We start from the raw sequence: 72089 nt of genomic DNA on the forward strand, positions 1-72089 counted from the left end.
GGTGTACGACTGTCTATTAAGGCAATTTGTTTATGTAGTGTGATCACTTTTAAATGCATGTGTTACATTAAAAGTTTAAAATCTATCCGTTTAAATTTATGTATACAGTTTTGAGCAAACAATCTAAACTTTAACATGTAAACAATTCAACACAAAGTGACTGGTATGTCTGAAAGTTATGAGCGTTAAGGAGAGACAACTCTGATATGGATATCAACTCGGATATGACACTTTAAAATTCGATATTTACCTGACAGGTGTACGACGTTGCCAGGTACGATCTGACCCATAAAAAATCTTTTCTGGTCATGTGAGCGTTTAAAAAAATGAAAGAGTATTCAATTAAGGTAAAAACATCAGAAACCGTGATTTTTCCGCCACATTCAATTTCAGTTTTTACTGACAGTGACACTGTTACACTCTTCAGTTAAGGTAAGAAAAGATAAGGATCGAGAGTTTAAGTGTTGATCTAACAACGTTAATTATAGAGTTACATGTACTTATTTATCAGCTGTTTATCTTATAAGGTTGAGAGAGAAAGAGAGAGAGCGAGTATACTTTTTAATCCATAAGAGTTTTAAGAATAAAAACATAAAGACCAATTTAGATCTTTGCCAGTATGAGGTAGACGAATTATAACTTTATGCTAGGCTAAGATTTTCACCTGATATCTTTCTCACTAATCACAGGGGCTTTCTCCTGTGGTGTTAAAATAATTATTTAAAATCATATACCAACTACTATAAAACTACAGTAGTTGGTATATAATTTTTAACAAATATTTTCTTATACTTCGGGAGCAAGCCCCTATGCACTAATTTAAAAAAAGGAATAAAAGATCGATTCATTTCTTGCATAGATTTACCATTTATAATAGATACACATATAATTTGCCATCGGAAGAATGACAAAAAGACAGAGGGAAGACAGATTTGACAATGAAGTCAGGTAATGTATAGAAATCAGTAGAAATTCCCAGTACAGTACTATAGTACTTAACATACTTCCAGTCATTGAATTTTATCTACTCCTCTCATCACTAAGTAACATTTCAAATATCAAAATATTAATGTAATCATTCACTTTTTCAGATACTTTTTAAACCCGGAATCGGTGAGTGTACATCTGTTTTGTTCAATTTGCCAAGATGTTTTCCAGGACCCCCAACGGGCTCCTTGTGGCCATAGTTTCTGTAGAAAGGTATATTACCTACTGAAGTTAAATCAGGCTTAATTAATGCCAAGTTTCAATTATTATCTTGATATAATATAGATTACTACCCTCAGTTTAATTGTCAATGTTGATAAATTCATAATACACTGTATTATATTAAATAGTTAAAATTAGGAATTTTCCCCTCTTAAAGATTCACATTAATCCGCTAAGTATAAGATAATAAGAATTCTCACTGTTTGGGACATTGTTTAAATGTGTTTTCAGTGCATATTACCATGGCTACGACAGAGTCAATCTTGTCCTGAGGACAGGTAAGTTTAATTTTCCATTATTACGTTGTGTTTAATACTATTTTAGAAATATTTTGAGTGTAATAAATTTGTTTAAAATTAAATTTAGATAAATCAGTTCCACATTATAGTAATGAATAGCATTTCAAAATTCATTTTAAATGCCATTTAAAATGCAAATTTCAGATTCAAAACTTTCAAGTAATAAATTGTTTGTTTGTATGTTGTTTAACGTCCCTCTCGAGAATTCAAGTAATAAAAGAAAAATAATTATATTCAAGTAATAAAAGAAATATATATATATTTTTTAATTTTCTTGACTATATTTGGTAATTCGATTTTTTTTTTGGTTTATTTTCTCATTTACAGGAAGCCTGTCAAAGAGAAACAATTGCATCATGACTTTATTTTGGAAAACATCATAGGAGATCAAATGGTACGTAAGAAAACAGAAAAAAAATACAGAGGTAAATAGAGCTTGTACGAACGTTTTATCTGGAAGAAATGTTTTTGAATGACAGATGGAATGAGCACTTTTGTTAATCCTACATATTGATTATCTTTACTTGGTATTGGCAGCATGTTTTATTATTTATACGTAGCTGTGCTTTATCAATACCTCTACTGCTGTATAAAATCTGTTCTTTTTTAATGTTAATGGCTTCAAATATCTCTGTGAAGGATCTTAGATTAGGCATGATAAAAAAAAGTAATTATAGTTGGTAGACGATTTTTTTTAATTAAGAATTGATTGATATCCTCACATACCTTAGATTGGCACGTCTTTCCTGTTTGGGATATTACAGGTGGCGTGTCCATACCGGAAGTCAGGGTGTGACTATGTAGGACAGCTGCAGTTACTGGCATCTCACAAGAAAACTTGTAACTTTAACCCCATCAATCTTCCTGATTTTCTCAAGGCCACTGACAGCGTTTGTGGTAATGGTAATTGTTCGAAATTTCAAAATACAAACTTGTCAAAAATTGACCACTCCTTGAACTTAAAAACACTAAATATCTTTTAAAGATTATTACTTGAACGTAGGACCATATAGATTTTACTAAATTCATATCTGGCTAAGATGAGCATAGAAGATATAATTTTTGTCTGATAATTTTATTGTTTTTATGGTCATGAAGCCAGGTGAGCTTAGAAAATAATAATCGTTTTTATTACCATTTTGTCAAATTGTCATTGTAAAATATATGTTCTTTAAATGTAAATATACGATTTTACAAGATGTTAAAAAAATCCGCCCAAAACAAGGAAAAAACCTTTCTTATCAAGCTTCAAAGAGTGTCAAAAAGTCCACATCCATTCCTCCCCATTCCTCAGTGAAAGCCAAGTTTTACATTCGACAATCAGAAAATTTCCATTCTGTAAGAAGGAGTCAATATTTATCAAAAGAAAGGAGGGAAAAAATGAATATATATAATTTTAAGAGAACATTCAATTTATATCTCTTTCCCTTTGAAAAACATATTCCCTTGGATTAGATATCCCTAATATAGAATAATCTTCAACTTCGTATATATGCGTGTATACTTATTTTTTGTGTACTTGATGTCTGGTAAGCTCGATGACTCATAGGCTTATTTGATTTAGATCTGTTTGCTCACCTTTCTATTCCATTTGCTTCATAGCTGCAATGCTTCTATTTCATAGACGAATTGAGTGTTGATGAGGAGTCGTCTATTCCAACCCCCGGTAAACCCTCCCTCAAAATGAGACTGTTTCAAGCTGGTGACAGCAGGAAAGAATTGCTCATGTCCATGTTTGATAAGAAGAAAAGCAGCAGTATATCGTGACGGCAGTCATTCAGACTGGACTGACAGATTCTCATATCAATCGGTGGTAAAGAAAACTTGTGTTTTTCCACTGACAGTTTGTTTAGCAGCGGCAGGGCAATCACTGCACGTTTAGGGGGTAAATTCTCCTCACCATATAACGATATCTCACTTCTAAAAACGCTATGAATTAGAAAAAAAAACTTACTAAATATGTTTTCTATCCCTGTTTTTCAAGTAAGGTGGTGTCAGAAACATGACTATCAATGGATGATGACAGTTTTACTCTAATGACAACAGTGTGAAATAGTGGTCACAAATAACGGAACGTACAAGATTCAAAGAAAGGAGTTTGTCTTCCAATTATAAATTTCCACTTTTTTGATTTCAGTGAGTTCGTTTTCAGAATAAAAGAGTATACGTATGACTAAAACGTCCTTGTTTTGTCAGATTCATATTAGTTTCTCTATCTTTGTACTTTGAAATGCTCAAAGCTTCACTCTTAATGGCGGAGTCGAAAATACAGTTTGGTGGTTTATATATGCGTAATAATAAAGATGTATCTCACGGACGCCCTTCATATAAAGGTTCAGCAGAAAATGCAAGCCTGTGAACTGATTTTAGAAAAGTCAGGGTCCTATAGTCTGCTTTGTAAGTATATTTACAATGTAAATCGAATGGTTTAAATAAATTAGAACTCTGAAGCTTCAATTTACTCAGCATTTCATCTCAAGTTTCGTCTATTTCCAAGGTTACTCCACTGGAGGTTTAAATTCCAATGTGTAATCCCCCAAGATTTAAACTACTATAGTCAGTAATCAGTATATTATCCCAATATCCCGATCAATGATATACGTGAAAACGTGAGGCCATTTTTGAGATTTTGAATTTTTAACATCCTTGTTTTCTTTCAAATTAAAATGAAATAGTAAATAAATAATTATTAAAAATTTACACTTTATATTTTCCATGATTATTCCTGTATTGTATCTGATTATATGCTGTGTGTCTTGTGTGTGAAAACTTATACTACATTACTATATTGTACTCCAACGTACCTTTTTAAATGACCTTTTTCAATATCATAGGAGGAATCCACTTTTCCTCTTGAAACCTAAAGTTTATTACTACAACTAATTGTAGGTTCGTAACACTACTTTCGACGACTAGATCTAATCATGAAATTATCAATTATACAGAACTGAATATTACGTTAACATAAGCATTTCAGACCTGTCTGTGTCTTAGTGGTGGAGTCAACATGGCCAAAATGAAAAATAAATAATGAACTACGCATGCTAACTTTTAATTCCCGCCTACATTTCACACCTATTTCAACATAAATTTCAATTTGGACATTAAAAATTTTTTGAATGCAAAGAAAGTTCAAAAGTAATTTAATAAGAAGATGGGCTAATAAGGCCAGCAAAATGCCTATTGCGCAAGAAATAGAAAAATGAAATCTCAATTATGACAAAATTTTCTATATTTCTTTTAACATTAAGGTAAATACTTTATTAAAAAAATCTTCATAAATCAGAACAATTTCATAAACTTATGATTGAAATTATTCGTCTATGCAGGGACCTATATACTATATACTACTTAGTATATAGGTCCCTGGTCTATGAAATAGCATACACACACTAAAGAGGGCAAATATGATCGATTCTTCATACTAAAACACAATTTTTCTCTATAAGAAAAATGCATGAATTACATTCGCCCCATTTCTTTTAAAGATTTTATTCAAAGTATGCGTAAAATTATTCTTCGGTTAACAAAAACATGGAACAAAGACCCACTAATACCTTAAAAAATACACCTTTTTTCAGAGAATTATTTGAATATAGTCCAGGTTCATATCACAAACATAATTTAAATGCCGGTTTTTGTTATGAGCGATATACCGTAGTGGTTAGTGTGTTATTCTCGAAACGAAAATTGATATTCAGGGTTTTTATTGCTTGGGTTGCCCCCCCCCCCCCCCAAGGATATACCACATTTTTTAAAAATCATAAAATGATTTTTCCTAAAGAATTTCCCAGGGAAAAGTTTTGTTTGTCATAATTTAATACCTTTCAATGGTAAGAACTTTACTCTAAATACTAAATTTACATATTGAACCTTTAGGTATTTTGAACGCCATGTTCGCCCATCTCCTTTAATACCAATGTCAAAACTAATCAAAATTGCTCTAAATTACAATCCCTTTTACAAGAGAGGGAGTTAAACAACGTTATCCATTGAAATCAGGCTTTAAACCATCACAAGATTTTTTAAGATACTTACTGAATAGATAAATGACCTAAAAACATTGCTGTATGTAAAACTCGTAAAATTAAACATATAAGATTGATAAATTACAATTTTTGGTTGTAGTCTCATTTGATATTGATAATGAACATTTTCGCTGTTTTCTGTCTGTAAACATAACCCTCCCCACCCCCGGTGAAACAAAAGCTTTGGTATTAATTTGTTAAATAACAATTCATATTACTGTGAAAAGGAGGGGGATGAATAAATTGATTTTTATGGTGGAAAATACAAATTTTACCAAAATTATAGAGTTACCTCTCTTTGTTTTCCCAAATAAGTTAAGTTTTGTGAAAATTCGTATAAATATCAATAAAAATAATAATGAAAAATCATTCAAATATGTTAACTTTTGAATTTGATATGGAGGTAGGCGGCAGTTCAATACTATCATTCGTAGTTTTTTAAATGTAGTCGGATTTTAAATAAAATACCAAAATGGAGGTGACTGAATTTCTAGTGATAGCTTTTAGTATATCTTAAGGAGGTTCGATCCTGAGCTTTTGAGCAGATTTTGGTCTGGACCTTTATTTCTAAAAGTCTGCATCATTTTAAAGTTCTAACATTAAATCTGGATTCTACAATGCAAATTAAATTATATCCAATGAAAAAACCGCGATTAAATTCCATTCAAATAGGATTAAGCCAGGAACTATATTTTGTGGCGGAAGGTTTTTAAGAAGAAAATGATCAATTTTTCCATTTTGAAATATATACAGTACTGATGTTTGCCATGGTGGTTGCACACAGAGCTGTTTTTGCAGTGAAATGTTTTATGCCTGTTCTGAAATATCTATTAAATTATTTCTTATGAATTCTTTTATTGTATTGTGACAAATATAGTAAATATATTCTGAAAATCCAGGAAAAAATTGAGCCAATTTTAGCATAAAATTAAACACTTTTTTAGTAATATCTAAAAATTTACATCATAGACCCCCACTTTTGTTTTTCTTTTCTGAATATATAAGATAACGTTGATCAATCTGCTTAAATTCAGCAAAAGTTTAAGACTTTAAAATAATTTTCTTGCTTGTTAAATTTTTAATGCTAGAAAAATCACATTTTGTGAGTGCATCAAGGTCAAATAATTGATTATGCGAAGCAATTTGAAACTTTTTCTTAGTCACAATTTTAATGTGTCTTTTTTTTAAATAGACTAATAGTTTATTTTGTCCCATGATTTATTTGGATAAAAACATTGGAGGGTAAACGTCGAAGATATGATTTTTGATTAAGACACAAATTTCAGTGCAAAAAGGTCATATTAAATGTACTGTAGCGCCAAAAGAAGCATATTGACCCCCATTTTTTGTTCTGATTTTTAATTAAGCTATATGTGTAGAAACTAAAAATATAGTTGACAAAAAAAGTTTAAGACTTTAAATATCAGGATCCAACCTCGTTAAAGGGGCCTTGACACAGTTTGCATTGTTCATATTTTAAATTTCTATGGTTATTCAAAAAAAAAAAAAATAAAATAAAAAAAATAAAAAAAATAAAAAAAAAAAATAAAACAAGTTTAATGAATTGAACTTACATGAATATTCTTAGAATACAATGACAACCACATTCTTCTTTATATCACGTCAAACATCTGTTTTTGTAAACAGGGCACGAGCTTTGTTAATGTTAACATTTCACCGGGTGTGTTCAATTTGTAAAACTCTGTACACATCACTGAGCACGGACTGACAATACTGTAAGTTGGTTTTGCTTTCTCACATTTCTACTCTGAATTTTCTGGATAATGAATTTAATATTTTTCAATAATACACAAAAAATTTCTACTTTCCTTAATATTTTTCATTAATACACAAAAAAATTCTACTTTTCTTAAGAATTTTAAAGAAGTATTTACTTCGTGAAAGTGCAAGGATAGGTGTCAATCAAACGCGTCCCGAAATTCGTCGTTTTAATAATTTCCAAATAAATGAAGATTCCGAACACGTTTTTATTATGTTTCCGTGTGAAATGATTTAGTATGGAACGCCATAGCTGCCTTATGTTGTTATTTCATGAAAAGATGGTGCTTTTTTATGTTATGCTGTGGTTATTTCATGTGAAGATGGTGCTTTATTATGTTATGCTGTGGTTATTTCATGTGAAGATGGTGCTTTATTATGTTATGCTGTGGTTATTTCACGTGAAGGTGGTTTTTTATGTGAAGGTGGTTTTTCACGTGAAGGTGGTTTTTTTATGTGATGGTGGTTTTTCATGTGAAGGTGGTTTTTTATGTGAAGGTGGTTTTTGATGTGAAGGTGGTTTTTCATGTTTATGTGAAGGTGTTTTTTTTATTTAATATGATGGTGGTCACTCGGAACTCCTAATATTTTTGAAGACCGAGTTTAACACTGAGCTTAACCGCTATTATCTTGAAACAAATAGTCAATATAACTAAAATCATTTTAATATGCCATTGCTAGTTCTTCTTTTTTTCCATAGGCGCTTGGTTTCAGGATGGTGTATTTTGTGTATTATATATTTTTTTTAGCTCTGTCTGAATAAACTCGATAACATAAGAATAAAAAAAAATCACTGAAATAAGCAAGTTTTAAAAATGACATATTACTTTATATAAAAAAAGAGTGAAGGTACGACAGTTGCAATCTTTGATTTTATGTGGTGCCCGGCTCGGTTCACACTTGATTTTAATCAATATCTACACTTTTCCTACCAGTTTCGGGCAGGGTTTCGGGTAAAATCTACATTTAAAAATGATTGAATAACGCCTTTCAATCGTCTGCCAATTCGAACTTGCCGTATAAAATATGCAGTAAACAAAAACCTCCTGATACCTAGCACTGAAAGTGAACGCAATGGAAGTGACGATTTTTAACTAAATAAAATGTAGAGGCGTCCCGGAATAAGGAGAACAAGTTTGGCGCGGTTTCTGACCTCCTTAGATTTTCCAAAGATGGCAACTGTCGTACATGTACTTACACTCTTACTATACAGAGTAATATGACATTTTTTAAACGTTACTATATAGAGTAATATGACATTTTTTAAACTGGATAATTTCAGTGATTTTTTTTTTTGATTTTTATGTTTTTGAGTGTATTCAGACATACGTACAAAAAAGAAAACATAATGCACAAAATACAGCATTTTGAAACCAAGTGCCTATGGAAAAAAGGGGAACTAGCAATGGTGTATTAAAAGGATTTTAATTACATCGACTATTTGTTTTATTTTCAAAATTTCGAGATAATAGCTGTAAAACTCAGTGTTAAACTCAGTCTTCAAAAAATATGAGGAGTTCCGAGTGATAACTTCACATCAAATACAAAAAAACCATCTTCACATTAACAACCACCTTCACAGGAAAAACCACCATCACATAAAATACCACCATCACATGAAAAACCACCTTCACATAAAAAACCACCATCACATGAAAAATCACCTTCACATAAAAAACCATCATCACATGAAAAACCACCTTCACATGAAAAACCACCTTCACATAAAAAAAAAACACTTTCACATGAAATAACCACAGCATAACATAATAAAGCACCATCTTCACATGAAATAACCACAGCATAACATAATAAAGCACCACCTTCACATGAAATAACCACAGCATAACATAATAAAGCACCATCTTCACATGAAATAACCACAGCATAACATAAAAAAGCACCATCTTCTCATGAAATAACCACATAAGGCAGCTATGGCGTTCCATAATTTAGCAACATATAAGTCATAATATTATACATAAAATTTGAGAAAATGTTAACTTCAAATCTGTGTCCAAGCCCCTTTAACATTGTGGGAATTCATTCGTTGTAGGTGGATGTAGTCCACTATCAGTCAAGATCATGAAACGGACTTACGTCAAAATGTCAATCATCTGTAAAATATTCATATATTTTTTTTTATTATGAACTGAAACTCTAAATTTGCAGTTAAAACAATCTGGTGATGCAATTTTGAAAAAGATTGTCATTTTGGACTGATCTGCTTCTACCTCATATTTCAGAGAAATAGATAGAATCTGGCTTAAGCTTAAGATGTTTCATGATCTTGGGGCCAGACCCCGCATGACTTATTTATTGAAAGAAAAACCACCCGCTGTCAACACAATTGCTAGCAGCTTGTGGAACGAGGTTCCCTTTTCAGTAGAGACGTCTATATAAGCCGAGTAAATTACATCACAATATCAGTACTGAGAGGCTGGCTATCAATACAAACAGTTTAAATTTTGATCCTGGATTGGATTTTATATCTTTATTATAACCAAAAGAAGAATTAAACCACATTCATCTGAACTTCATAATTCGACTTTACTGACCATCTTTCTTGCTTTCAAGTTATTGCATCCTTTTTGGAGCTGGGGATGGTTATGACATCTGTGGGATCAAAACTGGAAATAAACTATAGTAGCATCGAATACAAAAATCTCGCATAAACCGTGATACATGTGCAAAGCAAGTCCGAGACCCACCTTTTACCTGTAACATTGCAGGTGTACTGCAGATTGTAGTCTGGTTAATAATCTACCCAGGTAAGATACATGTATACTGTTAATTAGCTTTCATCTACACTTCTAACGCATTAACTGTACACAAACTATATTGGTAAGCATTGGCGTGTAATAATCAATTTCACAATGTGGGTATCCTCTGGTAAATATATTGATTTTAGCATCTCCGTGTACCTGGATTCTGTCATATTAATACCCGGCGCCGTGATTTGTTGTTCTCTATTTGATATCGAGTTTAAAATATATAGCTCTAAATATGTACCTCGTCATTCATATAAACTTCACATAAGACAAAGGGACAGACATATGTTACTGGATCAATGAATCCTCGGAACTGATGTATAATACAATATACCTGTCATTGGTGAGAAATCGAACGGGTGTACATGTGTTGTCTTGACACTCCTAACTGTACAGTTGTAGGTTTGAACATCGCAGTCCTCGATATCCTTTTCCAATGAATGACGATCACCCTCCATTATGAGGATCTCTCTCCTCGTGTAAGGTAAGAACCACAATTATTTATTACATATCTAGTGGCGAGTTCTGACTTGAGTTCTGCAGATGGACATTGGACATTTATTTATGTATTTAAGCTCAGAACATGTTTGAGTATTTCTTGAATTATATGCATTTGTTATAAAAATAGTTCTGTTGATTTAGTATGGCAGTTTAGGTAACGATACTGAATTGCTGGCTTTTATTAGCCTCTATGTTTGCATTACCTCTATCAATGACAATTTACAGCACCTATATAAAAGCTGTAAAATACGAGTTATATGTAGGATATAGCCGGAAAATAAACCCTTGTTTCAGCATGTTGTTTTGTTGGGTGAATCTATTCTATAGTGTTTCATTTTCCTCATTACACATGACACTATTTCCGTACATCATCATAGATATGAGTCTTGTTAGTCCTTTGTGCATTTGATAATCTGAAAGATACAAAGATCAACAGATAGGAAAATACCACAATATGGATATCTTAACATTAATAAAAACAAAAAAAAACAAACAAACAAACAAAACAAAAAAACAAAAACAAAACAAAACAGAGAAACAAAATCAGAGGCTAAACTACAACCATCGAAAACTTATTAAACTGTGAAGTCTTTCACTACTGGCGGAAGGAAGCTCCATCGTCAAGGATGTGTTCATGCTCCTATGTAATATACATAAGTACCTTAATTGTACATAGTGTTTCATAATAACTACACATCTTAAACACTTAAGATTGATGTACGTAATTAAATGCCTATTATCTGACCCCTTTGCTCTCTATATATAGCAAAATTAAATGTGTCTAATCATTTAATGAATCCAATTGGCACGCACTGATTTCCTGAATTTATATTTCCTTGTATATAATCAAAGCTCCATGGTATGCCTAAGGAGCTACACACGTTTCTATTTTGTTCAGGAGATATTTTATAGTGATCTAAATGCCCGATCATAGGATGTATTGGCATTTGTGGATCTAGAAGAGGGGGGGGGGGGTTCTGGGATTTTCATAGTTATAAAATTTCTATGTTAAGTAACAAAAAGATTCCTTGGACCCCCTCCCCCCTTCCGGGAAAGCGGACCCTATGTAAAATGGTAAAGAAAGTAATGTTTACGAAGAAAATATACATTAAACTTTTTTTTGGAGTTGGTGTGGAATTCCCCCCCCCCCCCCCTCCGGAAAAAAAAATCCTTCGCATGAATGTATAGGCACAGTTCACCCATGAACATAAAAGTCTCTTGACGTAGGCACGTATCGTTTTTGAAAGTGGGAGGTAGGGGGCAACTGCCAATACTACGTGCCCGTGACGTGACACACGTTAATTTCGACTGTATATAGGAATAACAGGAAATGTGATCCAAAAAGTTTCATTCATTTTTTCCCTTTATTTTGCCTCGCTTGAACACGTAAATGGTTCATATAAACTTTTCTGTTTTCTTTTTTTCTGTCTGTATTTCGTATGTATTTGGTACGAAAGCCTATTAGGATCAAACTACGGTAAAAAAAAAATTAAAAGGCGTTATAACGTCTTTTCAAAAGGCGTAATAACGCAAATAAAGGCGTTATTACGCCTTTCTTAAAGGAGTTATAACGCAAAAAAGGCGTAATTACGCCTTTTTAAAATGCGTTATTACGCCTTTTAAAAAGGCGTTATTACGCCTTTCTAAAAGGCGTTAATACGCCTTTCCAAAAGGCGTTATTACGACTTTTTAAAAGGCGTTATTACGCCTTTCCAAAAGGCGTTATTACGCCTTTCTAAAAAACGTTAATACGCCTTTCCAAAAGGCGTTATTACGCCTTTCCAAAAGGCGTTATTTCGCCTTTTAAAAGGCGTTATTACGCCTTTCCGAAAGGCGTTATTACGCCTTTTATAAAGGCGTTATTACGCCTCTTATTTTTCAATACATGACTTACTTATCCCACCCTGGGGACTGATTATAATTAGATTTTCAGGAAAAAAGATTTTTAAATGTGTAAAATATTTTCATTTTTAAACCAACTTAGTCCTTCTCTAATGCCAGACACCTCTACCAAGGTGCATGGATTTCAGAAATTTGGTTGAAGGCTAATTGCTCATTATACCTATGCAAATAGTTTGCCTGTTTTTTTCCAAGAGGAGAGAAAAATATTTCAAATTTGACATGAATTTTTAATACATGGCTAGCAAAGCCCAAAACTGGCTCTGCCTATGTCCTGGATTTTCAAAAGTAGAATGTTGACTTCTCTTAATACGCATGCAAACAGCTGTCTGCGAGATGTGCAGGAATATAGAAAATACTATGATTTCTAATATTAAAACTATAATCTAAATATTGCATAAATAAAAATGGCTTTGGTTCAATCTTTCATATATTTATTATTTTTAAATAACGCCTTTCCATTTTTGGAAATAACTCCTTTTCAAACAGGCCGGTAGTACGAATGCGGGGGGGGGGGGGGGGGGCTTCCCCACCCCATTTTTTGGGAGAATAGTCTTGCTATAGTTTAAATATAAAAATTCATTTATTGATTGCTTGGTCCCTTAACATTTTGTTGCAGTATGGTTAAACTCGGGCAAGTAACTGCATTTAAAAAAAGTTTTACCAAAAAGTTGGATAAAGATTCTCCTCAAGTTGAGGCAGTTTATTTTTTTCGGGGGGGGGGAGGGGGGGGAGGAGGGGTTGTTTCTTGTTTTTTTTGTTTGCTTGTCAATTTTATGAGAGAATGCCCCCCCCCCCCCCCACTTCAAAAGCACGGGCCTGTCAAAGACATAATAATGGTTCTTCAAAAGGCATAATAACGCCTTTTGGAGAGGCGTATTAATGCCTTTTAGAAAGGCGTAATTACGCCTTTTGGAAAGGCGTAATAACGCCTTTTGGAAAGGCCTAAGAACGCCTTTTGGAAAGGCGTAATAACGCCTTTTGAAAAGGCGTAATTACGCCTTTGTTTGCGTTATTACGCCTTTTTCGGCGTTATAACGCCTTTTCAAAATGCGTTATTACGCCTTTTTCGCGTTATAACGCCTTTTTATAAAACGCCTTTTAAATTTTTTTTTACCGTAGTTTGATCCTAATAGGCTTTCGTAATTTGGTCATATATTCGACTTTTTTTCGCCAAAGCCACAGAATCAGTTTCAAATTAGCTGCGTAGAGATATGTGGCTCACTGGTCTAAAAAAACATTGGGATGGACGACCAGAGAACTACATGTTTATATATCCATTGAAAAAAAGTAATTACATATATTAAATGCATATACGTAACGGTTCTCGAGTTATATCTCCTTATATATATGTCATCTTTAAAAATGTGTGTTCCATATTCTACAACAAAGCATTCCCAACAACCGTTGTTATTGGCTCTCATTTGCATTATTTCGATTAATTTTTTTTTTGGGGGGGGGGGTTTGAAATGGGGTGGGATGGGTTGATGGATCTGTTTGTTATTAAATCATTATGGGAAGGTGTATGTGACACCTAATAATTTAGATGTGAAAGAGATAAGTATTACACCTTTATGGGTAAAGGTAAGAGATTGAGGTGTGACACACCTATTTACATAGATGTGATAGTGATATATATATGTGTTACACCTTTATAGTTAGGTAAGAGATTGATGTATAACACACGTATCTGTGTAGATATGAAAATGATTTGTTTAGTACCTTTATGGGTAGGTAAGAGCTAGATTGACTTGTGATATGTCTCTTTGGGTAGGTGCGAGATTAATGAAAACCGGGCTGCCGCACACCTTCATTGGAGAGTAATTTGATGCGAAATCATTATTTGTAGTGAAGAAACTTTAAACAGCTGTCTCAGACTTGAGATGATGTTAAAATACTTGCACAGATTTTTTTTTTCAAATTGAAGCGCTGTTATTTTGAATCTCACGCACAGCAAATGATACGAGGACCGACTATTTATCAGTCCGACGTATTTTTTTGTAGAATGTCCAGTGACTCGTGTACAGTTTGAAAGTACACATGTATAGTCTTATTCATTGTTTCTGATCAGGATTTTGCTTGATCATTATGAATTAATTTCTTAGAAGCCTCCTATAGAACTTCGATTAAGTGGAAGGGGTGGGGAATGGGGGACATGATCCTCCCTATTTATTACCTGAAAATAAAAGTATAACGTTAGTCTTTGTGGCTTAAACACAGACTGGGGTCGTTAGATTTCGTTACGATAGTTCTTTTTGTAAACTGACTTGAGCACCCATTGCCAATGGCCCATTCAACTATTAAAAAAGTAGGCTACATGTTCATGATACATCATGATCCTCTTTCTTTTCCTTCATATTATTTGCAAGTTTTCTCCCTTTGTCATCATCATGACGTCATAACACGATGGAGATAGGTTTAAGTTTTTATCTTCTTTATCATTCTATTTTGTTTTCCTAGAACAGAATGCTGTGATTGCTGTTTGTTAGATTTTGGTCCCCTTTGACGTGCCGTGCAGGGGAAATCGAGACGAATAGATCTAAAGCATTATGGACATTTGTGTTTAATTCGTTTCATATTGGTTAACCTAGCTACATATCAGATATCTGTCCGAGTTCTAAGCTTATCGATACATTTTTAGCTCTACTGGTCAGAGACCAGAAGAGCTTATGCGATAGTAAGTTGTCCATCGTCCGTCTGTCTGTCTGTAAACAATTTTTTTTAAAAATGCTACTCCTCCTACAGTTTTGGTCTGATTTCAATATAACTTGACACACAAGTAGACTACACTAAGATACATAATTCTGTGTATCGGTTTTTGATTTCGATGAACGGTGTTGTCATGGTTACTAAAAATAGAAATTTCTGTGAAATACATTCAAAATGCTACTCCTCCTACAGTTTTGGTCTGATTTCAATATAATTTGGCACACAAGTAGACTACACTAAGATACATAATTCTCTTTATCCGTTTTTGATTTCGTTGAACGGTGTTGCCATGGTTACTAAAAAATAGAAATTTCTTTGAAATATATTCAAAATGCTACTCCTCCTACAGTTTTGGTCTGATTTCAATATAATTTGGCACACAAGTAGACTACACTAAGATACATAATTCTCTTTATCCGTTTTTGATTTCGATGAACGGTGTTGCCATGGTTTCTAAAAAATAGAAATTTCTGTGAAATACATTCAAAATGCTACTCCTCCTACAGTTTTGGTCTGATTTCAATATAACTTGGCACACAAGTAGACTACACTAAGATACATAATTCTATATATCGGTTTTTGATTTCGGTGAACGGTGTTGCCATGGTTACTAAAAATAGAAATTTCTTTGAAATACATTCAAAATGCTACTCCTCCTACAGTTTTGGTCTGATTTCAATATAATTTGGCACACAAGTAGACTACACTAAGATACATAATTCTCTTTATCCGTTTTTGATTTCGATGAACGGTGTTGCCATGGTTTCTAAAAAATAGAAATTTCTGTGAAATACATTCAAAATGCTACTCCTCCTACAGTTTTGGTCTGATTTCAATATAACTTGGCACACAAGTAGACTACACTAAGATACATAATTCTATATATCGGTTTTTGATTTCGGTGAACGGTGTTGCCATGGTTACTAAAAATAGAAATTTCTTTGAAATACATTCAAAATGCTACTCCTCCTACAGTTTTGGCCTGATTTCAATATGACTTGACACACAAGTAGATTACACTGAGATGCATAATTCTGTTTATCATTTTTTTTTTTATTTTGGTGAAGTGTTGCCATGGTTACAAAATTTGAATTTCTTTGATATACTTTCAAAACATTACTTTGCCTACAGTTTGGTCTGATTTTAATATAACATGGCATGCAAGTAGACTACACTGAGATACATAATTGTCTTAATTGTTTTTTTTTTTGTTTTTTTTTTTTTTTTGATTTTGATCAATAATGTTGCCATGGTAACTAAAATCGAAATTTCTCTAAAATTCTTTTAAATGGCTACACTTTCTACAGTTTTAGTCTGATTGCAATTCATCTTGCCTCAAAAAGAGAGTAAAACAAGGATTACTATTTATTGCTGTTGCAAAGTTTCAAGTCCAAGTGCTACTTTTCTCTTCCTTAATTGTTATAAGTACAAACCAGTAGAGCTACAGTCTCAACAGAGACTTCTGGTTAAAAATATAATTAAAATACAACTATTATAGAAGTGAAATTCATTTTATATGAAATACATTAATTATGTAGAGAAACAAATGTAACCCTTATTAAAGGCTTAACGTTACGGTGTAAAAGTTCAGAGTTGATAAAGCCTAGTTCCTTGACACACTTCGTTAAGCCTATGCCTATCTCTTTGTGTTGCCTGCAGAGGAGCGACACTTAGGGATCACTTTGCCCGGCGTCTGTCTTTCTGTCTGTCAGTCCGTCCGTCTGTAACTTATATCTTGAGAACCGTTAAAGGTAAGGATTTGATATTATGCTCATTTATTGCTCGGAAGAAGAGCTTTTGCAAAATACCAGGTTTACCAACTTGGTGACCTTTAAACTTGACCTTTGACCTATTTTCAAAATACACCATAGTGCCTATATCTATTAGGCTTACATATTCTTTGACTTTTTAGAGGTAAGTTTATGCTATTTGGAAGGTGCATTGTTTGTCGTAATACATGTTGAAAAATATCAGCATTACAGTCTACCTGACCTTGACCTTTTTCCAAGAATTCTCTGAACAGCGGTTATATCTTATGAATTTTGAGAAGTGTTGCTTTGTTAACTAGCAGTTATAAACATGCTTATAACCTACTCGCATTTATTCTCAAATGTATTTAATAAATAACTTTAAATAACCACACAAACTGAATTTTAAATGCATTCTGATAGCAATCGGAAATCACTCGGCCTCTTTCGTCAACCACGATAAAATCTCGGTTTTTTGTCGACTTGACGGTAAAGGCCGAGTGATGTTCTCGACTTGAAGGAAAACGCCATGTGATTTTCCGATTGCTCTATCAGTTGTCTTTAAAAAATAAAACGGGATCAGTATACCGACATTTGATAGTGAATCTCGGGAATGGTTGAAAAATTGTATTGATAATTTTTTGTCCTCAAATGGCCCTCTTGCGCACCAACTAATTTATCGAAACCAATTGCGCACCTTTTGGGCGCTGATATATGGTTGGCGGTCAACGAGGTTGCAACAGAGATGATGACCCTGTCTCTCAGACGATATCAAGCAAGATGTCTAACATGTTGCCTTGTAGTCGCTTAGTGCTTTGGCATCGTATCCGGTCCATCACACTTCCGGTTGCCACAATTTTACGGTACAATCTTTCAATAGTCGTGTGGTCTCTATTAAATGTCGCGTTTACCCACATAAGAATTTTTACATACGTTCTTAATCTAGTCAAAGTACTTTTCAAACGATAAAAACAACAATTTTTGAATAATCTTTAAATAAACATCTCCAAAGAAACACCTTGCAGACACTATACCAACTGCCCTACCACGCTCTTCTGTCTCTTCTATGGTCAATCGCTGCATACCCAGTCATTTTTTTTCCTGAGTTTTTATTGAATGCAAATCTAAAGAACACAAGTTTCAAAGAAAAAAAAAGGAAATTAATTTCTCTTAAACCTGTGAGCACGATTTTCATTCAGTTCTATGAACTGTCCGTTTGGATAGTTGTAGTTGCCAGATTTAGCTCTGCCTCACAAGCTTAGCTTAGCTTACTTGCTTGCTTGCTTGGGTGCTGAAAACCAGATTTGTACATGTGGTGTACATTTAGCAAACGTAACTATGATTAATCAGTGCGAGCTCAACCAAGCTATGACTTTAAGCATCTATGTTTAATTTTTCTGTATATAGTATATTTTTGTGTTCGTTGCTTGTGACAATGGGAGTTTTGAGTTTGCTTACTGTTCTTTATCTCCTTATTTCACCCAACATGGCGTTCCACTTTATGTCTCTCTTCAAGGTCAGACGATACGTTCCTCAAATATCTGTTTTGTATATCTTTGTATTGTATGAAAAATATTCCAAATTTTAATTACCTTCTGATTTCTAAACTTGTTTCAATTGTCTTTAAAAAATTGAAACCCTAAAAAATGTGATTATGGCAAATTAAGTTCTTTCCAAAAGGATTTTATAGGAAACAACATCCTCTGGTATCTTGCACAAATGCCTGGTAAGGTACCTCAATTTTTTGCGAGTAAACATGTTAAAGTAGCAATACTTCAATGACAAATTCTTAGAAAAAAATCATATATTATTGAGGAACGTATCGTCTTTCCTAAAATACGTTTTCCTAGAACGGACTGAATACAGATAATTTCTGTTGTGGGTACATCTTGTATTTCATGTTCATTTCATTTAATTGTTTGCAAATATATTTAAAATGCCCACACAATTCTCAATTGTTATATGAACAATAGGGATTTTCTCAGTCGCACTCCGCATGTCGTGTAAACGTTTTAAATCGACATTAAGTGACTCCGGCCACACACCCGCCTGGTATTTAGCTCGCTTGGTAAGTCATGCGTGTCACTTTACATACCACAAACAGTGACATGCTGATTTAATCTAATGAATGATCATTGAACAATTCGTCTTCCCTCGGGTGTGGTAGAAATGGACAATGCCCCACTTTCCTGTAAGTAACAATACACAAATATAAACCGTTTTTGATCAGTTTAAGTAACAGTATATAGATTTCGAAATAATGGATATTTTTTAAAGAAGTAAAATTTATCTGAATTCACAGACATGTATTTTCTTTTCTCTTAACGAACTATCTTGCCCATACCGTGTTTCCTTTAAATGTACCTGTAAGTGCATGTATTACTTAGAACGCATTTTCATTTGTGCTGTGAGGGTCAGATTACTTTCTGTATGAGTGTATTATAAAGAGTACACTTCCTTATTAAATGCTGGTTTTGTTTCGGGTTGACAATATATATAAAGCAGGCGTGGTTTCCAACAAACATGTGCTCCACGTAACCTTTATAATCGACTGGTCGACAAACATGTATTCCCTGTACATTTAACTTAATTGCAATATGTATCTGTACGTAATGGAAACGCACTTTGCTCGGTAAAATATTTTTTTGTGAATTTACGTTTTTCTAACATAAGTTAGAGATAAACTATTCAAGGAAGTTGAGCACACCTGATACCTGTCAGATTTGAAAGTTATATACACGTACCAAATGTAGTATTAATGTACACAGAGTTACCTAAGCAGACGGTGATTCTTCTTAAATATTTGCATGCTAATTTACTTATAAAAGTTTATCTAAACCAATTTCTTTATACTTCAATATAATCGCCAAACCTTAAAGTATTAAATGTGACATTAGCGAGAGAAGATTGAGATATGTATCAAAAAATTATTTAGGAGATATACAGCATCCAAGATTTAGCCTTCCTGACTCATTATGGCCCCGTACATGTATTACGTAACATATGATCTAAATTGTTGCAGGTTGTTAAGATAAAGCATTTTTCACCAAAGATTCCTATATAATATGAAAGTATATAAAAGATGAAGGTAAAGAGGGTGCGATGGATGGATAAAAAGTTCATTGAATTTAAGGGGGTGATCACTGAAGGGGAAAAGTCTGATCTCATAGGAATTGGGGGGGAGGGGAAATAGGCTTTTTGCCTGTGTGTTCCCTGAATGCCTACATTCTTACAGTAAGGGGTATTATGTTGTTCAAACATTTATTTTAAAAGGGAATTCAAAATCTATAATGATTTTAAATTTAAAATGATTAAGCAAAATGTTAATTATTTAACATGTTACTTTATGGGACTTTTTTATAAATTTTTACTCCCGGTGCCATATATAGACGTGTAAATGTTAGACCAATTAAAATTTCCCTCGATTTTTCTACCCCTTAATGCTTCTTTGAAGTCATATGTTGGCATTTAGGTATACAATATATTTTTGCCTCGACAGAGAGTAACGTACTAACTTCAATGTAAAAACATGGGTATTATATTTTTTGGGATAGTAATCATAACGACACGAGTAATCATCAGGTGTGTTGTGTTTATATACATGTACACAATCAGTTTCTCTCCTACCCTCTAGTAATGACTTCTTTTGCTTTTCAGAAAGGTGACATTTTGGTCAGTCGCAATGTTATGCAGAAAGCCGTCCAACTACTTCCATGAACGTAAAACGATGTAAGTACCCACCCACCCACACACCCACCCACATTTTAAAAGGAAAAAAAATTCTTAAAATCATATCATATCAGATATTATATATTGAAAAGTAAACTTGAGCCATTATTTAGTACACATTTGTGAATAAACTTTAAAAATATGGAAAAGAAGTGTTTTCATCTTGTAGCTTCATCTTTTTTTTTTTTAGATTCGGCATGTATTGCTGCAAGCTTCTTTGCAACAGTTGTAGCTTTCGGTACCCTTTTGACGGTGAATCAGAGATTTGGACCCGATCATCTAAAACCTATGAAGATTTTGAAGGTTATTATACAAAGCAACAAGGTATCACCAAACGACGTTATAGAACAAAATTACTTCCGAGATCCGCCTCCAAAAAAGATAGAAATCAACATGACTCAAACATCAGCACGAGGTGCGACCTCAAACACAGCATTATCAATAAATAAGAAAACAGTTTTGTCTCCCAAATCTTTTCCAGCATTAACTTCGAAAACCAGTATCTCACCTGTGACAAGTACTAAAACTGCCTTCATGGGAGTTTCAAAGCCGTCTTCCATTCCTAAAAGTACATTGACCACTGCCAAGAGTACAATGACCACTACCAAAAGTACAGTGATTACTACCAAGAATACAGTGACTATACCAGTGACCAAGACATCGATCTCACCTACAACGCATGCGCCGTCCAATTTTTATGTGTGCCCTACGTTTATGGGAAGAATTGGAAATAATTTATTTCAGTTTGCCTCTGGGTTTGGCATTGCCGCCTCTAAGGATATGAAATTTGTAATAGCAGAGAATGATCTCATAAACCGGTTGTTTGAATTGAAAAACAGTAAACATCTTCTTATAAGCAAAGATAGACACGAGTGTGCAAAAGCAAAAGTCCGCGGGGAAGGGCGTGCATGTTCCTACGATAAAAATGTAGCAAATTTCAAGCCGGATGCAACGTATCGAGTTGGAAATTATTTACAGTCGTGGAAGTACTTTCATGACGCGGCACAGGAACTCAGAGAGCAGTTGAAATTTAGAATTCATCTTCAGACCAGCGCCAACAATATTATAAAAGGCATATTAAAGAACTATAACACATCTCGAGAAAACGTAACTTTGATTGCTGTTCATGTGCGACGCGGTGACATGGTCAACCATGCGTTTGGTTATTTAGTTGCAACAAAGGAATACTTCGCGAAAGCAGTACAACTCTTTAGCAATTATTCTAGTCCTATTTTCATCGTTTGTTCTAATGATCTTGGGTGGTCTAAAGCAAACTTTCCTAAGAACTACAAGGTTGAATTTATTTCCGGGAATTCAGCGGAAGTAGATTTGGCTTTAATGGCGTCTTGTGATCACATGATATCATCTGTGGGTTCTTTCAGCTGGTGGGCAGGCTGGCTCAATAACGGAACTGTGACGTACTACAAATGGCCGGCAAAGGAGGGTTCTGGTCTTCGAGCACAGTTCAGCTCAGATTATATGGATTATTTTTATCCACATTGGACAGGCTTATAATGAGTGTAAAACAGTATTAATTAAGGCATCAATATTTTAATTGCATAATACAAGTTTTATGTTTAAAATTTTACTGAGATTATTCTCATCCACCTGTAAAAGGTTCTTTTTTTCCTTTCTTTTTTTAAGTTCTATATATTACGCTTGGTTACTTGTTGAATTCTTGTTTCTTTCTAGATTAGATTACTCACCAACATACATGTTTACTCTATATGTAGATATATTGGATGTGTTCATAAAAGGTAAAGAAAACATGAATGAATGTTCCCTTTAATTACTTTTCAAGCCATGACAGGCATTATTAAGAAGGTTCACAGATGGAAACTTGAATTTAATTCTTGTGTATCAACAACTGAAACCCTTAGTTCTGTGATGTACAACTGCCAATGAATAAGAAAATATATCAAAATAAAGAATTTTTGTTGCCGAGTACCTGTAATATTTATGCCCCTGTATCGAAGATTCGGGGGTATATAGTTTTGACCTGTCTGTCCGTCTGTCTGTCTGTTTGTCCACAAAAACTTTAACCTTGCCCATAACTTTTGATTGGCTGGAGCTATGGTTTTCATATTTCACCTGTGTATTCCTTGTGACAAGACCTTTCTTTGGGTATCATCATATTTGGAGTTTGACCCAGTTTAGCAAAATCTTACTGAACTTTAACCTTAGCCATAACTTTTGAACGGTGAGTGCCAGGGCTTTCCTACGTAACATGTGTTATCTTTGTGACAAAACCTTCCTTTGGATACAAACAACTTTGACCCTTTGACCTTGACTTTGGAGTTTGACCTTTTTTTGAAAAACTGTAACCTTGGCAATAACTTTTGAATAGTTGGTGCTAGGGCTTTCATACTTCAAATATGTAATCCTTGTGACTTTGGATACCAACAACTCTGACCCTTTGACCTTGACCTTGGAGTTTGACCTTCTTTTGGAAAATTTTATCCTTGGACATAACTTTTGAACGGTTCGTGCTAGGGCTTTCATACTTCACATGTGTATTCCTTGTGACAAGACTTTCCTATGGATACCAAAAATTGTAATTCATTGACCTTGACCTTGGAGTTTGACCTTCTTTTGAAAAACTTATACCTTGGCCAGAACTTTTGAACAATTGGTAGTACGCCCGCTTTCATTTTTTACATGTGTATTTCTTGTGAGAAGGCAATTCCTTGGACATCATTAATTTTGACCATTTGACCTTTATGTTTGACTTACTTTTGAAAAACTTAAACCTTTACCATATCTATTCAATGGTAGCTGCTAGGACTTTCATATTTCGCAGGTATATTCCTCGAGACAAGACCTTATTTTGGGTATCAACATGTTTGATATGTATTTGAGAAAGCTTATCCTTTGCTATAAGTTGCCATAGCCCCGCATTAGTGTTTCACAAACACATCTTGTTCTCCTTAGTTTAGAACGACTCTAACATAAGAGCTGTGCATAACCCTGCCAGTTACAATTTTCTCCGATGTTTAATTTTCTGATCTCGCGGGATTACGTGAGTTGGATTTCCGAGTTAAGGCCCGTAGGAATCAATGTCGGGAGAGGGGGGCACAACATAAGAAAAAATCTGGACAAATAAATAAATAAATTTACTAAATAAATGAAAAAAAAGAGATCAAATGTTTTTTTTTTTTTTTTGAGGATGCAAAACCATTAATTAGCTTAGTGTTTAAAGTATAAAATGGCAAACTTATTCAGGGGATACAAATGTAGTTGACTGTTAGTATATTCTGGCAAAATGATGGGGGGGGGGGGAGAGAGGGTTACTATGGGCCTGGAGATCGAATTCTGGTCAGACTCGACAGCTAGAAATAACAAGATGTCCAGCCAAGATGCTAAGCAATGTTCAGACCAAGTTTATTGACAATATTTATGTAATTTCGAATTTGGTCTTTTGAATGAATTAATAAATGAGTTTCGGAAATCAAATAATTTAATTTCGTCGATTTTTCCCAGTCACGAAAATAACAAAATTGAATCCAAAACGAAATTAAATACGTCTACAGTAAATGACCAGTAGAGTCCCGCTCTAACACCAGAACCCCCGACTCTGGGGCCATGAATTTCACAATTTTAGAAGAAGCACTCTTGATCGTCATAAACAGGCACTTAATTTATCTGCGTGATTCCCAGCAGCAGATTAGGAAATTTTCAAAAAAATTATGCATTTTCTGTATATGACCAACAGAACCCAGCCTAAACATCAGAACTCCTGACTCGGGCGCCATGAATTGCGGAATGTTGAAAGAAACAAACGTAACCATGCACTAAGTCTGTATTTTTTAAAATGTCCAGGAGCAAAGAAGATTGTCAAAGAATTAATGCATTTTCACTATATGTCCAATGGAGCCCCACCCAAACACCAGAACCCTTGACCTTAGGGCCATGGTTTTCACAATTTTCGGGGGTTCACTATTGCTCATCATATATCTATGTATTAAGTTTGTCTGCTGAACATACAGGGAGAGAACAGATTTTATGCATTTTCACTGCTGAACATACAGGGAGAGAACAGATTTTATGCATTTTCACTATATGATCACTATATGATCTTTAGAGTCCCATCCTAATACCAGAACCCCTGAAATACTTACCCTGAGACCATGAATTTTACAATTTTGGTATGAGGACAATCATGTCAACAGTTTGACTGCTAGATGTCCTGGAGTATAAAGAAGAGGAAGAATATTTAAAATTGCATTAATTTTGATGAATTTTGCCTAACCCCTCAACCCCCCCCCCCCGTGGGGTGGGGGGAGGAACAATGAAATTCATAAGTTTTGTTCCCCTTAACCCATAAATACGTACTATATACTCAAATTGGTTGAAATTGGTTCAGAAGTTTCAGAGGCAAAATTTTTTAAAGTTTTAACGTACGACGCACATCGCAAACAGCAGTACAGTTGGTAAAAGGATGACTGCACTTAAGGATATCCGATCCACAGCCAGGAAGGATAACTCTTAAATTTATTATTTTATTTAAAAAGTCTCAAAATGAACCTTGAAACTGAGATCTTTTCGCGTGCAACAACTATCATTTTATGCATTTTAATATGATTCAAGGTTCTTTGAAGTCTTAGAAACAGTCTTCTAAAAAGTTGACATTTGTACCCCATAAAAGAAAAAAAATGAATTCATTTATAAAGAAATCGACTTTCCTTTAGCATTAAATACTAGTACCATGGACGTTTGCTAAATTAGTAAATAGCGTACAGCGAACAGCGGACTTCGGACTTCAGACATTTAAGGACATACGCAACGTACCTTACCTACTGATAATTTTTCAAGATATTCTTAATTTAAGATTATGGTGCCATCAGATGTTCGTAGACAAAAAATCAGCATGCATTACCAGGGGTTTTGAAAAGATATCAATTGATGAAAATTCTTGTATAATTCAAAGAAAAATATACAAAAATTACTAAACATATATTCTAGATGTTTTATTTATCCTAACTTGTTTTCGAAGAAGTGTAAAATAGCATATATAGACATTAAAATGTAGCACACAGTTCCTTCAAGTATTGGAACTCTTCAACACCAGGGAAAAAGACAATAAAGTTCAACCTACGTTGCGTTTGTCCTTAAAGGCGAACTTTTTAAAGGGAGCGGTATAAAAAATAACTATTTATAAATTTAAATCGAAAGATCTTGAAATTCGTATTAGATGTGATATGTGATGTCTAGCAATAATAGCACAAGCTTTTTACACTATGTATTATATGACAATTGAAGTAAAAAGAAGAACTAATATACTGTATAAGCATAAAAAAAGATGCAATTTTCTCCAAATGCCAGGATACCTATATTTTTCTATCCTAAATTATATTTGTTTATCAATTTTCAATTAGAAAATGCATAGCTGTTGTTTTTATTCGCATTTCCTGAAAATATATTTGAGATTTGATAATTTTCCCTATATAATATGATTAACTATAATGATGAACTTAGAAGAAATTCCATGGGTAAATTCACGTTAGAATGTGAAATCAGAGAATTTTTGTGAGCATTTTCAGTTACTTAAAAGCTGATTTTCAGAACCTGAGGATCGGACTACCTTAAGCAAAATTTGCGGCAAAATAAACTTTCAAAACAAGCATTTTTTCTTCTGATTGCAGGAATGGTCACCATCCATTCTACAATTAACTTTACACGATTACATTAAACGGGTTTTTGAAGGTCTAGAATGCAAGGGCCTGGGCCTTTCTAATTGGGAAAAAATAGCGACATTTGTATGGAATTGGGAAAAACAATTTATACAAAGAAGTACTGAAAAAGATCAAAGCAGTGCATAAAGCAGATATAACTGGACTCCTATTGGCTTTCAATTTGAAAAAAAAAATTACTTAACAATTTCTAGGCAAAAATTGTAATCTGTGGACCCGTGAAGGAGATTAATGAGCGATAGGCTACCTTGCTTTGACATGTACATTTGTTCATCGTTTGGGAATTTCAAAGCAAAAATTGGGGAAAATATCTGCTTTTCAGCATTGGGATTAGGGCCTTTTTTCGGCCCCCTACAGACCCTAAAAACACCTGCACTAAATAAAAGTAAGCATTTACGAAGTACGAATCTGTTTTCAAAAGGCGGGGTCATCACAGTTTCTTGAATCTCTGTACGATAATGAGGACGGTCCACTTTTTACTGACTTCAACATAGTAAGCGCATGTTTGTCTTTTGTTCTGTCCTTTCTGACATATTTTATTTTATTCAATTCAATTCTTTATTCACTCAAAACCAGAACACTGGTACAAGAGGAACATATACACATATATACACACAAAAATTACAGTCAAGGGTCAAAAAATAGACAAGTATATAAAGAAAAAAGAAAAGAAAGTAAACATATAATCAGTTATATATATGGAGGATTCAAGAAGGACAGACAGTTTTGAAGATATTCTTAATAAATTTTGACAATGATTTTTGTATTTCTACATTATTTGTGTTCATTAGTTCAGTAAATTTGAAAGTGTTAGGATTTTTACAATATCTATTTTGGAGAAATATTTTTCTGTCATTCGAAAAGAACTTGCATTCCATAACATAATGAAATTCATCACCAATAGTTTTACAATCACAAATGGTACATATTCTTAAATTTCTATCAATATTATTCCATCTACCTGTTTCAATTGGCAAATGATGATTACACGTTCGTAGTTTTGTAAGTGTAACTCTTAAATCTTTCGGTAAATTCACCAGATAATTTTCGAAACCAAAGTTTGTTTTAAAAATTCTATAATTAATACACTTGGGTGAACTATCAACAATGCTTCTCCATTCTTGTTCAAATTGATTTTTAGGGTATCTTTAATAATTGACTTAAGCCAGTTAAAACTATGAAATGTTTGACTTGTCCATATATAAGACAATCCACAAGAATTAAGCACATCTTGAACACATTTTATCCATGGATGTACAAACGACCCATCGATATAACACCTATAAAAATATGAATAAATCACATTTGTAAGCTTACTTTCATGGGCTGTTAAAATTTTTGCCCAGTACATAACCATTTTTAATTTTATAAATAATGACAGTGGATATCTACCTGTTTCTCCATACACCATACAATTTGAAATACTAGATTTAAGATTAAGAATAAATTTCAGGAATTTTAAGTGCACTTTTTCTATTATGTCTAAATTTTCATATCCCCAGACTTCACAAGAATAAAGTAAAATTGGGTTGATGACTTTATCAAACAAGTCTAGCTGACAATTATAATTGGTAAATTAAAATAGTGAATTTTACGTAAGACTCCATACATTGCTTTTGAAGCTTGTTCTGCTAAATGTTTTTTTTTGCATTATTAAACTTTCCACTTCTTGACAGGAATAAACCCAAGTAACAGAATTCTTTCACATTTTCAATAGCCACACCATTATATAAAAATTTACGTTTTGCCATTGGACCTTTAGAAAATATAAGGACTTTTGTTTTGGCTATGTTAGCACGGAGTTTCCATAAATCACAGTATTCAGCAAACACATCAAGAGACTTTTGTAAATCAGAAGCAGATTCGGACATTAAGACCGTATCATCAGCATAAAAAAGTATACATAGTTTCAACATGACAAACATGTCATCTTGCTTTTGTTGACTAGGACATGTAAAGCCATTTATTTGATTTCTGGTTAAATAATCCTCTAAGTCATTAATGAACAATGAAAATAAAAAAGGTGATAAATTTTCCCCTTGTCTTACACCGACATTACACATAAAAAAATCTGATAAGTGTTGACCTATTTGTACCTTTGATTTAATACCCTTATACATGTTTCTAATAAATCTGAGACATTTTCCATTAATTCCACTTTGTAAAATTTTAGTCCATAGACCATGTCTCCAGACCGTATCAAAAGCTTGCTTGAAATCTACAAAGGCACAGAATAACTTCTTTTTATTATTCACGGCATATTTGCTCAGAAAATCAATAACAAATATATTGTCAAATAAATTCTGCAATATGACTACATTAAGTAGTCATATTGCAGAATTTATTTGATAAAATAAAATATGTCAGAAAGGACAGTTCTCCGTTTAAGGAGGCTGGGGGGGTCAACAAATTAACCATCAGATATAACTATGGGAAATAGCGATCCCTTTTTTAAAACATGCTTATGTAGTCTAATCTTTCTTATACTGTTAGCTACATCTCTCATGCATACCTAATGTTCAAGTGTAAATTCTCTATATTTGGAAAGCAGCAAAGACAAAAGCATACAATTACTTTATTGAATCCAACGGCGGATCCAGGAATTTCATAACGGAGGGGGGGGGGGGGCGCAGTAGAAGGCAGGGGGATTGGGGGCTGCATTGAAGACTGTCCCCAGCGGGTCCAGGATAAAGCCCTGGTGGGGGTCCGGACGAATTCTATAACAAATAAGAGGTGTTTTTCCCTTGATTTTAGGATAATACAAACAAAATGTTGGATCCGCCTTTAGAATCACAGTCTTAAATCATTTTAACATTTAAATTTGATACCAAATTGACAGGATTCTTTAATAAAAATGTACAGAATTGAATTAGGTTATAAGATATAAAAGCAACAGAAGCGACCGAAACACCCCAAACCAGTGCAGTCAACTTTTTTCTTTTGGGCGAAAAGTTTCAACATCGGTCATTTATCGGAGCGTATTTTAAAAAAAATCCCCATGTAGCTCATGTACATGATTTTTTCTCTTTATCTGTTCATGCATAGTAACCAATTCTTTTTCATTTTTTGTTTTGTTTTGGGTTTTTTTTAAACATAAAATGTATACCTTAATTATACAGAAGTGAAAAACTCAATTTAAGGATAAAATCCTTGCAATTAAGTAGGAACAGGGACTGTGTGTGTGTGTGGTTGGGGGGGGGGGGCTACGCCTGCCAGTTTTTTTCGCAAACCGCACGGCATTAATTAACGACTTATCCCCCATTATGTCAGATAACTTGAATGAAGATCGACAGTTTTATACCTTATGGTTTATTTAACTTAGCCTTAATTTATTTCTTTGTCAGCTTGCTACCTGCCTACAAAACTGAAGGTCAGTGGTCCGCCCCCCCCCCCTCCTTTCTCCCCGTCTAGATCCGCGCATGGTATATCAATATTGTCCAATTATATCTATCCATGAGAGAAAATTAAATAACCTTTGCTACTTTCTCTGCCCCCTTTTTCGTGCACTCTACCCCCTTTCAAGCCCATTTCACAACGCACATCTTTTTAGGCTAATATCTTTGTGTTGGATTAAGTAAATCTTTCCAATCCAACTTATCTTCAATAAAATACAAGATATGTCCAAAATAAAAAGTAGAAGGTATTTTTATTAACATTTCAGTTTAATCTTTATTCAAAACAGACTAAAGAATAAAGAAAAAAAAATATTTATTTGTTTATTTTATTAATTTCTTAATTAGTCAATTTAAAAAGGTATCTACATACATTATCGTCGCAAGCCATGGGTTTCGTGTCCATTCTATTTCCAAAACCCGTGTTTGTGGAAATAGAATGGACAAAACCCATGGCTTACGACGATTATCACATCATTTTATTTTTTTCCAAATACAATCGGGATCGACATACAGTTGTCGATCATACAGGAAAAATAAAAAGAAGCGAATTATAAGAATTATATGGTAATTTTATCCTATTACGCATTTTTGAAAAGGTTATTTTATACTTTCTTTTCTTAATTCAATGTTTTAACTTCATAATTTACAAATAAATAAATAAATAAATAAAAAATAATAATAATTATCTATTTCCGTACCCTTTTCGTCTAATATACATACCTTATCGCACATGTCAAGAACTTTCACTTTCCTGTTTCCATTTTGCAGGACTTTTTTTGACTTTATCAAACCCTAATGAAAATGTCAGACTGTAACTTTGTATCACAGGACGTGAGCATGGATGGAACAATGAGTGACGATTCTAATTTTGCTAGCACGTCATCCTGGACCGGGATCGCCACATCAGAGCCGATGGACGACAAAGAGAAGGATGAGGACATTGAATCTTATTACTTCGAGTCGGACCATCTAGCGTTTCGCGGAAACAGCGATTATAACACAATGTTGAAAACGATAGCCTTACTAGAGGCACAAAGAATTCAAGCTATAGCAGACATAGAGAAGCTGCATGAATGCATGGATGATGCTCTAAAAAGCCCAATTGAGTTTGTAAATAAGCTGCAGCATGGTGTAGATCTAGGTTTACCAAAAGCACAGCAAATTGCAGAACTCCCTGAAATCAACTGGGAGAAATACACAAGCTCGGTTGACTTTTCCAGTTTTGGATTTCCTAAACATGTGACTCGATTAAGAAAGCAGTTAGTTGAGGGACCAAGCAATCCAGAATGCTTGGATGACTCCGTGAAAGTGGAGGGTAATATGACATTAGTGAGAGGTAGAGTAAAAGGAGAAGACAAGACAGAAACATTCAACAAGTTATGGACAGCAGAGGAACAGAAAAGATTAGAGGAACTTTTGGTAGAATTTCCTCCTGAAGAAGTGGAAGCAAAACGATGGGCAAAGATTGCAAATGCACTTGGAAACAGAACACCTATCCAAGTGGCAAGCCGTGTGCAGAAGTACTTCATTAAGCTGGCCAAAGCAGGACTCCCAATTCCTGGGAGACTTCCAAACATTGCTTTTCACAGACCAAAGCATTCACATAGACATCAAAGATTCCAGAAGTTTTACTACCAACCATCCACATTCCTGACATCCCACGAACCTCCAGTTTATATGTCAGATGATGAGAATAATTCAGAGTCCTTCTATGGTGGTGATGAATCAAAAGAAAACTTCCTGAGTTCTGGATTTGATAACTCAGACAATGATGAAGATCCAGACGAAGATGAACTCATTCCTATTGAACTGAGAAATACACCAGAGTATGAAGAATTGATGCAACTGAAAAAACTAAAACACCACAAAATGAAAGTGAAGAGAGAAGTGACCACAAAACATTTTGGCTTCAAATGTGATGGTTGCAATTGTGACCCAATAATTGGTACAAGGTGGCATTGCCAAGATTGTGATCAAGAAGACTGTGTGGATTTTTGTGAAAAGTGTGTCAATAGAAACATTGAGGTAGGACAACATAACTCCAGTCACCGCCTAACAGCTGTAACGAAGGACTACACTGATTATGGGACACATAACTCCAGTCACCATCCAACAGCTGTAACAAAAGACTCTGCTGATAGTGATTATGGGACACAGTCTTTCATGCCAGAGGGATATAACTATTTAGACCCAAATTACATGCCTGCAACATAGGCAAAAATCACAAACAATAGCTGTACATAACAATGGTAAAAAAATAAATCAGTCTGTAGTAGAGTTTATTTAATTGCAACAACAGATATTTTAAATAGCAGATGGCTCTAATAAAGGTAAATAATCAGTGTGTAATGTATAGTACATGCATTGGTATAGTTTTGTATGAACTTATGAAGTGAGATGTCTTTATGTATATGTTATATGTGTAGTGTAACTTCCATTTACTTAGATATACTCAGTGCATATATTTTATCACAAAATATAAACCAAGTACAATATATTAATACTATCTTAACATCAGAAATGTTCCTGAATTTTTTTTCAATTATACTTTTCCATTTTGCTTTTATAAATCTGTGTTATAAGATATAAAAAGATTGTAAGAGTAGATTTCTACAGTCTGGTAATATGAAACATGGCTGGAATTAAGGGGATATCTTGGTACAGATGTGGGAATCTGCCTCTCATGTGTTATAGGATCACAACTGTTCACCAGGGTCTCAACCATTTTCGGTGTACCACTGAGGTAAAAACTCAAACCTGGAGCCAGGATCCTGAACAGAACAAGTTATCTCCCCTGGAGGGGTCCATTCAAACAAGTAAACTGTCCTACAACACAAAAGATTGACAGGCCAAATTCAGAATGTTATGGAGAAAAAAAGGGAAATCCTCTGTCAAATGTTCAAATGCATGTGCAATCTGAGAGTAAAGTTTCATGATTTATTTTAATGACTATAAGTTTTAATGATGTCTAGTTTGAATGACTTTAAGTTTTAATGATTATAACTTACCTGGGGTCATCTTTAACACAGATTCTCTTCACGTGAGAAAGAAATTTGTCCAGAAAATTGAAACAAATCACTGGATCCCACCCATCACGTTCATCCTGCAAATAGTGAAGACAATAAATACAGATGAACATTCATTTTATTGTGATCATGAATGCTTTGAGTAAAGAGCACACTTAGATAAAATTTGCCACTTGTCTGTACATTTTTTTGTTTATTAGTTACTTGCCTTGGCTTGATGAGGAATTTTCAGCATTTTCATTTTCTCAAGGCTATGTACCACCCCACCATCATCACGATAACCACAGACAATAGTTGGAATACCCACAAGGAAACTCTGGGCCCACCACTTTATTAACTTAAACCTTAAATAACCTAAATATTGTTAGTCTAAGTTTCAAGAGTTATGCCCCTTTTCATTATCTCTGTAACTTTAATGCTGCTGTCAAAATAAATATCATCCTACTGTAGATTGTAATGCAAGTCTAATCATTACTTGATAAAGTTCCTCTCTTGTCTATAATTATCTAGCTGCCTTGTTGTTTTGAATTCTACATATTTACAGGAGTCCTTTGCTTGAAGGTCAATCGCATCAACTTCCCCAGAGAACACTGTATATAGAGAGAAGAAAAAATGCATACAAATCATGAAAACTAAAAACAGTACAAGATTGCACATTATTATTAGTTTGCCTTTACCTAAAGTTAAAACAGAATATTTAAGCATTTTTTCAATGTGAATTCTTTTTAAAAGGTTTGCTGGCTTTGTTAAAAAAGATTTTCAAAGGTATATTATAAATTTTCAATGGATGACCAACTACATGCAAGTCCCACCCCTAGACACAGAGGACATGAATTTCAAAACCTTGGTAGATGGCTAGCTGCTCATTATATTCATTCAAACAGTTTCCTTGATAGATGTCAAAGAGTAAAGGAAAATTTTGGAAATTGGCATGAATTTTGATGGTTTTGTCCCCATCCCCCTAGGCCCCAGTTGGACTATGATCTTGATATTAGCAGTTTTTGTTTCCCTTTGTCCTTAGCTGGTATATACCAAAATGCTTAAAATATTCAGAAATTCATGAATCATGCTTTACTTTGTCGGAGAACAGATGGCAATAGGTCATTATATAACATCATTTAACATTTGCTCCTTTATACAGTGGTATGCTGTAAATTCCTGAATAACATTGGTGATTAACATGACTTGTAGACATCAAATTACAAGAACATAAATATGTGTGAGTGGATTATTAAGACATTTATCATGTATATCACCAAGAGCAAAGTGAAGATTTTTCTTTCGTCAGTGTTGCTTGTTGCGAAATTACATGATAATAAACTCCTTGCATATTATTATATTTAGGAATCAACAGTAGCTCATAGGATATCATTTTCATATCCACGGTTGTGACATCACAATGGTTTTTGCGCAAATTTGATCAAGTCAAATATTGTGGATTTACATATATAAAACAGTATAAAACATGAAATAGCAATGTGTAAAACAGGATAAAAACAATCTCCCATGGTTTGTGGTTAGATGTACCGGTAATTCATTGTGTGTTTTTATCCCTTCACCAAGGCTTGGGGATAAAAACACAAAACTTGTTGAATAAAAAATCATATCCAACTACAAACCATTGGAGATCATATACATATCTAGATAGATCTCTATTTGACAATCATATTTTAATAAGACAGAATTTACATGTTTTGGCATAGAACCCATTAAGTGGCTGTAATATGATAATGGAATCCCTAAGTTCCTTACACATTGAGTACTTCTCTAAAGTGTGATAATGAAATCCCTAAGTTCCTTACACATTGAGTACTTCTCTAAAGTGTGATACTGAAATCCCTAAGTTCCTTACACATTGAGTGCTTCTCTAAAGTGTGATAATGAAATCCCTAAGTTCCTTACACATTGAGTACTTCTCTAAAGTGTGATACTGAAATCCCTAAGTTCCTTGCACACTGAGTACTTCTCTAAAGTGTGATACTGAAATCCCTAAGTTCCTTACACATTGAGTACTTCTCTAAAGTATGATACTGAAATCCTTAAGTTCCTTACACATTGAGTATTTCTCTAAAGTGTGATAATGAAATCCCTAAGTTCCTTACACATTGAGTACTTCTCTAAAGTGTGATACTGAAATCCCTAAGTTCCTTACACATTGAGTGCTTCTCTAAAGTGTGATACTGAAATCCCTAAGTTCCTTACATAGTGAGTACTTCTCTAAAGTGTGATACTGAAATCCCTAAGTTCCTTACACATTGAGTGCTTTTCTATAGTATAATACTGAAATCTCTAAGTTCCTTACACAATGAGTACTTCTCTACAGTATGATACTGAAATCCCTAAGTTCCTTACACATTGAGTGCTTCTCTACAGTATGATACTGAAATCTCTAAGTTCCTTACACATTGAGTGCTTCTCTAAAGTGTGATACTGAAATCCCGAAGTTCCTTACACATTGAGTACTTCTCTAAAGTATGATACTGAAATCCCTAAGTTCCTTACACACTGAGTACTTCTCTAAAGTGTGATACTGAAATCCCTAAGTTCCTTACACAGTGAGTGCTACTCTAAAGTATGATACTGAAATCCCTAAGTTCCTTACATAGTGAGTGCTTCTCTAGTCTTGATCTGACCACTGTACAGTATGCTTCACAATTATTGACTGGTTCTCCTGTGTTTGGAATGCCATCTGGTTTATCTGTAGTAGAAAAGCAAGTAAATAACAGTACCTCCTAGCAAACATAGAATTTCTAAGAAAACTAGAGGTACTGTGAGCACTGAGCTCACAAAATGATACCCCCCCCCCCAACCTCCCATGTGATTATAATGGCAAAGTCCATGTTTTGCTACGGGAGACCAGAAATTAGTGTCGGAACAAAAAGTAAGATAGGAGGTGCACAATGGCACTATGTAACAAAGATTCTGTGAAAGTCTCATTAAATTTCATTCAGTGGACTGGTATAAGAGGAGTTGCGAATAAGAGATGGGTACCCCTCAACATTATAGAAAGAATGAAAGTGTCTATATTTTACCACTGTAAACTTAAAATATGTGTCTGAACAAAAAGTAAAATAGGAGGTGCACAATGGCACTATGTAACAAAGATTCTGTGAAAGGCTCATTAAATTTCATTCAGTGGTATAAGAGGAGTTGTGGATAAGAGATGGGTACCCCAAAGTGAAACGGATGGATGTACAGACAGACAGATGGACATCACCATCACTATACACCCCCCGCTTTTTCAAGCAGGGGTATAAATATACTTGGTGTCTACAAATAATTTGCAGAAGTACTGATCTGTGATTTTCAGTAGCAAATTATTAAGATAATGTGCCCATGTATCAAGTTCATATAACTCTAGATGTGCTTATTCATTTCAATGCAGGCATAAATCTACAGTTATAAGTTCCATGTATTTTAGGTACAAGTTCTTGACTCTGTCTGACAGGTAGTCTGACATAAAACATACCTGAAGTAACATACTGTTCAAATTTCCAGCCCCAATAAGACATTTCCCTTTGCCTGTCTGACATTTCTTCCTTCTGTCGCTTTCGGCTTTCTGTATCAAATTCACACATGTAAAATGTATCTTTGTACCGAGTAACAGCTATAAGCCAACCATCCCTGTTTTCATAAGGAGTGCAGAGCAACTTTGTCAGAAGTCCCCTCCAACAAACAAAATCAGTATGAATATTCCTGTAAATTATAAGTAGAAACATGACATGAAAACTAAAGTTTTAAATCTTCCAAATTCAAATTAACCATGCTCATTTCAAATGAAACATTATTTAGATATGTTAACATTCAACAGTATGAGGAGGGCAAAGGTCCCAGAATCTGATGGATTGTAGAGGTTTACAAGATGCATTTTTATTCACCTCTCTTGCTCATTTTACTTTAAATTTGTTAATCAATTATGTATCACTGTGTATTGTTTTAAACTTATCAAATCTTACACTCATACACAATAGCTTATTAACTTTTTTAATTGAAAAAAAAAAAAAAACCAAAACAACAAAGAGTACTTTGTAATTTTGCAGGGTCCAGCACATTACACGAATTAATCCTACTATAATCATGATAATGTCAGAGTCTAATTTGTTTTCTATGTCTTTGATTATTGTAACACAGATTTTTTTCTCATCATGTAATATCTACTTCAGTGTTTTAATGTTGCTTCCAATTAAAATTTCTTCTTCTGTATCCATTTATTTGAAAACATTGTGGATGCTTGGGTATATAGGAGCATACAGGAGTATGCCTAGATATGTCACTGAAGTACCAGAAAGGCTATATGTTAAACATATTTCTCATAAGGTTTTTTTTTTGGGGGGGGGGGGGAGAAAAAGTTGTTATCCTCTATAGAATATTCTTATCAATACAATGATATTGTCCTACAGACTTGGTTTAGTGAGGAAATACTTTCTTTGTGTTGGCAATGCAGCACAGAAACAGAATTAGATAATTCTTATTCATGTGTAAACTACAAATAATTCAGAGAGTTTCAAACATCAACAAGGCATGTAAATTTAAATCAAGGAAATTTGTTTTTTAGAAATATGCATCAATTTTTACTTTAAATGGATTATTTTCTTGGGTACATGTATATATATTATGAGTATATGCAAGCTCAGAAAGGTTGGATATGATTAATTGAATAATTAATTTCAGTGCAGCACCTTTTGCATTTATCAAAAATCGTGCCATAGTGGATCTGCTCTGTTTTGCTACGTGCAACTACATGGAACATTCTAACTGGGTTGAGGGCTTGTTCCGAGACACTATCAAGTATTAAAGGATGACTAGTTGGAATTATCTATTCCAACTAGTCATCCTTTAATACTTGAGCAAGCTCACCTGATCTTCCCTTTCTCTTTGTCCGACTTTTTCTTCTCATCTTCTAACAAAAACTTTTCTCTGTTACAACAAATCCACTTCAGAATATCATTTATATACTCTTCTGAATTTTCATCTTTTTCTATGAAATTATGATATCCTTTTCTTAAATCAAATTTAACACTCTGAATATCTTTTGGTTGTATATAGTATTTCAACTGACTTCTGTTATTGTGGAAATTCCTTTTTATGTCTAGAGACAAACAACCTATTTCTGTCGGCTGTCTAAAAAATGGAAAATTGCCAGTTCCTTTGAACAAACTGCTTGGTCTTGTTTGTAAAGAGGTGAGAGTTTGGTATCTTCTTTGATATTTATTTTTGATGTCTCCACAGATAGGATCATCGTCTATTTCTCCATATGAACGTTTCATTTTGACGACAGAAAAAAAAGAATACCCTACATGTCATACACCAAACATATCCCTGCCACTTTTTTTCTTGTTTACACGTGTGGAAAATGAAAGTACATTAACGGAAGTGGATTATTGGCCAATAAAATTCCTGGTTATCTTTTTTTCCGTTCCTAAAGTATGGAAGCTTCCATAACAGAGTTTGGAAAAATAATTCATTTTGCAGACATTTACATTCACTATTTTAAATGAACAAACGGGGTACCGAAAGTTAAGTTTTCCAGTCAGAACTTTCAACCGGAGCAGGTTGTGTTTATTTAACTTCGAAGTCCAGTAGAAATCAGCCAGGTGCAAGTGCGTCTAACCTTGTTTCAGCCTTAAACGTTTTGGGCCTCTGTTTTTTCAGACTATCGCAATTTCTTCCTATAGGCAACAGCCTAGTTTGTAAATAAAAATATATCTACTGTATATAACATTATTTTATAGTTTAGTAGACATTTATTTTTAAAATACAAAATTAAGCTGGTAAAGCCTATGTTTCTTTCTTGAACCCAATTTTATATTATAATTTGGTCTGGCACAATATCTTGATTTAGCTATATAGCTTGAGCTAACTATATAGTTTCATTTTATTTAGCTCTTCAAAAAAGCTTGATTGAGCTATTTTGTCATATTTTTTCTTAAATGTGCAGTTTTTCAGCAGGTAAAAAAAGTTGAACTTTGATACAATGAAAGTGTTCAGCTTTGGACTGTTCTGAAACCAATGCATGAAAAAAAGTCACTCATCAAATTGCATCTCCTTGAGGGACTGTGTACTCAAAGTTCAAAAGTTTTTGGGGTTGTATAAAGCAAGTGATTTAAGTGATAGCCGCTTGGTTTCAGCAGGGTGTATTTTTGTATTATTTGTTTTTCTAGGTGTGTCTAAATACACTTATTAAAATAAAAATAAAAAATCCCTGATGTTAACATGTTCTAAATATATCATATTACTGTACATAAAAACAGTGAGCTTATGACAGTTGACATCTTCGATTTCAGGGGGTGCCTCGGTTCACGCTCGATTTTAATCTATATCTACACTTTTCCTACCAATGTTGGGTGAGATCTAGCTTAAAAACTGATTGAATAAAGCCCTCTAATCGTCTGTCGATTTGAACTTGCCTTATAAAACATGAGTTTACCAAAATGTCCTTGATACCTAGCATTAAAACTGAAAGCAACAGAAGTGAGGATTTTTAACTATGTTAAATATAGAGGCATTCCACAATTACACGGAAAGTCTAGAGAGATCAAAAACTGCATGAAACTTGTTCTTTCTAAAATGTTTCAATCACTGAAAAAAGATAAACATCCTCTTCAGTGTACAAAAGCATAGAAGGTTCATAATCCCTCAGTTCACATTTAGAATTTTTTTTATTTAATGATAATGATTGTTAGAAAGAAATCTAATATTAAACTTGAATGCAATTAACTTCTGATCAGAATATCCTGCAAGGATAAATTGGACAGTTATTGCCATTATGTTTTATGTAAGTTAAACAGTCTTTAATGCAGACAGAGTTATCCCTCTTATCAAAGGAGCTATAGAGCTGCAGCTTGAGTGGCACTTGGCATTGTTAGCTGCATTAGTTTGCTTGTGTTGTTAAAAATATAGCAAGTCATAATGAAGTATTAACTTAGTTGGGAATGAAAAAAGAATTCTTTAAATTCTATATTTTGTAGAGTTTAAATCATGTCCAAAAGGTCCATGGTTAATGATCTGTATAAGTCCAGAAAAAGAATCTGCACTGCTTCAATTTCTTCTGCCAAAGACACACCTGAGTTCAACGATGGAGTGAATGGAACTTCATTCTCCAGTAACAAAATACTGTCTTTTATCAGGAACACACAGAATCTGGCAATTTATTATTTACTGTATTTTTAAAGTTGAATATGGCTTCAAGCATTGTACAGAAATTTTAGTTTGAATATTGATATTGTCAAACATTTGTTACTTAGGAAATTAAACATTTCATTTCAATGAATATTGATATTGTCAAACATTTGTTACTTAGGAAATTAAACATTTCATTTCAACTTTTGTTTTAGCGGCAGAGATACCCTCGGACACCAAAGTGTCACTCCTCCATCTTCAACAGTTATTTCCCTTAGATAAGTTTGAAGGAAGATTACCAGTAGTGATAGTGAAACATCAACTATACAGCTTACTGAAGGACAAAACAGCTGTCGATAAACAAATAGTAAGACTTACTCAAGCTAGACTAAGCTCAAGTGATGTAAAACGTGTTGAAAATTAGTTAGATTTTAGATTACAGCTACCAAAAACTCCAGTCAAAGTGTTTTTTTAGGATGATTTAAAACAAGCCAATGAGATTAAGTTGTTCAAGCTTGGTGCTGAGTTAGATGACTACTGTATTGTGTTCACTGAGGCGTATCAAGATCATGTGATCAGCGTGATGAAAGAACTCTCCATCAGCAAAAATACTTGTAGTAAGAAGTTCAGACTGTATTATTACAAACTCCAATAGAAGTTAACTGGTTAATAATGATGAGTTGTATGAGAAAAAAAAAAGTTGTTTTCATGAATTATGAGATACGTGTATATCAATATGACTTTTGCAGATAAATTTGTGAATACTGTCATAAAGAAATATACAGATGTCTGCATCAACAAAGACACTTTGATGAATGAATTCAACTTCACAGACTCAGAAATTACGTAAGAGGTTGTGAAATTGTTCTAGTATTACAGAAACATTCAGGTAAATAACTGTAAACTATCTTAATTCCAGGCAGCTGGTGAAAGCCTCTGTCCTCACAGTGAGGGATGTAGGGAACTGGTGGATTGCTTTACCTAATGCGGGAGTCTTTATGAAGTGTTTTCTACGAGGAAGAAAGGCCATTCTGACAATGATAAGAAAATGCAAATACCGAGAGATTCTTCAAACGGTAAGGAAAAGCAAATACTGGGCGGTCCTTCAAATCGTAAGACCAAGATATCGAAATTTCAAACTGAACAGTAACATATAAGTACATGTAATTGAATCATTAAACAACAAAGTACATTATTGGCTGTATTAGGCCGAGAAATTTTGGATTTTACAAGTACAATTATATTTTGTGTAAGTTGGAAGTGAATGATGTGAACAGCTATTAATGTGAACACGGACAACATTTACAGAGGATGCAATCCAAATTCACTTATAAATAAAATTATAAAGGTGACATTTGTAACCTACATTATTAGTCTTGTCCACTAATTCAAGTACACCAAATATATGATTTAAAGTTGCATAATGAGTCAAAACCATGTGTTTCTTTTAAGAAAATTGTATCACAAAACAAAAGATTTCTGTGAAATATGAATATAGCGAAGTTTTGACAACTCAACTGCACTGTAAAGCAAGAAAAAAAAGCTGCAAAATATAAGTGCCGGAAAAACAAGTGTTGTATCTATCGCTTTGTTTTTATCGTCAATGTCAACAATGTCAAGGTCATGCGTCCTTTATTTTTAGCTTGAAACTTGTAAACAACATTGAATTGGGGCAAGCAGAAGTAAGGAATAAGTTATGATAATCTTTTTTAGCTCACCTGAGCTGAAAGCTCAAGTGAGCTTTTCTGATCACCCGTTGTCCGTCGTCCGTCCGTCCGTCTGTAAACTTTTCACATTTTCAACTTCTTCTCAAGAACCACTGGGCCAATTTTAACCAAACTTGGTACAAGGTATCCTTGGGTAAAGGGGAGTTTAAATTGTTGAAATAAAGGGCCAAGTCCCCTTACAAGGGGAGATAATCAAGAAAAGACAAAAAAAGGGTGGGGTCATTAAAAAATCTTCTTCTCAAGAACCACTGGGCCAAAAAAGCTGAAACTTACGTGGAAGCATCCTGGGGTAGTGTAAATTCTAAATTGTAAAAATCATGACCGCCGGGGGTAGGGCGGGGCCACAATAGGGAATCCAAGTTTTACATTGAAATATATAGGAAAAATCTTTAAAAATCTTCTTCTCAAGAACCACTGGGCCAGAAAAACTGAAACTTATGTGGAAGCATCCTGGGATAGTGTAGATTCTAAATTGTTAAAATCATGACCCCCGGGGGTAGGACGGGGCCACAATAGGGAATCCAAATTTTACATTGAAATATATAGGAAAAATCTTTAAAAATCTTCTCAAGAACCACTGGGCCAGAAAAGCTGAAACTTATGTGGAAGCATCCTGGTATAGTGTAGATTCAAAATTGTTAAAATCATGACCCCCGGGGGTAGGGCGGGGCCACAATAGGGAATCCAAATTTTACATTGAAATATATAGGAAAAATCTTTAAAAATCTTCTTCTCAAGAACCACTGGGCCAGAAAAGCTGAAACTTATGTGGAAGCATCCTGGTATAGTGTAGATTCTAAATTGTTAAAATCATGACCCCCGGGGGTAGGACGGGGCCACAATAGGGAATCCAAATTTTACATTGAAATATATAGGAAAAATCTTTAAAAATCTTCTTCTCAAGAACCACTGGGCCAGAAAAGCTGAAACTTATGTGGAAGCATCCTGGTATAGTGTAGATTCTAAATTGTTAAAATCATGACCCCCGGGGGTAGGGCGGGGCCACAATAGGGAATCCAAATTTTACATTGAAATATATAGGAAAAATCTTTAAAAATCTTCTTCTCAAGAACCACTGGGCCAGAAAAGCTGAAACTTATGTGGAAGCATCCTGGTATAGTGTAGATTCTAAATTGTAAAAGTCATGTCCCCAGGGGGTAGGGCAGGGCCACAATAGGGAATCCAAATTTTACATTGAAATATGTAAGAAAAATCTTTAAAAATCTTCTTCTCAAGAACCACTGGGCCAGAAAAGCTGAAACCTATGTGGAAGCATCCTGGGATAGTGTAGATTCTAAATTGTAAAAATCATGACCCCTTGGGGTAGGGCGGGGCCACAATAGGGAATCCAAGTTTTACATTGAAATATGTAAGAAAAATCTTTAAAAATCTTCTTCTCAAGAACAACTGGGCCAGAAAAGCTGAAACTTATGCGGAAGCATCCTTGGGTAGTGAAGATTCTAAATTGTTAAAATCATGACCCTGGGGGGTAGGGCGGGGCCACAATAAGTATTACAAGGGGGAAATCTGGTAAAGAACAGCATGGCCAAAGTTACTCAGGTAAGCGATGTGGCCCATGGGCCTCTTGTTAAAGATTGTATCAAAATTCTCAGTCATCCGACATTTATCTATGGAATTGAAACCATGGTAAATTCTTCAACTCTTCAGCGCATGTGTACAATAAGGAGGAAGACGTGAAGCAATATTTTTGTGATGGGTTATACCAAGATTTTTTTACTCTTATTTTTCTCCATTAAATTAGATTTTTTAGGTTCTGAAACCTGTAATTTTCTGAAACCTAATATCTTCAAGAACTGAACAAAATTTGCATGTGTCATGCAAAAATTCTGCTGTTGTCAATTTTCCCGTTTGTCAGTCACAGTGTCACTTTAAACAAATACTCATAGACATTTTGCTCCAAATGCCTTAATTCATGATTACACTCATTAGTTGTTGGGGAAGATTGCACTAAAGTTTGAGTAATTTTGTACCTTTATGTATGTTTACAGTACTTTTTGGTCTGTCTGTCTGTTAATCTGTTTGTCTGCAAAAACTTTAACCTTGCCCATAACTTTTGATCAGTTGGTGCAAGGTCTTTCCTATTTCACATGTTTACTCCTTTTGACTAGATCTGTCTCTGTTGACCATTATTTTTGACTTGACCTCTTGACCTAAGAGTTTGAGATACTTTTGAGAAACTTAAACTTTGGCCATCACTTTGGCTTTCACATGTTTATTCCTTGTAGAATCTTTCTTTGGGTACCTTTATTTTTTGATCTCTTGATCTTAAAGTTTGACCTACTTCTGAAGGAGAACTTAAGCCTTGGTCATAACTTCTGAATGGTTGGTGCTAGGGCTTTTATATTTTACATTTGTATTCCTTATGATGAGATCTTTCTTTTTTACCTCATGACCTTGGAGTTTGACCTACTTAAGAAAAACTTCTAGATTTGCAATGAGCTCCCATGCAGGGGCATCAGTGTTTCTCAAACACATCTTTTTTTTTTTTTATTTCAATACACATGTATAACTAAGGACAAGTTTAGAAACCATTAGGATACATATCCATGTACAAATGTAAAACTAAAAGAAGTTGTTACAAGTAGAGGTGTAACATTTCTCTTCCACTATTGTACAGAAGTACAAACAAGTAGAGCATCAGTCTTGTCAGAGACCTCTGGTTTAGTTTTTACTGATTGATAATTAATTATATGTATTTAAAGAGAAAGCTTGTTAATAAATACAGGAATTGGAACAAAGAAAATGGCCTAAGATTTGCAAGCTGGGACTTCAGTATCACATGCATGAAGTAATTGGTGCTGATCTCATAAAATGGTAAGTCTCTATACGTACATGTATGTATTTTATTTTCAGCTCACCTGAGCTGTAAGCTCAAATGAGGTTTTCTGATCACATTGTTTGGTGTCCTTCTGTCTGTCCATGCATCACACATAATTTGACTATCTTAAGAGCCACTGGGCCAATTTCAACCAAACTTCGCACAAAACATCCTTAGGTAAGGGACAAATGAAGGCCATGTCCCCATCTAAGACTGGATAATCAAGAAAAGGCAGAAATAGGGTGGATTCATTTAAAAATCTCAAGAACCAGAAAAGATGAAACTTATATAAAAGTTTCTGACATAATGAAGATCATACCATGAAGATTATAAATTATGCAGGTAGGATAGGGCTACAAGAGAGGATCAAAGTTTTATGCAGGAATATACATTTACTGTATTTAGGAAGAGATCTTTAAACATCTTCTCATGAACCACCTGGCAGGAAAAAATGGAAAACTTTCTAACATCAAGTCATTGTTCCGAGGGTGCAGGGTAGGAGGACAATAGGGGATCAAAGTTTTACATTGGTATTTTGGAAATTTAAAAAAAAAGTAAGAAGTTGTATATCACACTAAATCATGTAATTGTGCAAACATTCCCAAGTTATGTAGATTCAAGCTTCTAGTCAAGTTATGGGGTTAGGATGGGATTACAATATGGGGTCAAAATTGTTCATAGGAATACAAAGGGGGAAAAAACTTCAAAATCTTCTAAAGAAGAGCAGGGTCATTGTGACTCAAATTAGAATTGTGGCTCATTAATCATGAGCCGCTGTGAGCCAAGCGCTCATGTGAGCTTGTCTTATCGAAATGTGTCTGTCTTCTTCTAGCTGTCTATCTGTCTGTTAACTTTTCACATTGTTTTCTTCTTCATAATATAAATGCAAATTTGTTCAAATCATGACCCCAGTGGGTAGGGTAAGGCCACAACAGGAGATCAAAGTTAAACATGGGAATATATCGGAAACAATCGTTTAAAATAGCCCTGGAGATGGGATGGGGCTACAATAGAGAATCAAACTTTTGAGAATATGTATTGGAAAAAATCTTTTTTTGCCCTCGCCATAAAATGGCCAAGTCATAAAGTTTTACTCCTTTCTGTCTGTCATTCCGTTGTAGTTTTCTGGACTTTTTTGGGCATTGTTTGTAGATAATAAGCTGTTTTTGGTATATCTGACTTACAGATTGAATTTGAGTTTCATTGATCCATTTTTAGCTCACTTCAACGAAGTTGGGGGAGCTTATGTAATACCCTCGGCGTCGGCATCAGTGTCGGTGTCCCAGGTTAAGGTTTTGGAGCAGTTTTCTTTTCAAGTACTTCTATGGCCTATATTAGTCAGAGATGCATGGAGGATGCTTCTAGTGTGTTTTATTGTACCAGTCAAGGTTTCAGATGCTGCAATTTCAGCTAAAGAATGACCAGGTTAATGTTTTTGGAGCAGGTTAAAGTTTTTGGAGCAGGTCTCATTTACAAGTAACTATAAGCCCTATATTGACCAAACTTGCATGGATGATACATCTAAGGATGCACACTACTGAACTTGCTTCGGATGCTGGATCTGACCTACATTTTCCGGATGAGTGACTAGGTTAAAGTTTTTGGAGTAGATCTCATTTCCAATTAACTATAAACCCTATATTGACCAAACTTGCATGGATGATACAGTACATCTAAGGATGCACACTACTGGACTTGCTTCGGATGCTGGATCTGACCTATATTTTTCAGATGAGTGACCAGGTTAAGGTTTTTGGAGCAGATCTCATTTCCAAGTAACTATAAGCCCTATATTGACCAAACTTGCATGGATGAAACATCTAAGGATGCACACTACTGGACTTGCTTCGGATGCTGAATCTGACCTAAATTTTTGGGATGAGTGACCAGGTTAAAGTTTTTGGAGCAGATGTCATTTCCAAATAACTATAAGCCCTATATTGACTAAACTTGCATGGATGATACATCTAAGGATGCACACTACTGGACTTGCTTCGGATGCTGGATTTGACTTACATTTTCCGGATGAGTAACCAGGTTAAAGTTTTTGGAGCAGATGTCATTTCCAAGTAACTATAAACCCTATATTGACCAAACTTGCATGGATGATACATCTAAGGATTCACACTACTGGACTTGCTTCGGATGCTGGATCTGACCTACATTTTCCGGATGAGTAACCAGGTTAAAGTTTTTGGAGCAGATCTCATTTCCAAGTAACTATAAGGCCTATCTGAACCAAACTTGCATGGATGATGCATCATCAAGGGACGAACAATCTCAAAACTTGCTTCGGATGCTGGATATGACTTACATTTTCTGGATGAGAGACTAGTTTTAAGTTTTCAGATAAGTCTATTCTAAAGTAACTGCAAGCCCTATCAGACCAAAATTGCATAAATGTTGCATCTAGGGATGCACACTCCTAGATTATTAGTTTAGTGTGGGACTTTGCCTTACTTAAAGACAACATTTGTTGAGGTGAGCTCTGTATTCTCTGATTACCTATGTTTATGAAGTTGTATCCCTTAGACTTCAAAAATTTCTAATTCAGTGTTTTTTATATACCCACTTGAAAAGCTGGTTTATAGTGAAAGGGGGGGGGGGGAGGTTCACTATGTCCATAACACTTAGGGGTATCCATTCTCTTATCTGTAATCCTATCCTATACCACTGAATAAAATTTAATGAGACTTTCATAGAATCTTTATTACATTGTTCCATTGTGCACCTCCTATTTTATGTTTCTATTGGACAGATATTTGGAGTTTCCCATAGCAAAAGTGCCATTCTTTCTATAATATTGGAGGTTACTCATCTCTTATCTGCATCTTAACATATACCACTGAATAGAATTTAATGAGACTATTACGGAATCTTTATTATATAGTGCCATTTTGCACCTTCCATTTAATGTTTTGATCGGGCAGAAATTTGGGTTTCCCATAGCAAAACATGAACACTGCCATTATACTTGATAAAGGAAATACTCAATTTGTTAACGCAACTCCACCTAAACCCCTGAGTGAAATTCAATGGTTCACAAAATCTCATTTACATACTGCCAAGAAATGCACTTTGCCTTTATACTCATATTGGAGTGGAGGTATCATTTTGTGAGCTCAGTGCTCACAATACCTCTAGTTTTACTTAACATTGCTTGATATTTACACAGACTTGAATCTTTCTATAAAAGGTATATAAAAAATGAAGAAAAAAATTATTTTTTACATTTAATGGAGCCTATCAGATAATGGTATCATTTTTCCATCATTTACAGTTGAATAGGTGATAATGATTTTGATGTGGGTTTGTACATGTATAAGCAACCCTTAATCATGAGTAGCAAATATAACAGATTTCTATTTATAACTGTATCTGTAATTGAAATGTACTATTATATTGTACTTAATAGAGTTAGGGTATTTATGTGTGTGTTAAATATCAATCTACAGTTTAGTATACTTTGTTCTTACAATTACCTAAAATGCAGTACAGTTAAAATTCAGTGTCCTGAATACTGATATCTCAAATGCCATGGATATGTCAAAGTGATAATGAAGTAAATTATTATAGAAAACAAGTGCCTGTTATAAGCCTACAATTTTAATCCAATGTTTTAAAAAAGTTTGATTTAGAGCAATGTATTTTTATCAATTGTTTTGCCTTTAAAGGGTCATGATATTAATTCAGTCAAAAAAAAGAAAATGATCAGATTCCCATCAAACTTCAACTTTTATGTACAATCGTTTTTTAATATTTTTTAATTTTTAATATATTTTTTAATATATTTAATACCGGTAAAAGTTTGAATATACAAAAACAACTTCTGGAAAACAAGAGTTTTGGACATCTAAATCTAAATTCTGCAGTCACCAGGCTTTCACTGACAAAGGACAAAGTAACTATGATAATGATCAGTTGATTTCAGCACTTCAATTGTCTGATTTCATTCTGTTTCTGTTTTTTAGCATTCAGACAACCTCAGGACAATTACTTCGTCTCAAGGACTCATAGTCCTACAGGAATCTCCTCTAACAGTTGCTCCTGTAGGATTCCCTAGTCCTACAGGAATCTTCTCTAACTTGCTCCTGTAGGATTTCCTAGTCCTACAGGAATCTCCTCTAACAGTTGCTCCTGTAGGATTTCCTAGTCCTTCGGGAATCTCCTCTAACAATTGCTCCTGTAGGATTTCCAGTGCCATCTGTTGTACAACATCAACACTGCCATGATAAACACAGAAATTAGTGGCAGGTTTAGCACAAACAGCTGAATCTAAAAGAAAAGAGCAATCAGGACATTGATGATATTACAGATTTTTAGGTCAATATTATTTATTTTACCCATTGTCTTTCTGTACATGTTGATTTTGTTAATGAGAGTATTGTTAATGAGCATTTCCAATTAAAGTGAATCAGACCTGGAGGACTGTGGCTCAGTTTGTTCATATGTGAAGTGAATATGTGTGAATGATTAGTGTGGGGTAATTTATTTTTCATCAGACAAAATATTTTTCATTCTATTTAAGAGACGAGCTTATGCATTGGTAATGTTTTCTAAAATAACCTGTTTAATATATGTATGTGTTTCTGATCTGTTAATTTTTTGATGACTTTCATGATTTATTTGAGAATAATGTCTGTGGTATTTCTCTGATCTTGACGATAACTGTAGCAGAATAAAAATGTTCCTTCTTTTATTTGAAAAGAAAGAAAACTTTATATAAATATTAACTTTGGACAGACATTATTTCTCTGTATATTTATATTGACATGGAATCACTTTTTAGAAAAGATTAACAAAGACATAGTTATTCTCTGATCATTACACATTCTAACCAGTTGAGCAACAGTCTCCGTAGAGATTGTGGTTTATGTTTCTTGATTACGTTGAAAGGAAGCCTGTCTCTCTTAGAATTGAACCCTATAACATTTCTTAATATCTTAACATGTTTTAGTTTGCAAAACAATGAAGATTATGACGTCTATGAAATTTTATATATTTTGGATGATGCAGATTCTTTTATTATGCAATATACTTATCATTGTAAGTCCTTTGTCATTTGACCTTTAGGATTCTACCTCAGGTACTGTTGGTATTAAATCTATATTTATGTTATAGCTATCATACATTAAAGGAGACTAAGAAATATTCTTACATTTATACAGCCACAATATTCTGCCTCATATTCAAAAATATATTTTTCACTTTTTAAAAAAAAAAAATGTGTTCTTTAATGTATATGTATTAAAAATGGAATTTCAATGATGTGACATGTTTTATAATTTTGGAGTGTGTTTTATAATGTAAATGATATTAACTTTGTTTCTAGTGTATTGATGTTCTGTATTCACTGTTTTATTTAATGAGTTAGTTGTGAAAAGGCATACTTTTATAATGCATGCCTGCAAAGAGAAGGGTACTAAAAATTATTTTAATTGGTTTTTGAAGTTTAGGAACTGAAATAAAATGTTTTGGATTTGTGTTTGTTTTTACCAAATTAACTGGGTTTAATTAATATTAAAACATGTTCCCTACATAAATAAATAAAATGTGTTGAGATTTTTAAGCTTTAATATAATCATATAAGTAGAAAAATAATGGCTTCCTTCAAGTGAATTAAATTCAATTATTAAAAATGTAGCAGCCAACTAGGACGAGCTATAAATTGTCTTATTAGCTCACCTGAGCTAAAAGCTCAAGCTTTTCTGATTAAATTGTGTCTTGCCTCTGTCTGTAAGCTTTTAATATTTTCAACTTCTGCCATAGAACCTCTGGGCCATTTTCAGCAAAACTTGCCACAAGTATCTTTGGATGAAGAGTTGTTCAGTTAAAGAGAGCTGCATCCTCTTTCAAGGGGAAATTAAGAAATTCATGAAAATTTGGTGGCATCTTTTAAAAAATCTTTTTTATCAAGAACCGCTGGGGCAGAAAGGAAGAAGGTTGTATGAATTCAAAGCTTCCTGACATGGTATAGACTCAAGTTTGTTCAAATGAAGGACCCAGAGGGTAGGATGGGAGATCAAAGTTTTACATGTTAATATACAAGGAAAAATCTAAAGAACAGCAGGGTTAATGAAAATATCTTAAATAGTTTCTTTAAAACTGAGTTTTAGACACAATAAATAGTAAAGTTCATTGGGAAGGTCAAGGTAAAAAAAATGGACACAGTTGATAAATTCTCACCAAATTATGTATCAGTGCATAAGTTTATATAAACAAGATGTGTTTGTGAAACACTCAGATGCCCCCGTGTGGCAACTTATAGCAAAGGTTAAACTTTCTCAAATGAAAATCAAATATGTTGGTACCCAAAATAAGGTCTTGTCTCGAGGAATATACCTGTGAAATATGACAGCCCTAGAAGCAACCATTGAATAGATATGGAAAAGGTTTAAGTTTTTCAAAAGTAAGTCAAACATCAAGGTCAAATGGAAAAAAAATAATGGTGCCTAAGGAAAGGCCTTCTCACAAGAAATATACTGGTGAAATATGAAAGCTGAAGCACCAATCATTCAAAAGTTATGACAAAGGTTTAAGTTTTCCAAAAGTAGGTCAAACTCCAAGGTCAAGGTAAATGGATTACAATTGTTGGTATCCAAAGGAAGGTCTTGTCACAAGGATTACATATGTGAAGTATGAAAGCCCTAGCCCCAACGGTTCACAAGTTATGGCGAAGGTTAAAGTTTTTCAAAAATAGGTCAAACTCCAAGGTCAAAGGGTCAAAGTTGTTGGTATCCAAAGGAAGGACTTGTCAGAAGGATTACATATGTGAAGTATGAAAGCCCTAGTACCAATTGTTCAAAAGTTATGGCCAAGGTTAAAGTTTTTCAAAAGTAGGTCAAACTCCAAGGTCAAAGGGTCAAAGTTGTTGGTATCCAAAGGAAGGACTTGTCACTAGGATTACATGTGTGAAGTATGAAAGCCCTAGCACCAATTGTTCAAAAGTTAAGGCCAAGGTTAAAGATTTTCAAAACTAGGTCATTCTCCAAGGTCAAGGTCAATGGATTACAATTGTTGGTATCCGAAGGAAAGTCTTGTCACAAGGATTACATACACTGTATGTGAAATATGAAAGCCTTAGCACCAACCGTTCAAAAGTTATGGCCAATGTTAAAGTTTTTCAAAAGTAGGTCAAACTCCAAGGTCCATGTCAAAGGGTCAAAGTTGTTGGTATCCAAAGGAAGGTCTTGTCACAAGGATTACATATGTGAAGTATGAAAGCCCTAGCCCCAACTGTTCACAAGTTATGGCCAAGGTAAAAGTTTTTCAATCTCCAAGGTCAAGGTCAATTGATTACAATTGTTGGTATCCGAGGGAAGGTCTTGTCACAAGGATTACATATGTGAAGTATGAAAGCCTTAGCACCAACCGTTCAAAAGTTATGGCCAATGTTAAAGTTTTTCAAAAGTAGGTCAAACTCCAAGGTCAAAGGGTCAAAGTTGTTGGTATCAAAAGGAAGGTCTTGTCACAAAGATTACACCTGTGAAGTATGAAAGCCCTAGCTCCAACTGTTCAAAAGTTATGGTCAAGGTTAATGTTGGGTAAAATTTTGTAAAACTAGGTCAAACACCAAGGTCAAGGTCAAAAGGTCAAATATGGTGGTACCCAAAGAAAGGTCTTGTCACCAAGTATACACATGTGAAATATGAAAGCCAGGGCAAAAACTATATGCCCCCGAATCTTCGATGCGGGGGCATAAAAATATTGATAAGCTAGATAGCTCTCGCCAATATGTATCAGCATCAAAATTTCTGGAATAGTATCTTTAAAACAGAGCTAAATTGGATTAATTTTTTTTTTCTTCGAATTGTGGACCCTGGGGTTAAGGCGGGATACAGGTATTTGGCGGTGGGGCATCTAATATTTGAGAATTTAGAATTTAATACGAATGATGGTTCAGTAGGGTTCTGGGAAAATTGTTGACACTAGCTAAGAACATGATTACATGTATCACAAATCCAAATGTTATGATTATATATTAAACTTGGGGAGCCATAGCTAGTTTATGTTCACCTATTGTAGTGTATTAGTGAAAGTGATTCCACTTTTATGTATACTAAATGGATTAATGTCTGCGTTTAAGGTTTAGCAGTCATATGGCAGTCATAAGTGGCAATTGCTGCAGGTCAGATAGCTCAGGTGGTAGAGCACCTATTGAGAGTTCGGGAATTTAAGTCCATGTATATCTTCAAATTCTGGTCTGGCTCTAAGACCATTAGGGGACGACCATTAGATTCTGAAGGGGGCTGGCAGATTTTGGAAATAAATAATCTGTCCTTGAAAATAAATATTATCAGTCTTCCACTGGCAAGTAAATAATCTATGATTGACTAGTGCTACCCCCCCCCCCCCCCCCCAATGAAATAGAGTTTGGGTGTTTCCTTTCTTTATGTCCCCGTAATCGAAGATTTGGGGGTACATGTACCGGTATATAGTTTTTGCCCAGTCTGTCCATCTGTCTGTTTGTCCGCAAAAACTTTAACATTGCCCATAACTTGTGATTGGTTGAAGCTATGGCTTTCATGTTTCACTTGCATATTCCTTGTGACAAGACCTTCCTTTGGGTTCGAACATATTTGACCTCTTGACCTTGGAGTTTGAACCACTTTTGCAAAAATTTACCCAACTTTAACCTTGGCCATAACTTTTAAACAGTATAGGTGCTAAGGCTTTTATATTTCACATGACATGTGTATTTATCGTGACAAGACCTTTCCATGGGTGTAAATATTTTTGACCTTGACCTTAGAGTTTTAAAAAAAACTTTAACCGTGGCCATAACTTTTGAACAGTTAGTTCTAGTTCTTTCAAATTTTACAGGTATATTTTTTGTGACAAGACCTTCCTTTGGATACCAATAATTTTGACTTTGACCTTGGAGTTTGACCTACTTTTGAAAAACTTTAACCTAGGCCATAACTTTTGAACGGTTGGTGGTAGGGCTTTTATATTTTGCATGTTCACTAAGTATTTCTTATGACAAGATCTTCCCTTGCATACCACTAATTTTGACCCTTTGACCCTTGGAGTTTGGCCCACTTTTAGAAAACACTAACCTTGACCATAATTTTTGAATGGTTGGATCGAGCTATGGCTATCATATTTCACATGTGTATTCCTTGTGACAAGACCTTCCTTTGGGTACCAACATATTTGACCTCATGACCTTGGAGTTTAATTGACCCACTTTTGCAAAAATTTTCCCAACTTAACCTTGGCCATAACTTTTGAACAGTTGGTGCTAAGGCTTTCATATTTCATTTGTGTATTCATCTTGACAAAACATTTTCATGGGTGTAAATATTTTTGACCTTGACATAAGAGAAGGACCCACTTTTAAAAAACTTTAATCTTGGCCATAACTTTTGAAGAGTTGGTACTTAGGACTTCCAAATTTCATGGGTATATTCTTTGTGACAAGACTTTTCTTTGGATACCAACAACTTTGACCTTGATTTTGGAGTTTGACCTACTTTTGAAAAACTTTAACCATGACCATAACTTTTGAACAGTTGGTGGTCTTTTATATTTTGCCTGCATGTGTATTTCTTATGACAAGGTCTTCCACTGCATACCATTGATTTTGACTTTGAGTTAGAGTTTGACCCACATTTAGAAAACATTAACCTTGACCATAAATGTTGAATGGTTGATGCCTGGGCTTTCATATTTACCAGGTACATGTATATATCCATTGACACAAAATAAGTCTTTGGGTAACAACATTTTTATCTCTTTACCATGGAATTTATCTTGCATTTGATAACTTTAACCTTCTCGATCATCTTGGAAATAAATAATCTGTCCTTCACCGACATGAAAAAAAAAAAAAAAAATCGGACTCGGAAAAGTTTGCCAGCCCCCCCCCCCCCCGACCTCAGAATCAAATGGTCGTCCCCTAAACCGAGAACAGACTTAAGTCAAAATTTCAAATCAATATATTTTTGAAATGATTTTGATAATGAAACAAAATTTTCAACTTATTTTTGAATTTGAGCTAAAAATGGAATTTTTTATGCTCATACGTTGAATAGAACTCAAACAACTCGATATCTTTTAAAAATAAGCCAATGTCGATTTTAAATAAAAGTTATACATCCAGTTTATCTGTTTACTAGTTACTGGAATAATCAGCAAGTATTAGATATATCCCATTTTATCAATTCTGTTACATTTTCGTTAACGAAATTACTCGGTCATTTTCTTAAACTACAATAAATAGTTTATATGTCCTTTATGAAAATGACCGAGTAGTTACGATTGCACAATCGGTTTCATTTTAGACCGAAATTCCTCGATGCCCATGAAAGGTGAGCAGCGCATCCCATGTTCGATTGACATTATTCTTTGTTTATAAACAATAATTTGCAGAACAGAAATATTTGTTACTGTATGATATCACATATCTGGTAGCACTATTTTTTTCTTACAAACAGAACATGACAAAGAGGCAGATCTTAACGTGTTTACGTAATTTATTATCAAGAGATGTTTGTCATGCTGTGGAAAGAAAATATCTTGCAGCAAATGCTAGGTAGGTACTAATCAAGTAAATGTTTTAAAAGAACGGAGATGTAACTTTGATCAACCGATGGTTGTGAGGAGAGGGTAAGCAGATCATAGGCCCTGGTTTAATTGAATCATGCAACTTGTTAAGGTTAGGAATTCAAGCATTTCACACTTCTAAATGACATAATAGTAGACAGTGGTAGAGGGTTCGGTATACCAGCTCATAGGAGAATACAGTATAACACTCTCTCTAGAATATTTGTAAAATTGAAGATATTGTTACATTGTATCCCAGTGACACCCTGGCCTGTATTTGGTTTTAAAAATTGACTCAAATGAGATGTTTTTTTTTCTGTTTAGTTATGATTAAGTGAAGTAACCTAAGTGAGTTACTTAAATATAACTTGTTTGCACATGCCCCTGACTTTTCAAATTAATATGCTATATGTTTAATTTTTCTTTAGTTTACTGCAGACCAACTGTGTTAAGAACTATCACCAGACAACGCCATTGATGTTCTATAATCGATTTAAATCCCGAAAAGAAGTGAAAAAGAAAAGTAAGGAAGAAGAGGAACAGGATAGGGAAATAGACGCCAAACTCGTGGAGGAGAAAGTGAAAGAACTTGATGTAGTAACAAAGATCCCGTACAAAATTAATGTGGCCTCTTTTGAGAGCAAAACAGATAGGTTTGTGAACAGAATTTTTAAACAAGTGGAACAAAGTGGTGAAAAAACCCAGGAAACATTCAACACCGCTGTTAAGATTTACAAACTGAATGCTGGGCTGTATATGAGAGGGCATATAGAGTTTGGAGAAGTAGCTCTGAGTAAACTTGAGGAATATGAACTGCAGTATAATCTAGAAGTTTACAAAATGATATTCAGCATATTTCCAGAGGGAAAGTATCTACCCACATCTAAGATTGCTGCAGAATTTACACCATTCCCACGACAACAGGATGCTGCACTGCAGATATTAACTAAAATGTTTGATAATGGTATTTTTTTTACTTGCATATTAAAATAATCTCTTCAAATTTTCTTTTCAGAATGAATTACTATGTAGGCCAGAATAAATACATATATTTCAAACTATCTATTTTTATATCATTTAAATTCACAGAAGGTCAACATTAACTCTTTAAGACAGTTGATAGAGTTGTATCTTTTGTCAATGCAATTTCTTCATCATAAAAAAATTATACAAGTTGCAACAGAGAAAGAATGCATTCATCATCAGTTCTATTCTTTCACAGGAGTTATACCAGATGAAGAATTTGGCAGAATGATAATATCTAGATTTTCCCAAAGATCCAAAGTCTTTACAAGATACCTGAGGATGTTGTATTGGATGCCAAAGTTTAAGTATATGAACCCCTGGCCAATTCCCAGACCTCCACCAAAGGACCCCATTCAGCTCGCTGTCTTGGCTCTCAAGAGAATGAGTTTTGATTTGGAAACAAAGATAACAGTTGTGAATGTGAGTTTACCTAAAAAAAATGATAATCTTTTATTTAAATTGATACTCCTCCATTAGTTTTGGACTAATTCTATATTATATTTCGTTAGTTTTCAATATATTATTGTTCCACTTCTTAACTTAAAATGGAATTTCTCTATATATTTCACAAAATTACTAAAATACTGAGCAGTGTGAAATTACCTCAAATTCTAACAATTTTCACAATTTAAAATTCAGAATCAGTATGTCAGTTTTGTATAAACACCTATAGAGCTACAGTATTGTCAGATACCAGTGCTTCTCCTAAAAAAATGTGTAATCCACACAAGGGCCAGTAATGTACTATGCTTGATTTAATGTCATCACTATATATACAGTCCCTGAAACGTTCTACTTTCCCATTTTTCCGTTCGCTCACCGTTCGTTCACCGTTCGTTCAGCGTGCGTTCACCGTTCGTTCACCGTGCGTTCACCGTTCGCTCTCCGTTCACAGTTTTGCGTTCACCGTTCACCGTGCGCTCGCGTTCACCGTTCACAAAGCGTTCAGCGTTCGCTCTTCGTTCCGTTCACTTTGCGTTCACCTTGCGTTCAGCGTTCACCTATCGTTCAGTTTTTATTGTCATTCGGAACTCCGAAGTGAAAGGACTTATCTTTTTGTAGTTAAGGAGTTACAGGTTTTTTTAATTTATTAACTAACATATCGTGTTTGAAGAATCATTATTTCACGAGGAAAAATATCTACGATATATATTTTTATTATTCTAACTTAGCTGTTAGGTTATTTATTAAATTACTCTGGAAAATAAATGTTGTTACAAGCACATTCTGTACCTATGTAGAACGATGCTGAAATATTAAATTTAACTAAGGGCAATGTGCAAATACTTCAAGCACTGCAACATTTTGTTGTTTTGTTAAAGACGACAAATCGTTAATGGAGATATAATTATTCAAGTCAAATAATTACGCAGCAAAATTACGAAAATATTTATTTCTATTACGTTTTTTTTAATTACTACAGAAAATATAATAGAACTAGTTCTGAGAGTTATACATAGTACTGCGGATATCCTGTTTATTTATTATCTTCAGAACGAATTAAAATGATAGTGTGGTTAAAGGAAATATTTATTTAAAATGTAATGCACTACAGAATTTCTCTACTGTAATATGTAAAGTCTATAATTATAGAGAAAAAAAAGTCTTTCTTCACCGTAACTTCATATGTTTGCCATTCGATATGATTAATACCCCCCCCCCCCTTTCCTCCTAAATCGGTGACTTAGTCAGTACCGTATTTCCAGAATATTTTAATTAACATTTATAAAAAAAAAAAGCTACGGTCTTTTTTAGAACAAAAATTTCAGTCTCAAAACAAACATGCATCTAAAAAAGTCACAAAACAATAGTAGATCAAAATGTACACGTGTCGGCGGTGGTATTTGAAATTGGCAGAGAGTATGTTTCACATTCAAGTGTTAATGCCCAATGTATTTTACTAATTTATTATTCAAATGTTGGAATCAAATCTAGAAATGATAAAAATAAATGTTATAACTTGTTGGAAATACTCGCACTTCGTCTTCGATGTGACGAAACTTTCACACCTGCACAGTGTCGAATGATTTTGATTGACAGGACAAGCACGTGGACTTCGTGATAACTTAAAGCAGGAAAATAAAAACGAGTATGACTGTCAAACAAATGGATATGATTAGTTGATAAAAAAAAAAGTTACTTTCACTGTCTGATATATTTAGAAAAAAAAAATTCAGAGTTTTTGTTTGATATAGGTACAAACATTTGGTGAAGCCTGAAAGGAGGGGGGGGGGGGCTAAAACTAAATAGTACTCTCTCTCTCTCTCTCATTTGTCTGTTTAATAAAAACTATAACACCATATTACTTAAATATCATGTTCTGAAAATTGAATTTATAACAAATAATATGAATATGTATCTTTGTATCATCTTGTCCGAGTATAATCACGGCCATCTAAAGATACATGTAGACGTCTGCTCAATAAATCATAATGAAAAATAGAAATGACACATAATATATTATTGTATTAAAAATCTAAAATACGAGTGTATAAATGTAATTTTTTTTTCATTACTTTACACGAAATCGCCTTGACACGGAGATATATATATGAATATAAGTTACAACCGCTTTAATTCATCCTATAAATCATACGTTTTCTCTGAATTGTTATCAAATAAGAATAAACATTTTTATTTTCCAATCAAAAACAATATCTTTTATACTTCAGCGTTAGGCAACAATTGCAATGTTTTAATGCGATAAAAATCGTGTGATTAAAAAATTAATGTGCATGCATCGTCTTTCTTAGGACAATTTTGGAGAATTTATTTTATTGACTTATTTATTCATTCATTAATTTGTTTACTTATTTATTATTATTATTTTTTTTTTTTCTTTTTTTTCGGCACCTGACATTATAATACAATAAAATAGTTTCAATGCAAGGAAAAGATCAGAGGCATTCCGAATATATCGTTCATCTTGCGTTCACCGTTCGTTCACCGTTCACTTTGCGTTCGCGTTTGCGCTCCGTTCGCTCGCCGTTCACCGTTCACACATCGTTCACCAAGTTGCGTTCAGCGTTCACACATCGTTCACTCACCGTTCGCTCTGCGTTCGTTCAGCGTTCGTTCAGCGTTCGCTCACCGTTCAAGTGGGAAAGTAGAACGTTTCAGGGACTGTATATATATATATATATATATATATATATATATATATATATATATATATATATATATATATAAAGGAATCTTTTTTACATTGTATATACAGTTATGACGAAAATTGAAGCAAAGTATGTTAGCAGCCCCCTTGGTTATACATTGTTAGGATTCAAAAGAATTTAGACACATCCCGTGACATCCTTCTTACATTGACAGGACACTCTTTCTAACTTGATTGCGAGGATCCTTATTAAATAAGAAGATATGACATGTTTTGAATCTTGCTAGGATTCTTTAGGAGATGTGGCATGTTTTAGGAGATACATGTATGACATGTTTTGAATATTGCTAGGATTCCTAAGAAGATATGACATGTTTTGTTATTGTAGGATTCAAAAGAAAGTGAGATCTCAGCAACAAGGAGTGGTAAGTTTATAGCCAGTGCACAGAGTCCTAAACAGAGGGAACTTCTCTCCAGACATCCCTCATCTAAACCCATCATAGTGGAGGGGGAACATTATGTCTATCTCCGGAAAGTTTGTCAGAAAGTGTTTTTCCTTAAAACGGACCCAGAGGAAGAAATAACAGGAGAGGACCCTGACTATTATAAAGCCCTCAAGGAGGAGGATGTAGAAGGTATGATGCATTATAGTATGGATTGTCTCCCCAGAATTCCATATATGAAGTTCTGTAAAAGATCTGAAAATAAACAAAATATTCAAAATTTTCTGAAGACTGTCAGAGATTTTGATTGACCGAGGTCAAATTTTGTTAGTTAAAACAGAGATCTGTCAGTTCTGTTAGTTCAGATAAGTGCAAGGTTAACAGACATGGTTTAGTATCTCTTATCGGAGCTAAGTAATTTTGAATTTGAAAAAAAAAATTCCTTTGAATGAAAACAGAATTTGTGTATGAATTTCTGAGATAGTGACATTTTGAGAATGTTTAATTTTGTGAGCAGATATGCTTATAGCCATTATAACTTTTACTTATAGCCTTTACATATGAAATACAATTTGAAATGAACTGTGCGTTCAATTTATTTTACAGACATGTTCAACTTCACAACCCCTCTGTCTGGTGAGGAACAGACAGCTCTCGTCCCCAAGAAGTCAGTCCATGAGCAGGAGGATGGGACAGTGTACGCTATGTGTATAACAAGTGACTCAAGTAAGGAATCCCTACAGGACTGGATTCAGTTCCTACAAACCACAAACTCAGCACTGGAACATATACCTGTTTTATTTAGGATTAAAGATGCAGACTCTTTACTGAAAGAAACTATTAGACAGGAAGAAGAAGAGGAATTATGAGATTAGATATTTTAGGGAAAATAAAAAAAATAATCATTACATTGTTTTCTTTTAACCAGAATCAAGGCACGATAAGATTTTTTGATCAAGGTAATCATTTTTCCCCTAACTTTTCAGTTTTTATGTCTTTGTCATTCCAACCTATGTTCTTATTCATTTCCACTCAGTTGAACATAAATGATTTATAAAATAAATATTAACACTGTATATAGTACAGAAGCACTCTTGCAAGTGCAGTTTATTATTACAAAATACATGCATACAAATGATTTATCAATCTGATTAAAATCAGATCATTGTTACGCTCTGAAATTCTGATAGCTGCTGTACAGTGACTATCAGAATTTTGGAGTATAACATAGATCTGATTTCAATCAGATTGATGATTTATAAAATAAATAACAATACTGTATATAGATACAAATTTAATTTTCCTTCATTGAAACTTGTATATCTACATAGACAAAAAAGAAAGATAAGAACAAGATGTGTTTGTGAAACACTGATGCCCCCCTGTGGCAGCTCATGGCGAAGGTTAAAGTTTCTCAAATGCAAATCAAATTCCAAGGTCAAGATCAAGAGATAAAAATTGTTGGTACCCCAAAAAGGTTAATGACACAAGGAAAACACCTGTGAAATATGAAAGCCCTAGCACCAACCATTCAAAGGTTATGACCAAAGTTAAAGTTTATCAAAAGTAGGTCAAGCTCCAAGGACAAGAATTAATCATGCCAAAGGGAAGGTCTTGTCACAAGGAATATATGTGTGAAATTTGAAAGCCCTAGCACCAAACATTCAAAAGATATGACAAATGTTAAAGTTTTTCAAAAGTAGGTTAAACTCCAAGGTCAAGGTAAAAAATTGTTGGTACCCAAGGGCGGGACTTGTCATAAGAAATATGCATGTGAAATATGGAAACCCTAGCACTAACCATCAAAAGTTATGGCCAAGGTTAAAGTTTTTCAAAAGTGGGTCAAACCTCAAGGTCAAAGGTAAAAAATTGTTGGAACCAAGGAAAGGTCTTGACACGTGGAATACATATACAGAATGTGAAAGCCCTAGCACCAAGGGTTCAAATATTATGACCAAGGTGATAGTTTTTCAAAAGGGGGTCAAACTTCAAGGTCAAGGTCAAAAGTTCAACATATTTGTACCCAAAGAAAGGTCTTATCATGTGAAGTATGAAAACCCTAGTACCAACTGTTCAAAAGTTATGATCAAGGTTGAAGTTTGGTAAAATTTTGCCAAAGCAGGTCAGACTCCAAGGTCTACAGGTCAGATATGTTGGTACCCAAAGAAAGGTCTTGTTACAAGGAATACACATGTAAAATGTGAAAGCCATAGCTCCAACCAATCAAAAGTTATTGGCAAGGTTAAAGTTTTTGTGGACAAACAGACAGATAGACAGACGGACGGATAGAGCAAAGACTATATGTCCCCGAATCTTTGATTACAGGGGTATAAAAAAATCAATAAAAACGATATTTGTAAGGGCAAGTTGGTGGAGAAACATCGGACTGCACTAAGAGAGAGAGAGAACCTTCGATTGGCGTTAACTAAACATACGTGCTTTATCAGAATACCCGTAGAACAGGTATTCTAAAAATACAGTAACCAATCAGATCGTCAGTCAAAATAAACACAGGGTAAACATTGTGATAATTTCAATAAATACACTTACTAGTATTTCAATAAACTTTAAACCTTTATTCATATGCGAGAAATACTGAGTATCTGTGAGTTTTGCAATCTTTTTATAAATTTGTTAGCTCACCTGAGTTGAAAGCTCAGGTGAGCTTTTCTGATCACCCTTAGTCCAGCGTCCGTCCGTCTAGCTTTCTGTCTGGCCGTCTGTCTGTAAACTTTTCACATTTTCAACTTCTCAAAATCCACTTGGACAATTTTAACCAAACTTGGACAAAGCATCCCTGGATAAAGTGGATTCCAAATTGTTAAAATGAAGGACCAAGCCCCTTTTCCAGGGGGAAATAATCAAGAAAAGGCAAAAATTGACCTACTTTCGAAAAACTTTAACTTTTGAACGGTTGGTGCTAGGGCTTTCATACTTCACATATGTAATCCTTCCTTTGGATACCAAGAACTTTGACCTTGACCTTGGAGTATGACCTACTTATGGAAAACTTTAACCTTGGACATGACTTTTGAACAGTAGGTGCTAGGGCTTTCCTATTTAACATGTCTATTCCTTGTGACAAGACCTTTCTTTGGATACCAACAACTTTGACCTTGGAGTTTGACCTACTTCTGGTAACCCTAACAAAAAATTACTATAGTAAACTATAATTAACAATAGTTTACTATAGTTAACTATAGTACCAAAGTTAAAACTTTGGAACTTTGATTTACTATAGTGAAAACTTTGGAACTTTGATTTACTATAGTGAAAACTTTGGAACTTTGATTTACTATAGTAAAAACATTGAAACTTTGGTTAAGTACGATAAATCCCGTGGAATTATGTTTTTGATTCCCATTCTTTACATTTTATGATATTTCAAATTTAAGATTCATTAAAGCTTTAGAGAACATTTTAAAAACCCCACCCCTCCCCTAAAAGAATAATGTACACGATATGAATTTTAATGTAAAGGTTGTCGCTTGCGCCGATAAATAAGCAATATTTATTTCAATGTATTTAATTTTAATGTCATGCAGATGTAACGTAAGTCTTATTTATGGAGAAAAAATAATATATTATCAAAAAAATTGTGTCATTTAGAATCAAAATATCTGCTTCATCAACTTCAGTCAACATGTATTTTTTTTAAATTTATAAATGTCAATATTGCATTTGAATTAACTACTTTGTATATTTGAATAAAGATGTACAACAAAAACCAGCCCCAACCAACCCCATATCCACCACTCCCCTAAAATGGCTAAATAATCAAACAAAATTAATAAAAATACATAAGTTGTTAAACTAATGAAAAAACTTTAAAACTTTGATTAAGTATAGGGAAACTTTGAAACTTTAATTAACTATAGTAAAAACTTTGGAACTTTGATTTACTATAGTGAAAACTTTGGAACTTTGATTTACTATAGTGAAAACTTTGGAACTTTGATTTACTATAGTTAACTATAGTAAACTATAGTTAACTATAGTTTACTATAGTATTTTTTTGTTAGGGAAACTTTAACCTTGGACCTTGGACATAACTTTTGAACGATTGGTGCTACGGTTTTCATATTTTACATGTGTATTTCTTGTGAGAAGGCCTTTCCTTGGGCACCATTTATTTTGACCATTTGACCTTAGCCTTGATGTTTGACTTACTTTAGCCTATTCCATATCTATTCAATGGTTGCTGATAGGGCTTTCATATTTCACAGGTATATTCCTCGAGACAAGACCTTACTTTGAGTGCCAACATATTTGATTTGCCTTTGCTATAAGTTGCTATACAGGGGCATCCGTGTTTCACAAACACATCTTGTTTTTTTAAATTAAAATTAGCACTGTTTATGCTTCGGATTGGTTATGCAACTTACATACGACGTCATGTGACATCAAAGTCTAGACGTACCAAATGTCACGTGCGGTTTGAAGAGACGGATCTAAATTGAAACTGAATAGGTATCTGCGCTCGCCCTGTGAACCCCCTGTGCACCGTGAACATTTTAAAGTCACTTAAAAAATTTGATAATGCATTTATAGGCAAACAGTAACTCCGACATGGAATATGCACAATTTCATATTTTCCTTTTTGATAATGCCGTACCCATAAAATCTGTGAAATAATATGAAAATATATTTTTCAAGAACTCATTACAGATGGTAAGAGGAATAATAATTTTCTCTATTAATTTTGGATGAAAGTAATGCCATTACTGCACAATTTTCTGCATGAAATACTCTTGCACAAATAAAACATAATCTTAAAAGATACCAAATTACGTGTAATCGATATTGAGGAACACTTTCGCTTAATTCTTTTTCATAATAATTCAGAAAAAAATCTCCTTATAAAGAACAGCCATAAAATATTCACATTGTCTGATAGGATTCCCATGTAGTGTTCAATCAGGTTTGTAGAAATCATACACATGAACCTTGGAGTTAGGATGGGACCACAATAGGGCGTTCTCAATTTTATATGCAAATGTAATAACAATACATTCTCAATAACAGCATAGCCACAATTAGTCATATGGATACCCAAAAAAACCTCGTGTAGTGTAGGTTCACGTTCCTTACAATCACTAACCCCCTCACCCCCCCCCCCCCCACCCCTTTGAGGTATAGTGGGACCATGCATAGTAGAGGGTTAACGTTTTATATGATAATTACGAATCCCCTCTCCCCTGAGGTATAGTGGGACCACAGTAGAGGGTTAACATTTTACATGATAATCAAGAAGCCCCTTTACTCTGAGGTATAGTGGGACCACAGTAGAGGGTTAACATTTTACATGATAATCACGAACCCCCTTTACTCTGAGGTATAGTGGGACCACAGTGGAGGGTTAACATTTTACATGATAATCACGAACTCCCTTTACTCTGATGTATAGTGGGACCACAGTAGAGGGTTAACGTTTTACATGATAATCACGAACCCCCTTTCCTCTGAGGTATAGTGGGACCACAGTAGAGGGTTAACATTTTACATGATAATCACGAACCCCCTTTCCTCTGAGGTATAGTGGGACTACAGAAGAGGGTTAACGTAAAATAAGTAAAATAAGTAAAATGTCAAGGTCAAGGTCAAAGTGGTTGGTAACCAAAGGAAAGTCTTGTCACAAGGATTACATATGTGAAGCATGAAAGTCCTAGCACCAACCGTTCAAAAGTTATGACCAAGGTAAAAGTTTTTCGAAAGTAGGTCAAACTCCTTTGTCAAGGTCAAAGGGTCAAAGTGGTTGGTATCCAAAGGAAGGTCTTGTCACAAGGATAACATATGTGAAGCATGAAAGTCCTAGCACCAACCGTTCAAAAGTTATGACCAAGGTAAAAGTTTTTCGAAAGTAGGTCAAACTCCTTTGTCAAGGTCAAAGGGTCAAAGTGGTTGGTATCCAAAGGAAGGTCTTGTCACAAGGATTACATATGTGAAGTATGAAAGTCCTAGCACCAACCATTCAAAAGATATGGCCAAGGTTAAATTTTTTCAAAAGTAGGTCAAACCCCTATGTAAAGGTCAAAGGGTCAAAGTGGTTGGTATCCAAAGGAAAGTCTTGTCACAAGGATTACATATGTGAAGTATGAAAGCCCTAGCATCAACCATTCAAAAGTTATGGCCAAGGTTAAACTTTTTCAAAAGTAGGTCAAACTCCTAAGTCAAGGTCAAATTGGTTGGTATCCAAAAAAGGTCTTGTCACAAGGATTACACCTGTGAAGTATGAAAGCCCTAGCTCCAACCATTCGAAAGTTATGGCCAAGGTTAAACTTTTTCAAAAGTAGGTCAAACTCCTAGGTCAAGGTCAAAGGATCAGAGAGGTTGATATTCAGAGGAAGGTCTTGTCACAAGGAATACACATGTGAAGTTTGAAACCCCAAGCACCAACTGTTCAAAAGTTATGGCCAAGGTTAAAGTTATTCAAAAGTAGGTCAAAATCCAAGGTCAAAGTCAAAAGGTCAAAGTTGTTGGTATCCAAAGGAAGGCCTTGTCACAAAGAATACACATATGAAGTTTGAAACCCCAAGCACCAACTGTTCAGAAGTTATGGCCAAGGTTAAAGTCTCATAAAATTTTTCAAAAATGGGTCAAACTCCAAGGTCAAGGTCAAAAGGTCAAATACGATGGTACCCAAAGAAAGGTCTCGTCACAAGGAATACACATGTGAAATATGAAAGTCATAGCTCCAACCGATCAAAAGTTATGGGCAAGGTTAAAGTTGACAACAGGCAGACAGACAAACGGACAAACAGAAGACAGGACAAAAACAATATACCCCCGGGATCTTTCGACCCAGGGGCATAAAAATCTTTATGTCAAGAACCACGGGCCATATCTACATCTTAAGCATTTCAGTGTAGTGTCAAATCGTGTTTTTTTTTTTCAGATCTTGCCCCCTGGTGCTAGAGTTGGGTTACACAGAGGTTCAAAGTTTCACAGGAAAATATGTAAGTAAATATCTTCAAAAAACTGCAGAACAGCTGGGCACAATTAGTCATATTGATAATGCTATCTTCATGTAGTGTAGATTCTCGTTTTTGTTTTTCCCCCAAATCATGATCCCCGGGTTACGTGTGGCCACAACAGAGAGTCAAATCAGTATGTAATATAATAGTAAAAAGTCTTTGAAATCATCTCTAGAACTACATGGTCACAAATTAATAGACATTCACACATACACATCATCTCCATGAAGTTTACTTTTTAGAATTAGATTTGATCAAACATGGTTTATGGGGCGATGGTGGGGCCAAAGTAGACGGTTGAAGTTTTACAATGGAATTGTATAAAAGCTATAAAAGAGCAATTGGGGCGTGCTGAAAATGGTCACTGAATGGCATGTATATTTTTTATTGACCTTTCAGTTTATCTTTTATTTACCATTAAATTGCAATTCAGTGACCATTCAGCAGACACATTTCAGGTACCTTCAGTGACTTTTTGATGGTTATTCAAAATTATTAAATGACAATCGGTGATAATTTAGTTACATTTTTAATAGCCATTTAGTGAAATATTTCAAAGGCGTTTTGTATGATTCTTATATCGTAGAAAAAATATTCAGGTAGAACTTTCGAAGTTGAATGTCGATCACTTCATCGATCAAATATATCCAAGGTTATTGAATTTTTGTTTTTGATTTGAAGCAAGAAAGATATGTAAGTTAGAATATCATTAATTATAGTGATCTGTGTTACATTTACATCACATATGAACACTTTGTCAGAATGGATTGCGTTTTAGAAATATATTTAAAAATCGTATTAGAAATTTAAAAGGCAATGTGCGAATCATCCCCTTCCTTTTCACTAAATCGGAGGAGATACACTGTAAAAGAAAGACTTCATGAACAATATGTTATGGTTCCAGAGGACAAGGATATTGTAACAATATCGTCATTGTTTGCAAGGCTCATTATTAAAACTGTATTTTAGAAGAACTTGGTTTTAATTCTACGTCTTGAAATCCAACTTATACTCACAGTTCACTTTCTAGGAATGAAATTCTTCAAGATCACATCTGAGTGTTTATTCCTTTTAACATTCCAGTCAACCAAGGTGAGTTCGATCTTCCATACTTATGCTGGATTCCTAAACTTCATAAAACTCCTTACAAAGAGAGATGAATTGCCGGATCCAGCAAATGCTCTACCAAGCCCCTATCTTTACTTCTTACAAAAAATAGTACTGCTGTATAGAAGAAACATATTCTAGAAGTGGTGTAAATCAGATGTGGATTCTCGAAAATTACAATGAACTTTTAGAAAATTTAAGATCGCCAAATTTTACAAATATATAGAATATACAACCAGGACGAGGACGTAGAAATTATGGTGAATTTGTAGTGTACTTAAATGGATTATTCCACCAGAATTCCATGTATGAAGATTTGTAAGAGATCTGAAAATAAACAGAATATTCAAAATTTTCTGAAGACTTTCAGATAAGTCGATACGCAATAACATGCTTTGAATACGATCAATTTTTAAGCCGAGGCAAGTTACTGGCAAATAAGTTAATGTTACAAAGATTTCAACAACCCCATTTAAAGTCAGCTTTTCGCATATTCTACAGTCGTTATAATGACCTTATTGGTAAATACAACCTCTCTTTGGGTCGAATTTTGTCTGATGTTTTTCAAACCATTTGTTAGGTCACTGCTTTCATACTAAATTTGACTATGGAGTACTCCATCTGCCAGATCAATACATAGGGCTCAAGGCAGGTGTGACCGGTCGACAGGGTATGCTTACTCCTCCTAAGCACCTGGTCCCACTTCTGGTATTTCCAGGGTTCCGTATTTTTGCCCTGATCACGTTCGTTTTGTTGTCTTCATCTTTACATCTGTATCATAACAACAATACGTATACTTATTTGCATCATTGAAAAAAGATAATTGCATTTAAAAAAAATAATATAGGATAAGGGCTTCGATCCTGGGTCTTCTCACATTATAGTCGGAATTCGTAATCACTATGCTACCAAGATTAAACAACGATGCCAAATAATTGGACTGCTCAGTTATTGTCCGTCAGGTGCTGTGTATGTATATTGTATATAACTTTATATTTAACTCTTACAAATTACAACAAATCGTGTTCTAAAAAATTATCACTTTTATAGTAACTTAAAATTCCAATGGTCAGATGTATGTTTTATTACTGTATCAATATTTAAAGGAATCATGAAAAGGTGAAGATAACGAACAGTGATCGATCTAAAAACAATCTACATGTATAAACAATACAATTCTGTGAAGAGGGCGTTAAACACGGACCCCTGGAAATTCCAGAGGCGGCAATAGGTACCTAAGAGGAATAAGCATCCTCTGTTGACTGGCCACACCCGCCGTGAGACCTATGTATCGATCAGGTAGACGGAACATTACGTAGTCGTATAAAACAAAGGCCTAACAATTGGTATAAAACATGTCAGCCAAAATACGACTCAGTGATAGGTTATATTTGCTAACAAGGTCATTATAACGACCAAAGAATTTACGGAATACTGACTTTAAACGCGGTTGTTAAAATCCTGTAACATCAACTTTTTATCTGTCAGTAACTTGCCTCGGTTTAAATTGATCATACTCGGAGCATGCTCTTGAGTATCGAATAAGTTGGGAAATGTAAACACAATATGCGGGTGTTAGTGGGATATTACTACATAAATAAAGAAAGTTGACGAAGGAAAAGATGAAGTTATTTCGTTTGTTATACAATTTAGTTTTATAGTTGGCCGTTATCGGCTATAGTCAGTAAAACATCCAAATATGAAACAGATGTGTCAAACTCTGTGTGTCTTCTATTTCAAATTCACTGGGATATATCGAGTCAACATATGAATGAAAGTAACCATTGTTAATTGATAAAACGTCGTCGATATATCTAAATGTTGAGTTGAGGCCACAGAAAGAGTTTTTTTTTCTCACGAAGAAGTTTTTGAATAAATTCTGCTTCAAAGGAATATAAAAACAGGTCGGCTAATTAAGGAGCACAATTAATGCCCATCGAAATTCCAGCAGATTGTTGGAGAACCTGGTCTCCAAAGACTACATAAATGTTGTCAATGAGGAACTACAGCATCTATTTAATATCAACTTCAGAGTACTTTCGTGTAAAATCAGAATGATTTTTAACAAAGTAATTTTGTAGTTGAACAATCACAAAATATGAAAATATTTAGAAAATATTTAGAGTTCAATTTTTATTGAGGAAGCAGTTGCCTATGATATCAAAAAGCCTAGTTTTTATCGTGAGAAATGGTTTTAGAAAGCGTAGAAAAGTCATGAGTATTGATGTTTAAAAAGTTTTGAAATTTTAATTTTCCGAAAGTTCTCTGAATTTTTTTAGAATCCACATTTGATTTACACCACGTCTTTAATATGTTGTAGAACAATATGAATACATCTGAAGTTTCTCCTTCACAGCAGTTAATATTTTGGTGAAGAGTATGGTTGAGGTTTAGTTCAACTTTTACTGGACCATACAATATATCATCGACGGAATTCATAATGGAAATGAAGTTCTATTGCCATGTGAAAGAGACAGTGAAAAAAAGAGAGAGTTCTCAAAAATTTAAGTGTACCTCTATAAGTGAAAAGAAACGACTGAAAAAAATTGAAATATAATGCCATGCAGTGTGCTCTCAGTTGACTTAATGATCACTGAAAGGTCACTTCAACGCTTCTTTCAATTGCCATTCAATTTTTATTAGTTGGCTTAGAGTTGTTATAATTTCATCCTGTGATATAATTCGTGAGATAAGTATTCAACTATCTCCATATCGTATTCAATTTTGTTGAAATCTTCGCCCCTTTGGCCAGCGACAGAAGAACAAAGTTTCATATAGAAATACGGAGACCCACAAGAAAAGATACAGTTTGTATGAATTAAGCCTAAATGTAATATGTATTAGGATTGCTGAAATCTTTGACTAATTTGATGGTCTCAAAAAGGTTTTTCAGATTTGTTAATTTTCATTTGTCAGGAAGAGAAAGGTGGCTCGGGTGAGAGTTGTGGCCCTTGGGCTTCTTGTTTCATTATTTAGCAGATGTTTTCTACATGCATGCCTTGTGTTATTCATTACCTGAATTTTTTTTTGAGATAGATTAAAAGAGAAGAATAATTGATTTAATTAAATTCCCTGAAGAAAGACAAAGAGGACACACAGCTGGGGATGTATTTACAAGTCTTTATATTCCAATATTTATGGTTAATCTGTGATGTCTATGACAGTTTTAATAATCCTTTGGTTTGATTTATTTGTTGTTGTATTGTATACTCTGACGAGATCATCTGTTCAGAGAACTACTGGTTATTCCGGCATACTCTTCGCAGTCTGTCTCCTGAATATAAACAGAAAAAAAACACGCATACTCGCAAATCTTTTTAAACAAAGAAATAAGGAATATAATTCATCAAAATTTTAATTATATTCCACAGGCAAGGCCACGTGAACATACATGTACCAGAGTCCTCATAAATAGACTCGGTAAGAATTTAAGGTGGAATGCTACACCAAAATTTTTATTTAATTGCTGTTTAAGACATATCTTTTGAAACACGGTTTCAGCATGGAAAGATTGATATTACCTCCTAATTATTTTATATGAATTTTTTTTTGTTTTTTTCAACCAAAAACAATTGTAAAAAGTGTTTTATTTGCAAAGAGGATGGTTTAGAGTTTAAAATTTGCTGTTAATAAATGCACTCTCTAAATATTTCATGAAACATGTAAAGAAGAGTCGGAGAGACTTTTGAATTTTTTTAATAAAAATAATTTATGAATATAAAAGTTAAAATTTATTAATATTTTTTTAAACCTACGGATAAAATTTCCAAAAAACAAGTTACCGATAGAAAAGAAATATGATGAAATTGAATTTCATTAAGAAATTGAATCGAAATTGCGAAATTTAAGAAAAATGCTAATTTTCAGATTTAGACCAATCCCGATCGCGGATAAATCATACTTTAAATAATAATGTACAAAACGCTCTAGATAATGACCTCAGCCATATGTTTTTGTGTCGCCTGCAGAGCAGAGCGACACTTAGGGACCACTTTACCCGGTGTCTGTCCAGCTGTCCGTCCGTCTGTCTGTCATACCCTATATCTTGAGAACTACAAGAGGTATGAGTTTGATATTTTCCACACATATTGCATGGCACTTTGACTTCTGTAAATTACCATGTTTACCGACTTTGTTACCTTTGAGCTTGACCTTTGACCTACTTTTCAAAATAGTGCCGATATACAGCATATCTTTGACATTTAAGAGGTAAGTCTATGTTATTTAGCATGTGCACTGTTTGCCAAAAAACGTACGGTTATGAAAAATACCAGCGGTAGTCCACTTGACCTTGACCTTTGATCTACTCTGCAAATATACTCCGGATAGTTGATTTAAGAAGAAGGTACGGTTTCAATACAAATCTGATCCTGTATTTTTATAAAAATATAAAATTGTTGTGAAAAATTAAAAC

General features: G+C 34.1%; 6 protein-coding genes and 1 long non-coding RNA gene across 7 annotated transcripts; 5 read left to right on the forward strand and 2 right to left on the reverse strand.

Moving 5' to 3' along the window:
* Positions 1-865: 865 nt before the first annotated feature.
* Positions 866-3402, forward strand: LOC133189565 (RING finger protein 151-like). Its single transcript, XM_061324937.1, has 6 exons — positions 866-948; positions 1092-1200; positions 1441-1487; positions 1836-1902; positions 2273-2411; positions 3133-3402. Exons 1-6 carry the CDS (start codon positions 905-907, stop codon positions 3273-3275), a joined length of 549 nt encoding a protein of 182 aa, XP_061180921.1. The 5' UTR covers positions 866-904; the 3' UTR covers positions 3276-3402.
* A 7110-nt stretch (positions 3403-10512) lies between these two features.
* On the forward strand, positions 10513-22616 carry LOC133189741 (galactoside 2-alpha-L-fucosyltransferase Sec1-like). Its single transcript, XM_061325142.1, has 3 exons — positions 10513-10570; positions 20601-20672; positions 20863-22616. Exons 2-3 carry the CDS (start codon positions 20657-20659, stop codon positions 22185-22187), a joined length of 1341 nt encoding a protein of 446 aa, XP_061181126.1. The 5' UTR covers positions 10513-10570; positions 20601-20656; the 3' UTR covers positions 22188-22616.
* A 7936-nt stretch (positions 22617-30552) lies between these two features.
* On the forward strand, positions 30553-32234 carry LOC133189564 (ZZ-type zinc finger-containing protein 3-like). Its single transcript, XM_061324936.1, has one exon. It carries the CDS (start codon positions 30553-30555, stop codon positions 31969-31971), a length of 1419 nt encoding a protein of 472 aa, XP_061180920.1. The 3' UTR covers positions 31972-32234.
* On the reverse strand, positions 32020-38075 carry LOC133189566 (decapping and exoribonuclease protein-like). Its single transcript, XM_061324938.1, has 7 exons — positions 37641-38075; positions 36253-36479; positions 35386-35481; positions 33259-33373; positions 32992-33127; positions 32766-32860; positions 32020-32583 (listed from the first exon to the last, which is right to left on the reverse strand). Exons 1-7 carry the CDS (start codon positions 38048-38050, stop codon positions 32475-32477), a joined length of 1188 nt encoding a protein of 395 aa, XP_061180922.1. The 5' UTR covers positions 38051-38075; the 3' UTR covers positions 32020-32474.
* A 169-nt stretch (positions 38076-38244) lies between these two features.
* LOC133189743 (inactive serine/threonine-protein kinase 19-like) lies at positions 38245-49006 on the forward strand. The gene is made up of 8 exons (XM_061325143.1): positions 38245-38383; positions 39752-39885; positions 40118-40269; positions 40378-40519; positions 40652-40748; positions 40822-40978; positions 44376-44464; positions 48440-49006. Exons 2-8 carry the CDS (start codon positions 39762-39764, stop codon positions 48483-48485), a joined length of 807 nt encoding a protein of 268 aa, XP_061181127.1. The 5' UTR covers positions 38245-38383; positions 39752-39761; the 3' UTR covers positions 48486-49006.
* Positions 42495-43107, reverse strand: LOC133189742 (uncharacterized). Its single transcript, XR_009721515.1, has 2 exons — positions 43058-43107; positions 42495-42724 (listed from the first exon to the last, which is right to left on the reverse strand). It is a non-coding gene; the product is annotated as an uncharacterized LOC133189742 (long non-coding RNA).
* Positions 49007-54752: 5746 nt separating the features above from the next.
* Positions 54753-60502, forward strand: LOC133189745 (evolutionarily conserved signaling intermediate in Toll pathway, mitochondrial-like). The gene is made up of 6 exons (XM_061325144.1): positions 54753-54781; positions 54908-55005; positions 55445-55980; positions 56239-56462; positions 59540-59786; positions 60201-60502. The coding sequence occupies exons 2-6, from the start codon at positions 54911-54913 to the stop codon at positions 60461-60463; spliced, it is 1365 nt and encodes a 454-aa protein (XP_061181128.1). The 5' UTR covers positions 54753-54781; positions 54908-54910; the 3' UTR covers positions 60464-60502.
* The last annotated feature ends 11587 nt before the right edge of the window (positions 60503-72089 follow it).

Source organism: Saccostrea echinata, unplaced genomic scaffold (assembly GCF_033153115.1).
Source record: "Saccostrea echinata isolate AGI-Se365-2 ecotype Australia unplaced genomic scaffold, CSIRO_AGI_Sech_v1 ptg000019l, whole genome shotgun sequence".
NCBI lineage: Eukaryota > Metazoa > Mollusca > Bivalvia > Ostreida > Ostreidae > Saccostrea > Saccostrea echinata.

What these genes read in the sequence shown, in the direction of transcription:
- LOC133189566 (XM_061324938.1), bottom strand. Translation starts at nt 38,050, where the DNA reads ATGAAACGTTCATATGGAGAAATAGACGATGATCCTATCTGTGGAGAC. An exon ending in AAAGAGAAAGGGAAGATCAG is followed by an intron (nt 36,480 to 37,640) that starts GTGAGCTTGCTC and finishes TATAATTTACAG; the next exon opens with GAATATTCATACTGATTTTG. An exon ending in TGTGTTAAAGATGACCCCAG is followed by an intron (nt 32,584 to 32,765) that starts GTAAGTTATAAT and finishes TTTGTGTTGTAG; the next exon opens with GACAGTTTACTTGTTTGAAT.
- LOC133189564 (XM_061324936.1), top strand. Translation starts at nt 30,553, where the DNA reads ATGAAAATGTCAGACTGTAACTTTGTATCACAGGACGTGAGCATGGAT.
- LOC133189743 (XM_061325143.1), top strand. Translation starts at nt 39,762, where the DNA reads ATGTCCAAAAGGTCCATGGTTAATGATCTGTATAAGTCCAGAAAAAGA. An exon ending in CATCAGCAAAAATACTTGTA is followed by an intron (nt 40,520 to 40,651) that starts GTAAGAAGTTCA and finishes TGACTTTTGCAG; the next exon opens with ATAAATTTGTGAATACTGTC. An exon ending in TTCACAGACTCAGAAATTAC is followed by an intron (nt 40,749 to 40,821) that starts GTAAGAGGTTGT and finishes TCTTAATTCCAG; the next exon opens with GCAGCTGGTGAAAGCCTCTG.
- LOC133189565 (XM_061324937.1), top strand. Translation starts at nt 905, where the DNA reads ATGACAAAAAGACAGAGGGAAGACAGATTTGACAATGAAGTCAG. An exon ending in GCCATAGTTTCTGTAGAAAG is followed by an intron (nt 1,201 to 1,440) that starts GTATATTACCTA and finishes ATGTGTTTTCAG; the next exon opens with TGCATATTACCATGGCTACG. An exon ending in ACATCATAGGAGATCAAATG is followed by an intron (nt 1,903 to 2,272) that starts GTACGTAAGAAA and finishes GGGATATTACAG; the next exon opens with GTGGCGTGTCCATACCGGAA.
- LOC133189745 (XM_061325144.1), top strand. Translation starts at nt 54,911, where the DNA reads ATGACAAAGAGGCAGATCTTAACGTGTTTACGTAATTTATTATCAAGA. An exon ending in AACTAAAATGTTTGATAATG is followed by an intron (nt 55,981 to 56,238) that starts GTATTTTTTTTA and finishes ATTCTTTCACAG; the next exon opens with GAGTTATACCAGATGAAGAA. An exon ending in CAAAGATAACAGTTGTGAAT is followed by an intron (nt 56,463 to 59,539) that starts GTGAGTTTACCT and finishes TTGTTATTGTAG; the next exon opens with GATTCAAAAGAAAGTGAGAT.